General features: G+C 39.4%; 1 non-coding gene across 1 annotated transcript; it reads right to left on the reverse strand.

Annotated features, from left to right (window-relative positions):
* Window positions 1-49,487: 49,487 nt before the first annotated feature.
* LOC130951500 (small nucleolar RNA R71) lies at window positions 49,488-49,595 on the reverse strand. Its single transcript, XR_009073991.1, has one exon. It is a non-coding gene; the product is annotated as a small nucleolar RNA R71 (small nucleolar RNA).
* Window positions 49,596-72,089: the final 22,494 nt, after the last annotated feature.

The following is a 72,089-nucleotide window of genomic DNA, read 5'->3' on the forward strand; positions in this document are numbered from 1 at the left end:
AAGAGAACTACTCGCTCATTGTGAATGTAGAACTCATAACATAGGAAAGGGAATTAAAAAGAGACATGATAGATAATAATGAAAAGGATTAATTAAAAATAAAAATAGTCTATATTAATAACTTGTAAAAATAAGCCAAAGTCAACTCTAAGGGGATTAAGAACATGGAAGAATAAGTAAAAAGCAAATAGCAAAGTATAATGACTAGTACCGGAGGTGGCCTCTTCTCAAAAGCTAAAAAGCAAAGTCTTCTTAAAATCCTAATTATAAAATGTCAAGTGATTGAAAAACCTAGGGGAGGAGTAAATCCATATCTAAAACTAAAAATTATGCAGAATGAATTGTTGTCCCTCGTTTCTGCATGTACCCTGACTCTAATCTGTAATTCTGGGCCAAAAACTGGGTTAAAATCCAGCCCAGAAACTCTGCCAGCGACTTCTGAAATTCTGCAGATCGCGCACGTCACGCGGACGCGTCATTCACGCGGACGCGTCATTCGGCGTTTTGCTTTCCCATGTGAGCGCGTCGTCCATGCCTCCGCGTCGCTTCTGCTTTTCCAATCCGTGCGTCTGTGTCACTCATGTGGGTGCATCACTGCGAATTCGTCTCTTCCGCGCGGTCGCGTCGCTGACGCGTACGCGTCACTTCTCGCTGGTCATCTCCTCAATTTCTTGTATTCTTTCCATTTTTACAAGCTTCCTTCCCAATCTCTCACTCATTCATGCCCTATAAAGCCTGAAACACTTAACACACAGATCACGACATCGAATAGAATAAAGGGGGATTAAAATAACTACTTAAAGGTCTCCAGGAAGTAAGCTTTCAATCATGTAATAATTTTAGGAAGGAAATATAAATGCATGCTAATTATATGAATAAGTGGGTAAAGACCATGATAAAACCACACAATTAAACACATTGTAAACCATAAAATAGTGGTTTATCAACCTCCCCACACTTAAACATTAGCATGTCCTCATGCTTAGTTGAAGGAGATAGAATAAATGAGTAGGAACATGTAAAACTCATGCAATGAAATGCAACCTATACATGTGAATGTAACTATATGATTCTTACCCACTTGATCAAGAATAAATAAGCTCTTCAAACCATTACAAATCAAGTTCCACTAATTCAATTCTCATTCAGTAAGAACAGATAAAAATGCAAGAAGGTAGCTCATGAAAGCGGGGAACATAGAATTTCAAGCATTGAACCCTCACTGATGATGTATGTATACTCTAATCTCTCCACTGTATAGGGTAATCACTCTATCCTTCTCTAATCATGCTCCCTAAATTTTGTTCTTTTCCTAATCAATCAACAACATTTAATATACCAATGCAACATCATGAGGTCTTTTCAAGGTTGTAATGGGGCCAAGGTAAAGGTAAGGATACATATATGGTTAAGTGAGCTTATAAATTGAATCTTTAATTAACTCAAACTCTAACATAACCTATGTATTTTATATAACTATGGAGTTCGTACCTAGCTACCCAGAATTCTGTTTCACATCCATACTCATGTATCAACTGTTTATTTTAATTTTATCCTACATGCATTGATCTTTGGATTCTCAGCATTGGGGTAATTTTTTGTCCCCTTATTTATTTATTGAATTTTTTTTTTCACATAACATAAAAATAACCATAGCTAATCAATGCACATAGATTTTTTTGATTCTTATAGTTTCACATGAGTAGGTGTCCAAATTCCCATTATATTATCATGATACACTCCCTTATTATCCTTTGTCCCCACAATTTCCCATACTTAATTAGTACACATAATTCTATCTTAAGCTAATCAAAGATTCAAATAGGGGTATACAATTGTTTTTCCGCTTAAGGCTAGTAATGTGGTAAATTATAGAACAAATGTGATTTAAAGGCTCAAAGTGGCTAACAAAGGTAATTGAAAGGGTAAGCTTAATTTGGATAAGTGAACTAAACAATTAATGGCCTCAATCATATGCAGCATATAAATATACCAAACATTGGACATATAGGATGGAACAAAATATAGATTACCATTATAGAGAAGTAAACACACAAGAATAAAACAAATATGGTTAAATAATGTAACCATGCATAAAGGCTCAATTCTCATAGGTTGTGTGTTCTTTAGCTTTAAAAATCATGTTCCAAATACAACTTCAAGCAAATTTAACATAAGAGTTTTAATTAATATTAGTGAAATTTTGTTCCAAAGATAGAGTTTTAGAAGAAACTTATTGTCTTTTCAATCAAGTAGAACATGCATGCAGCTAATCTACTACTATGTAATTTATCCTATTCTAAAAGAAAGAAAAAACTAACTAACTATCCTAAGTTATTGGTGTTTAGGGAAGAAGAATTACCTCCGGAAGTCAGGTACTGACCGACCTCCCCACACTTAAGGATTTGCACCGTCCTCGATGCCATTTGTCAGGAACAATGGTGGGCTGGTGGCAGTGTCTCCACAGTCGGAGCCGGTATGGCTCCCTGTGCTGGTGAAGGAAGTGAAGTCCGAAGTGCCTAGATCGTCATCGGGTCGGTGATTGCCTGTAAGTAGCTCCTTAAGGTGTTTGAAACGGTGGTGGTAGCGGCGCTCTCGGAGCTTTGCTTTCTTTTCTTGTTGGTCCAATCGCTTCAGTATTTGGTGCAGCAGCTGACTAGTGGATAGTGGAGGAGCTGCAGCATCCTCTGTGGACTGGCTGGTAGTGGCAAGTTGTGGCCTGAGATATCTCCCATTAGGGACATACTGATCATCCCGTGGAAGAATGGCTTTGGTGTCTCCAGCTCTGTAGGATACTCCGGCTGCTGAGATAAGATCAGAGACCAATGCGGGGAAAGGTAGGTTGCCTGTGATCTGCACATGTTCCATAGCATTCCAGATATGTCTTGGTAAATTAAGAGGCTGGTCTGTGAGGATGCACCACAGTAGAACGGCCATGTCTACGGTGAAGGAGGACTCATGAGTACTGGGAAAGACGTAATGGGACATAATCTGTGCCCATACGTGAGCCTCTAAGGTAAGTGCGGAAGCCGAGATTCCTTTAGGACGGGAACGATGGTATCCGAAGATCCATTTGCTGCCAGGTTGAGCGATAACTCTGAGAACAGCGTCCCAATCAAAGGTGTATGCCTGGCGCTTGATTGCGGCTTTCTGAAAAGCGTCCAATCCTTTTGGAGTAGGGGGAGATCTAAGGCTTGCTGAATGGCTGATAAACCTCATTTTTAGGGTTTATCTTGTATTGAATTTAGAGTATTTTGATGACCTTTTCTCACATTTAACCTATGAATTAGCATGGTTTTGTTATCTCTCCCGTAATTGTGCTTAAGTGTAAAAACATGCTTTTTAAGCCATTAATTTGATAATTTTAATTCATCCTTGATTCCATAAGATGCCTTGATGTGTTTGCTAGTAATCTCAGGTTGAAATAGGCTAGACATGGATCAAGGGAGCAAGGAAGAAAGCATGCAAGTGGAGAGAAGCACAAAAACCAAAGAATTGATCTCGACCAAGTACGCGCGCGCGCACAAGGCGCTCGCGCGAACATTGCAGAATCGGCCAGGGACGCGCATGCGTACTGTGCGCGCACGCGTCGATGACCGCACATGTCTTCATTAAAGCAACATGTGCCTGGCAATTTGAGAGGGTTTCTGAACCCATTTTGGCGCCAATTGCTGATAGAAAGGAACAAAAGGATCAAGGATTGAGGGGAAGGCATCATCATTCTATCATATAGCATAATTAGGACTAGTTTAGAGAGAGAAGCTCTCACTTCTCTCTAGGATTAGGATTAGGTTAATCTCTCCTCTTAGATCTAGGTTTAATTCATGCTTCAGTTCACTTTTTCCTTTTCTTCTCTTCCTCTTTCTAGTTATGTACTTTAATAATTGTAATCCTTCATTTTGTTTTGGATAGATTGTTGTTCCTTTGTTTTCTTTCAATAATGCAATTTGAGGTAATTCATGATAATTGTGGTTTCCTTGATTGTTGTTGTTAATTCTTTGTAATAATTGTTGTTAGAATTCATTCTTGTTGTTGATTTACTATGCTTTCCTTTTGTGCCTTCCAAGTGTTTGATGAAATGCTTGGTTGAGTTCTAGTGTAGATTTTGTTCCTCTTGGCCTAGGTAGAGTGATTAGTGACTCTTGAGTTATCTAATTCCTTTGTTGATTGATAATTAGAAGTTGCTAATTGATTTGAATGAATGTCTCTAAAGCTAGTCATTCCTTTAGGAGTTGATTAGGACTTGAGGAATCAAATTGATTCATCCACTTGACTTTTCTCCATGGTTAGAGGTTAACTAAGTGGGAGCAATGAACAATTCTCATCACAATTGAGAAAGGTAACTAGGATAGGATTTCTAGTTCTCATATCTTGCCAAGAGCTTTGTTAGTTGTTAGTTTATTTTTCTTGCCATTTATCTTTCATGCCTCTTATCAAAACCCCAAAATAATTCATAACCAATAACAAGACACTTCATTGTAATTCCTAGGGAGAACGACCCGAGGTTCAATACTTCGGTTTATAAATTTTAGGGGTTTGTACTAGTGACAAACAACTTTTTGTATGAAAGGATTATTGTTTGGTTTAGAAACTATACTTTACAACGAGATTTTATTAGTGAAATTCTAAACCGTCAAAAATCCAATCATCAAAAAAATGGCGCCGTTGCCGGGGATGTGCAATGGTGTTATGTTATTGGTTATTGTACATATGTGAATAGTGTGAATATCTTGCTTTTTGCTTTATTTGCTAGTTGTAGAATTTTATTTTCTCTTTCCACTATGAATTCTCACTTTGGCTATGAGTGTGATTACAACTATGTTGTAGGAGATGAGGACTTCAATGAGGATGTGCATCAAGGATGGGACAATCAAAGGTGAGAGGAGCCATATGCATATGATCAATCCTCTTGGCAACAACCTCCACCAATGCACTATGAAGAAGAGCCATTCTATGATGCACACCAATCAAATGGCTATGGTGAATCCCCTTGTAACTTTCAAGCACCACCACCATACGCCTATAAGACATACCCTCAACATCAACCTCAACCACACTCACAAGCTTATTTTCACCAAACACTTCCATATGAACCCAATCCATATTCGTCACACCATCCAACTTTTGAACCATATGAGCCATACATGGAACCACAATTCCAAGATTACTACTACCAAGAACCACCTCGATGCACACCACTTCTACAATTTCACCAAGAAGAACCACCCTCTTACCATGAACCCTCTCTCCAAAATGATAAACCGTCCTACCCACCCCAAGCCCCAATAGACGATCCTCTCACTTTGTTACTTCAAGGACAAGAAGCCATGAAGCGAGATACACTTGAGTTTGTGACCAATTCGACCAAGGTGGTGCATACTTTAGCCCACCAATGCTTGAATACTCAAGGTACTTCCGTGGGCACATGTGAAAGGTCAAAAGAAGAGCAAAGCATGAAGGAGAAATTGAAAAATTCGGTGGAGAAGGAGGAGTCGAATTTTGTGTTGGAACAATTGGAGGAGCCTATGATCATTGGAAAAAAAGAGGAAGTGGTTGAAGATTTAGGAGATGTTGAAAGTCTATGGAAATGTAGCATCATGGAGAACTCTTCCAAGAAGCTTGATATTGATGTTGAGGAGGGTGCGCAACCTCCGAGGCATATCATCGTTGGAGACTTGGAAGAGGCTTATCAAGAGATGGATTCAATCATGGATGAATTTCTCTCTAAAATGGAATCCTCTCCCATTGGACATGAAGTTGAAATTATAAAAGAATGTGCACAACCTCCGGAGGAAAACGTTGGCATGGTGTATATTAAAATTGAAGAATATGAAGAGGTTGATCAAGAGATGGATTCATTCATCAATGAATTCCTATCCAAAATTGACTCACCTCCCATTGGGCAAGAGGAAGCTCTTGAAGACAACACCAAGCCAAGTGAAAAAGGGGATAAGGTTGAAATTGAAGAAGCTTGTGAAGAGGTGGAAACAACTAAAGAAGAGCCTAAAGAAGTGAACCTTGCATTGTCTAAGTGTGGGGAAGTTTCCTTCCCCAAGATACCATCCAATACAACATTTAAGTGGGTAACGCCTCTATCTCTAAGCTTTATTTCCTCGCTTGAATATGGTTTGATTGAAACGGATGGTCAACTTAGAGCTCTTTGTGGAATCCAAAGTAGTGATGGGAAATTTAGTATAAAGCTCACTAAGGTCAAAGCTTTAAGGTATAGGAATGATGTTGGGAAAAGAACCACTTTGTATGGGTCTAGAAGGAAGAATTGGTGGACAAAAGAGAATTCTATGTATCAACTACAATCATGTCAACCACCCGTACGGAATAATCATGGAATTCAACTCACGGATGGGTGTGAGGATAAGATATGGGATCCTGGTTTGCTATGTGACGACCAACTATGGGGACTCATAACTTGGGTAGAACTTTGCCCAAGCTTGATGAAAATGGTTGGAAATTCTGTCAACCAATTGAGAAGCAAGGATCCTTGGAGATTCAAGGATGAGTACAAACATAAGCCACCATGACAATAAGCTCCTCAAAATGTCCAACTTAAGGACTTAAACTAAAAGTGCTAGGTGGGAGACACCCCACCATGGTAAACTCTTTCCATTCTCTTTTATTTTAGCTTCACAAGTGATTTGAGTTGCCATTGTAGGTAGATGTTTCATATAAATTTGTTTGTACAACTTAATTGTTAGTATATTCACATGTATGTTGTGTTTAGTAGTAGATGAATAATATCATATTGCATTTTTGTGAATTGCATTTTTGTGTTTAGTAGTAGATGAATAAAGAGTTGTGAGCAGTATGGGGAGCACCTGAGCATAATTTGTTTCTACTTAAAAAAAAGGGGGGGGGGGTGGACGCGCGCGCACAATGTACGCGCACGCGTCCCTGAGCGGATGCATCATCACCCACATTCCAGAGAGTTGGGCCTCTCTTGGGCAACCACTACGCCCCGAGCCCAACACGACCTACACTGACGCGCACTACGTGCGTGCGCGCCAATCATGAGAACAAGGAAGTGCACGCGGACGCGCACCTGCCGCGTCCGCGCCGATCTGCTGCTGCAAAATTTTGAGCCAAGCCCCAGAGAGTTGTGCTGGATCTGGGCCAACTTTAAGCCCCTAGCCCAACCCAATCTGCGCGGACGCGCACTCACCGCGTGCGTGCCCACATGCCTAAGGGAGGAATAAACGCGAGCGCACGCATCGCGCTAGCGCGCCGTACGACAAATTCTCCATGTACGCGGACGCGCACTTGCCGCGCGCGTGTCCCTTATATGATGCTGCCACTCTAGGCCTTTGCCCAGAGAGTTGGGCGTGCATCAAGCCCACTCTAAGCCTCAAGCCTAACCCCATGTACGCGTGCGCGCACTGTACGCGCACGCGTCCTTGTGTAGTTTGCCAATCCACGCTTGAGCGCGCTGTACGCTCACGCGTAGGTCCTTATTTTCGGCAATGTACGCGGACGCGCAAGGTGCGCGCTCGCGTCGATTCAAAAATAGGATAACCCTAGTGCGCGAAGGGCATTGCGCAGTCGCGCACTCTCTCCTCTCCCTCATCATCTTCCTCTTCTTCTCACCCTCAACCGCCGCTAACAGCAGCGCCGTCGCCACCACCGCACGGCCAACCTCCCTCTCTCACCACCAACCAACTCCTATCCGTCATCTCTCTCTCTCATCCACTCACTCTGCCCTCTGCTCTCTCCCACCAAGCACCACCACTGCTCCGCCACCGTAACCGCCACCCTCTGCGGCGGCGTCCTGCGCCCAGCTTATTTCTCCGCCACCACTACTTCCCCGGTTCCATTTCTATTTATTTCACTCTGCCCCCAGGTCCCATACTTCAACTCTGTGTTCATTAATTTTCATTACTGTTAGCTACTGCTTAATGATAGTTAGTTTGAATTGAAATGTTGCATGTTAGGTGGTGGACGAAATTGTGATTCTTATTCTTAGATCTGATTCATTGTAATTGGATTTTAGAAATTGGCACTGTTTATTTTCTTCACAACTCCGTTCAACTAACCAGCAAGTGTACTGGGTCGTCCAAGTAATAACCTTACGTGAGTAAGGGTCGAATCCACAGAGATTGTTGGTATGAAGCAAGCTATGGTCACCTTGCAAATCTCAGTTAGGCGGATTAAAGAGTAATTGTGATTATCATTAAATAAAAAGGAATAATAAAAGGGATAGAAATACTCATGTAGATTCATTGGTAGGAATTTCAGATAAGCGGAATGGAGGTGCTGTAGAGCTCACGGACGCCTGCTCTCCTATTCCTTCTATTCAATCCTTCTTACTCCTTTCCATGGCAAGCTTTGTATAGGGGTTCACCATCAGCTGTGGCTACTTTCAATCCTCTCGGGGAAATATCCTATGCGGCTGTCACTCGCACAGCTAACCAGTCTGGAGGCATCACCCATGGTTGATAGCTACATCCCATCCTCGCAGTGAAAGCTAATGCTCACGCACTCTGTCACAGTACGGCCAATCACCGGTTGGTTCCCTCCCCTACTGGAATAGAATCCATTGATTCTTTTGCGTTGTCACTACGCCCAGCAGGTTACAAGTTTGAAGCACGTCACAGTCATTCATTACCGGAATCCTACTCGGACACCACAGACAAGGTAGACTTTCCAGATTCCCAGGATCCTACTCGGAACACCACAGACAAGGTTGGACTTTCCGGATCCTCATAAATGCCGCCATCCATCTAGCTTATACCACGAAGATTCTGTTGGGGAATCTAAGAGATATACATTCAAGCTTCTTTGCATGTAGAACGGAAGTGGTTGTCAATCACGCGCGTTCATAAGTGAGAATAATAATGAGGGTTATCTAACTCATCACATTCATCATGTTCTTGAGTACGAATGAATATCTTGGAATAAGAATAGAAGAGATTTGAATAAAAGAAAATAGAACTTCATTAATCTTTGAGGTACAGCAGAGCTCCACACCCTTAATCTATGGTGTGCAGAAACTCCACCGTTGAAAATACATAAGCAAAGGTCCAGGCATGGCCGAATGGCCAGCCCCCTAAAACGTGATCAATGATCTCCTAAGATGAAGAATAAAACAAAACTGAGACCAAAGATGAAACGTGGTCAAAAGACGTCTAATACAATAGATAAATGTTCTATTTATGGTAAACTAGCTCCTAGGGTTTACATGAGTAAGTAATTGATGCATAAATTCACTTCCGGGGCCCACTTGGTGTGTGCTTGGGCTGAGCTTGATCAATCCACGAGCTAAGGCATTTCTTGGCGTTGAACTTTGAGTTATGACGTGTTTTGGGCGTTCAACTCCGGATCATGACGTTTTTCTGGCGTTTAACTCCAGACAGCAGCATGAACTTGGCGTTTAACGCCAAGTTACGTCGTCATTCTTCGAATAAAGCATGGACTATTATATATTGCTGGAAAGCCCTGGATGTCTACTTTCCAACGCCGTTGAGAGCGCGCCATTTGGAGTTCTGAAGCTCCAGAAAATCCATTTCGAGTGCAGGGAGGTCAGAATCCAACAGCATCAGCAGTCCTTTTGTCAGCCTTTTTCAGAGTTTTGCTCAAATCCCTCAATTTCAGTCAGAATTTACCTGAAATCACAGAAAAACACACAAACTCATAGTAAAGTCCAGAAATGTGAATTTAACATAAAAACTAATGAAAATATCCCTAAAAGTAGCTTAAACTTATTAAAAACTATGTAAAAACTATGCCAAAAAGCGTATAAATTATCCGCTCATCACAACACCAAACTTAAATTGTTGCTTGTCCCCAAGCAACTGAAAATCAAATAGGATAAAAAGAAGAGAATATACTATAAAGTCCAAAATATCAATGAATATTAATTTAATTAGATGAGCGGGACTTGTAGCTTTTTGCTTCTGAACAGTTTTGGCATCTCACTTTTTCCTTTGAAGTTTAGAGGTATTGGTGTCTCTGGGGGAACTTAGAATTTCGGATAGTGTTATTGACTTTCCTAGTTAAGCATGTTGATTCTTGAACACAGCTACTTTTGAGTCTTGGATGTGGCCCTAAGCACTTTGTCTTCCAGTATTACCACCGGATACACAAATGCCACAGACACATAACTGGGTGAACCTTTTCAGATTGTGACTCAGCTTTGCTAAAGTCCCCAATTAGTGGTGTCCAGAGCTCTTAAGCACACTCTTTTGCCTTGGATCACGACTTTAACCACTTAGTCTCAAGCTTTTCACTTGAACCTTCATGACACAAGCACATGGTTAGGGACAGCTTGATTTAGCCGCTTAGGCCTGGATTTAATTTCCTTGGGCCCTCCTATCCATTGATGCTCAAAGCCTTGGATCCTTTGCTTTAGAATTTTCGCCTCTTCTCTCTTTTTTTTTTTTCACTGCTTTTTCTTGCTTCAAGAATCAATTTCATGATGTTTTTCAGATTATCAATAACATTTCTCTTTGTTCCTCATTCTTTCAAGAACCAACAATTTTAAACACTCATAAACAACAAGATCAAAAGACATATGCACTGTTCAATCATTCATTCAGAAAATAAAAATTATTGCCACCACATCAATATAATCAAATTAAATTTACTAATAATTTCGAAAATTATGTACTTCTTGTTCTTTTGAATTAAAGCATTTTTCTTTTAAGAGAGGTGAAGGACTAATGGATTTTATTCATAGCTTTAAGGCATGGTTACACACTAATGATCATGAAATAGAGACACAAAAACATAGATAAACATAGCATTAAAAACCGAAAACAGAAAGAAATAAAGAACAAGGAATGAATCCACCTTAGTGGCGTCTTCTTCTTGAAGGACCAATGATGTTCTTCAACTCTTCTATGTCCCTTCCTTGCCTTTGTTGCTCCTCCCTCATTGCTCTTTGATCTTCTCTTATTTCTTGGAGAGTGAGGGCGTGTTCATGATGTTCCACCCTTAGTTGTTCAACATTATGGCTCAAATCCTCTAAGGAGGTGTTGAGTTGCTCCCAATAGTTGTTAGGAGGAAAGTGCATTCCTTGAGGCATTTGTTGATGATGCACTTCCTCATGTTCTTCTTGGAGGCCGTGAGGAGCTTCCCTTGTTTGCTCCATCTTTTTCTTGGTAATGGGCTTGTCTTCTTCAATGGAGACATCTCCTTCTATGATAACTCCAGCTGAGTAACATAGATGGCATATAAGGTGGGGGAAGGCTAGCCGTGCCATGTATAAAGGCTTGTCAGCTATTTTGTAGAGTTCATTGGAGATAACTTCATGAACTTCCACCTCCTCTCCAATCATGATGCTATGAACCATGATGGCCCGATCCACAGTAACTTCAGATCGGTTGCTTGTAGGGATGATGGATCTTTGAATGAACTCCAACCATCCTCTAGCTACAGGCTTGAGGTCCAGTCTTCTTAGTTGGACTGGATTGCCTTTGGAGTCTACTCTCCATTGGGCGCCTTCCACACATATGTCCATAAGGACTTGGTCCAACCTTTGGTTAAAGTTGACCCTTCTTGTGTAGGGGTGTTCATCACCTTGCATCATAGGCAAATGAAACGCCAACCTCACATTTTCCGGACTGAAATCCAAGTATTTCCCCCTAACCATTGTGAGATAATTCTTTGGGCTTGGGTTCATACTTTGGTCATGGTTCCTAGTGATCCATGCATTGGCATAGAACTCTTGGACCATCAATAATCCGACTTGTTGCATGGGGTTGGTTATGACTTCCCACCCTCTTCTTTGAATTTCATGTCGGATTTCCGGATACTCATTCTTTTTGAGCTTGAAAGGGACCTCAGGGATCACCTTCTTCTTTACCACAACATCATAGAAGTGGTCTTGGTGGCTTTTGGAGATGAATCTCTCCTTCTCCCATGACTCGGAAGTGGAAGCTTTTGCCTTTCCTTTTCCTTTTCTTGAGGAAACTCCGGTCTTGGGTGCCATTGATGGTGAATGAAAAACAAAAAGCTTAGGCTTTTTACCACACCAAACTTAAAATTTGCTTGTCCCCAAGCAAAAAAAAGAAAAGAAGAGTAGAAGAAGAAGAAGAAAATATGGTAGAGAGGGAGAAGAGAGGGTTCGGCTATGTGGGAGAATGTGTTGTGTGAAAATGTAAAAGAAAAGAAGGGTATTTATAGGGAGAGGGGAGGGTATAGGTTCGGCCAATTTGGGTGGGAATGGGTGGGAAATTGAATTTGAATTTTTATGGAGGTAGGTGGGGTGTATGGGGAAGAGGAGGTTGATGTGAATGGTGAATGGGGTAATTGGGAAGAGGAATTGAGGTGATTGATGAAGAAGATTGGGAATTGTGACATGGGGAATCACATCACAAAAACTAGAATTAGAAAGTAAGGTGGGAATATGTTGGGTGGGGATCCTGTGGGATCCATAGATCCTGAGGTGAAAACAAATACCATTCCTTCACCATATAGGCATGTAACATGCCTTCATGCATCATTCTGGTGTTCAAACGCCCATTGATGCACGTTCTGGGCGTTAAACGCCCATGTAATGCTTGTTTCTGGCGTTGAACGCCAGTTTCAAGCTTGTTTCTGGCGTTCAGCGCCAGATTGTCCTCTGTGTGCGCATCCTGGCGTTAAACGCCCGGATGTAGCTTGTTTTGGGCGTTCAGCGCCAGAAAGATGCTCTGTTCTGGCGTTGAACGCCAGCCAGATGCATCTTCTGGGCGTTGAACGCCGGCCCGTGCGTCCTCCAGGGTGAAAATTTTTTTCTTCTGTTTTTGACTCTGTTTTTAATTTTTTTGATTTTTTTCGTGACTCCTCATGATCATGTACCTAATTAAACACAAAAATAACAAAGAAATAAAATAAAATAAAATTAGATAAATAAAATTGGGTTGCCTCCCAACAAGCGCTTCTTTAATGTCAATAGCTTGACAGTGGCTCTCATGGAGCCACAAGGTGATCAGGTCAACTTAAGTGTGGTATTCCCAACACCAAACTTAGAGTTTGGATATGGGGTTTGGACACCAAACTTAGAGTTTAGTTGTGGCTTCACAACACCAAACTTAGAGTTTGACTGTGTGGGCTCTTCTTGACTCTGAACTGAGAGAAGTTCTTCATGCTTACTCTCTTTTGTCACAGAGGGATGGCCATGTGCCTGAAACACAAGGTAATCCCCATTCAATTGAAGAACTAACTCACCTCTGTTGACATCTATCATAGCTCCTGCTGTGGCTAGGAAAGGTCTTCCTAGGATGATGCATTCATCATCTTCCTTCCTAGTATCTAGGATTATGAAATCAGTGGGGATATAAAGGCCTTCAACCCTCACTAGCACGTCCTCCACTATTCCATAAGCTTGTCTTATGGACTTATCTGCCAATTGTAATGAGAATAAGGCAGGTTGTACCTCAATGATTCCCAGCTTCTCCATTACAGAGAGTGGCATGAGATTTATCCCTGACCCAAGATCACATAGAGCTTTTTCAAAGCTCATGGTGCCAATGGTGCAAGGTATTAAGAATTTGCCAGGATCTTGTTTCTTTTGAGGTAGAGTCCTCTGAATCCAAGTATCTAGTTCACTAATGAGCAAGGGAGGTTCACTTTCCCAAGTCTCATTACCAAACAGCTTGGCATTCAGCTTCATGATAGCTCCTAAGTATTGAGCAACTTGCTCTCCAGTCACATCTTCATTCTCTTCAGAGGATGAATATTCTTCAGAGCTCATGAATGGTAGAAGGAGATTTAAAGGAATCTCTATGGTCTCTAGATGAGCTTTAGATTCCTCAGGATCCTTAATAGGAAACTCCTTCTTGCTTGAGGGACGTCCCAGGAGGTCTTCCTCACTGGGATTTTCGTCCTCCTCCTCCTTGGTGCATTCGGCCACTTTGATTAAATCAATGGCCTTGCACTCTCCTTTTGGATTTTCTTCTGTATTACTTGGGAGAGTACTGGGAGGAGTGTCAATGACTTTCTTACTCAGCTGGCCCACTTGTGCCTCCAGATTTCTAATGGAGGATCTTGTTTCATTCATGAAACTGAAAGTGGCCTTTGACAGATCAGAGACTATATTTGCTAAATTAGAATTGTTTTGTTCAGAATTCTCTGTCTGTTGCTGAGAAGATGATGGATATGGCTTGCTATTGCCTAGCCTATTACGTCCACCATTGTTAAAACCTTGTTGAGGTTTTTGTTGATCCTTCCAGGAGAAATTAGGATGATTTCTCCATGATGAGTTATAGGTGTTTCCATAAGGTTCACCTAAGTAATTAACCTCTGCCATGGCAGGGTTTTCAGGATCATAAGCTTCTTCAGAAGCTGCCTCTCTAGTACTATTGGATGCATGTTACAATTCATTCAGATTTTGAGAGATCATGTTGACCTGTTGAGTCAACATTTTGTTCTGAGCCAATATGGCATTCAGAGCATCAATTTCAAGAATTCCTTTCTTCTGAGGTACCCCATTATTCACGGAATTCCTCTCAGAGGTGTACATAAACTGGTTGTTTGCAACCATGTCAATGAGTTCTTGAGCCTCTTCAGGCGTTTTCTTCAGGTGAATAGATCCACCTGCAGAATGGTCTAGTGACATTTTTGAAAACTCAGAGAGACCATAATAGAATATATCTAATATGGTCCATTCTGAAAACATATCAGATGGACATCTCTTGGTCAGCTGCTTGTATCTTTCCCAAGCTTCATAGAGGGATTCACCATCTTTTTGCTTGAAGGTTTGAACATCCACTCTCAGCTTGCTCAGCTTTTGAGGAGGAAAGAACTTATCTAAGAATGCAGTGACAAGCTTATCCCATGAATCCAGGCTATCCTTGGGTTGTGAATCCAACCATACTCTAGCTCTGTCTCTTACAGCAAAAGGGAAAAGCAAGAGTCTGTAGACTTCAGGATTAACTCCATTTGTCTTTACAGTGTCACAGATCTGCAAGAACTCAGTTAAAAACTGGTAAGGATCTTCAGATGGAAGTCCATAAAACTTGCAGTTTTGTTGCATTAAAGCAACTAGTTGAGGCTTAAGCTCAAAGTTATTGGCTCCAATGGCAGGAATGGAGATGCTTCTTCCATCAAACTTGGACGTTGGCTTAGTGAAGTCACCAAGCATTCTCCTTGCATTATTATTATTATTTTCTTCTGCCATCTCTTTCTCTTGTTCGAAAATTTCTGAAAGGTTGTTTCTCTTAAAGATGTTTTTGGATTGTTGTAATTTAGCTTCTCTTAATCTTCTCTTCAGAGTCCTTTCAGGTTCTGGATCAACTTCAACAAGAGTGCCTTTATCCTTGTTCCTGCTCATATGAAAGAGAAGAAAACAAGAAAAGAAAAAGGAATCCTCTATGTCACAGTATAGAGATTCCTTTATGTCAGTAGAAAAAGAAAGGGGTAGAAGAATGAAGAAGGAGGTTCGGTTTTTAGATGAAGAGAGGTGAAGAGAAGTGTTAGTAATTAAATAATTAAATAGAAGAAGAAAAGAGAAGGAGAATTTCGAAAATAATTTTTGAAAAAGAGGTTAGTAATTTTCGAAAATTAAAGACAAATGTAATTGAAATTAAAATTTGAAACAATTAGTTAATTAAAAAGAATTTTTGAAAAAGAGTGAGATATTTTCGAAAATAGAAGAGAGAGAAGTAGTTAGGTGGTTTTGAAAAAGATAAGAAACAAACAAAAAGTTAGTTAGTTGATTGAAAAAGATTTGAAATCAAAATTTAAAAAGATAAGAAGATAAGAAGTTAGATAAGATATTTTGAAATCAAATTTTGAAAAAGATAAAATTTTTGAAAAGGATAAGATAAAAGATAAGATAAAAAAAAATTTTAATAAAAAGATATTTTGAAAAAGATTTAATTTTTAAAATGACTTGACTAACAAGAAACTACAAGATAAGATTCTAGAATTTAAAGATTGAACCTTTCTTAACAAGAAAGTAACAAACTTCAAATTTTTGAACCAATCACATTACTTGTTAGTTAATTTTCGAAAATTAGATGTAAAGATAAGAAAAAGATTTTGAAAATAAATTGAAAAAGATTTTTTTGAAATTTTCGAAAATTATATAAAAATGAAAAAGATATGATTTTTGAAAAAGATTTTGAAAAGATAAGATTTTTAAAAATGAAATTTTGATTTGACTTGTAAGAAACAACTAATTTTAAAAATTTTTGACCAAGTCAATCCCAAAATTTCGGAAATTTGGAGGGAAATAAGGAAAAGATATTTTTGATTTTTAAATTTTTAAAGAAAAACACAAAAATGACCCAAAACATGAAAATTTTGGATCAAGACACAAGATGCATGCAAGAATGCTATGAATGTCAAGATGAACACCAAGAACACTTTGAAGATCATGATGAACATCAAGAACATAATTTTGAAAAATTTTTTGATGCAAAGAAAATATGCAAGACACCAAACTTAGAAATTTTTAATGCATGGAAAATATGAATGCAAAAATGCACATGAAAAACAACAAACAACACAAAACAAGAAAACATCAAGATCAAACAAGAGGACTTATCAAGAACAACTTGAAGATCATGAAGAACACTATGAATGCATGGGATTTTCGAAAAAAATGCAAGAAAAATTTTTTTAAAGCATGCAATTGACACCAAACTTAAAAATTAACACAAGACTCAAACAAGAAACATAAAATATTTTTTATTTTTATGATTTTATGATTTTTTTTGTATTTTTATTAATATTTTTCGAAAATAATGTTTTGAAAAACGAAAAATAAAAAGAAAAATTTTGAAAAAGATTTTTGAAAAGAAAATTACCTAATCTGAGCAACAAGATGAACCGTCAGTTGTCCATACTCGAACAATCCCCGGCAACGGCGCCAAAAACTTGGTGGACGAAATTGTGATTCTTATTCTTAGATCTGATTCATTGTAATTGGATTTTAGAAATTGGCACTGTTTATTTTCTTCACAACTCCGTTCAACTAACCAGCAAGTGTACTGGGTCGTCCAAGTAATAACCTTACGTGAGTAAGGGTCGAATCCACAGAGATTGTTGGTATGAAGCAAGCTATGGTCACCTTGCAAATCTCAGTTAGGCGGATTAAAGAGTAATTGTGATTATCATTAAATAAAAAGGAATAATAAAAGGGATAGAAATACTCATGTAGATTCATTGGTAGGAATTTCAGATAAGCGGAATGGAGGTGCTGTAGAGCTCACGGACGCCTGCTCTCCTATTCCTTCTATTCAATCCTTCTTACTCCTTTCCATGGCAAGCTTTGTATAGGGGTTCACCATCAGCTGTGGCTACTTTCAATCCTCTCGGGGAAATATCCTATGCGGCTGTCACTCGCACAGCTAACCAGTCTGGAGGCATCACCCATGGTTGATAGCTACATCCCATCCTCGCAGTGAAAGCTAATGCTCACGCACTCTGTCACAGTACGGCCAATCACCGGTTGGTTCCCTCCCCTACTGGAATAGAATCCATTGATTCTTTTGCGTTGTCACTACGCCCAGCAGGTTACAAGTTTGAAGCACGTCACAGTCATTCATTACCGGAATCCTACTCGGACACCACAGACAAGGTAGACTTTCCAGATTCCCAGGATCCTACTCGGAACACCACAGACAAGGTTGGACTTTCCGGATCCTCATAAATGCCGCCATCCATCTAGCTTATACCACGAAGATTCTGTTGGGGAATCTAAGAGATATACATTCAAGCTTCTTTGCATGTAGAACGGAAGTGGTTGTCAATCACGCGCGTTCATAAGTGAGAATAATAATGAGGGTTATCTAACTCATCACATTCATCATGTTCTTGAGTACGAATGAATATCTTGGAATAAGAATAGAAGAGATTTGAATAAAAGAAAATAGAACTTCATTAATCTTTGAGGTACAGCAGAGCTCCACACCCTTAATCTATGGTGTGCAGAAACTCCACCGTTGAAAATACATAAGCAAAGGTCCAGGCATGGCCGAATGGCCAGCCCCCTAAACGTGATCAATGATCTCCTAAGATGAAGAATAAAACAAAACTGAGACCAAAGATGAAACGTGGTCAAAAGACGTCTAATACAATAGATAAATGTTCTATTTATAGTAAACTAGCTCCTAGGGTTTACATGAGTAAGTAATTGATGCATAAATTCACTTCCGGGGCCCACTTGGTGTGTGCTTGGGCTGAGCTTGATCAATCCACGAGCTAAGGCATTTCTTGGCGTTGAACTTTGAGTTATGACGTGTTTTGGGCGTTCAACTCCGGATCATGACGTTTTTCTGGCGTTTAACTCCAGACAGCAGCATGAACTTGGCGTTTAACGCCAAGTTACGTCGTCATTCTTCGAATAAAGCATGGACTATTATATATTGCTGGAAAGCCCTGGATGTCTACTTTCCAACGCCGTTGAGAGCGCGCCATTTGGAGTTCTGTAGCTCCAGAAAATCCATTTCGAGTGCAGGGAGGTCAGAATCCAACAGCATCAGCAGTCCTTTTGTCAGCCTTTTTCAGAGTTTTGCTCAAATCCCTCAATTTCAGTCAGAATTTACCTGAAATCATAGAAAAACACACAAACTCATAGTAAAGTCCAGAAATTTGAATTTAACATAAAAACTAATGAAAATATCCCTAAAAGTAGCTTAAACTTATTAAAAACTATGTAAAAACTATGCCAAAAAGCGTATAAATTATCCGCTCATCATTAGGATTAGCTAGAAATAATTGCGGTTAGGTAGCTAGGACTGGATAGAGGATTCTAGGCCTGATAAGTGCTCTGTTTGTGTTTATATTCTGTTTGATCACTTGTCTGATAAGTTCAAATTTTGAGTTGTTCTGTATGCAATCTGTGTTGCCTGGATGCTGTCTTATTGTTGCTGTGATTAGTTGATATTGTAATCATGCTAATTGTGCCATGTTGCCATCCGGGAACGTCCAATTTTAAGCAGGAATGCTGCCTAATTTTCAAGAATTATTTTTCCCTCTAATTTTTATTGACAAACTGAACTTGGCATATACATTTTCTAAACCTTTGCTTAATGCATACCAAGTTCATATTGGGCTAATTTTCGTTTCTATTTGACTCCTGGGTTCGGCATTGGCCTAATGGAATCAAGTGTTGGTGTACTTCTATGTGCAACTTCTTCTTTCTTCCAAATTCAATTTCTACTTGTTCATAGTTGCACAGTCTCTTTCTAGTGTTTACAGCACCAATTCTTGTGAAAGATAATTCTGTTAGGACCATACCCTCATGCTTGTGAACATGATTTGTTTACTTGAAAGATTCATCTCTCATCATACTACTAATTTCTACCTCCACTTTTCTAACTCGCTGACTTCTTTACTTACTAACTTCACTTTCACTTGCATTTTAACCCTTTTAATCATTCTTTTAAGTCATGATGGTGAACATGCCTATTCCTTAAGAATTGTGCTCATTGTTTAAACATTGAATTCTTGGTTTATGGCTATGTTTTTTGTTCTTACTTGCTGCCCATGTTTCAAGTTTAACTCACATCATGTTTGCTTGCCATCTATTTTACGTCCTGAACATGCTTTCTTTGCTTCGTGCTAAGTGCTTTATTGCTTATATTCTATCATATTTTTTTTCAGGATGTCGGATAAAGGAAAGGCTATAGCCACTTCCTCCAAGAAAAGAAAACATTCTACACCCTCTATTCCCTCCATTTACAAGAATTATGCTAAGAATCCTTTGAATGACGAAGAAAAGGAAAATCAGCTGCTACCTTCTACTGATCCAACTAAGTTCCCCAATCTTTACTGTGAACTTCGCCTTTCTAAGTATCGGACGACGAAACTGAATACCGAGAAGAAGCTTGTCCTTCCCAATGATGTACGACGCTCCATTACTAGTCGGATCCTAGAGTTGGGTATGGATTTTGTTGACAGAGATTTGGGGGATATCAATATTTCTTGGGTGAAGGAATTTTATTGCAACTTCTTCTATCCCACTTTGGATTCAGTTCAGTTGAGGGGTAGAGAGGTCATGACTACTGAGACTGCTATAGAGGAGGCATTGCAGTGCCGACATCTTCCTGATGGCACCTGCGCCCATCAGCAGGCTGAGTTGGCTATTCACAGCATGACCTTTGACTATGAGGCGCTTAGGCGCGTGATCGGTTTACCAGATGCTACATGGGTCATGGATGCGAACAACACTAAGCCTAAGGGGATGCTCTTTGCTCAGCTGACTAGAGAGGCCAAGACTTGGCAGATGATATTTGCCCACTATGTCTTACCCACCACTCACTTCTCTGAGATCCCTATGGAGATGCTACTGCTGATTGGGTGTGTTATGGAGGGGAAGGATGTTTTTTTTCCTCGACTTATCCGGCAGTGTATGTGGCGAGCGCATATTCGTGGCCTACTTCCATTCCCCAGATGACGATGACAAGGAGGTTACTATTCCTTGGGGTGGTTGGGTACACGAGAAGCCACCAGCTAGATGCCGTTCCAGGGCTAGAGCAGTAGTGGGGACAGTTGGACCTTCAGCCTCTACAGCAGCCCCGTCCTCTTCTACAGCAGCAGCTCCATCTTCTTCGACAGCTCCGCCCTCAGCACCTGAGCCCACTTATCTATTGGTCCAGCGCCTGTTTCGGTTTTTGGAGTGCGAGAGGCACCATGTCAGGCGCCGATTGGACCGGATGGATCAGGCACTCATCTCCCTCGGCGCTGAGTTACCTCCGCTGCCCGACTCTCCGGCCTCTGATGAGCAGGATCATCAGGAGGAGGATGCACCTCCAGATGCTCCTGACACCACAGAGACACCACAGACCCATGAGGAGCCGGTTCCACAGCCTCCGCCAGATTCAGCAGCTACCGTTGTACCTTCCACTGATCCTCCGGTTTAGCATCGAGGACAATGCTTGGTCTTAAGTGTGGAGAGGTCACCGGTAGCATCACTAGAGGACCGATGAACATTTTGGCCACTTTCTTAGTTACCTTTGCTTTGCATATCTGTTGTATATATTTGATGCATTTTGAGTTTATTTTGGATACCTTTACTGCTTATTTTGGATTTTAGATATTTTGATGCTTTTGGATATTTTTTTAGATGTTTTGGATGATAGATTCCATACTTTTAGTTGGATTTGTCTTTATACATTTTTTGCATATCTTCTTTTGTATATCTCTCTTTTTAGTTTATGGTTGTGATTAGAAATCATGTTTTAAGTGAAACTTAGTCACCCTTTTTGCATAAGAAATTGGTTTTAAGCGGAAAAGGAAAGGGTAAACTAAGGAAATTTTTGAAATTTTCAATCACAATAATGCTTAGTCAAATATTGAGATTTTCCAAGAAATTTAATTATAGGGCACTAACCCAATTGATTGAAGAAAACTTTTTGTGAAACTTGCTTGAATTCATACTTTGTGAAGCATGTATTGAATTAAGAACACAAGCTTGTGAGACTTGAGCCTAATGATGTGGTTACATTTTATAACCACTTATTTTCCATTCTTGTGTGAAATTGTTCTCTTTCTATGATTGTGATCCTTGATTTACTTAATTCTATATGTCCATTTATTTCTTGTATTTATGCATTTGTATGATTGAGGCCATCATTTTGTTAGCCCACTTACCCAAATAGCCTACCTTTTACTCTCCATTGTTAGCCAATTTTGAGCCTATGCTTAGCCAACTTATTCTCATTTTAGCACATTACAAGCTCAAGGCAGAAAACCAATGAAAAGTCCTTGTTTGGATCTTTGATTAGCCTAGGCTAGTGAGAGTGTTTATTATTCAAAGTTGGTGAGGCTTGGGAACATTGGATGGGATAAAAAGGGTGGTACACTTTCATATTTAGGAATTGGAAACACATTCATGTATTAATTAAATGTATAAGACCTTATGCAATTGATGTCCTTGTACAAAGTATAAAAAGAAAAGAAAAAAAAAGAGAAGAGAAAAAATAAAAAAAGAAATATAAAAAAGGGGGACAAAATGCCCTAAGGTGAAGTTCAACAAAAGGGAATCAATGCATAAGTGTTATGAATCAAGAAGTAAGATGCATGAATATGTAAGAAAAAAAAAGTGAAGAATGGGTAATTAGAATAGTTTGAATTTGTATAGGTCATTATATAGTTAGGTGGGAAAGTCCATACTAATCAAAGATCTAAACTCTAGTCCACTTAACCATAAATGATCCTACCTTGACCCTAACCCTACTACAACCTAAATGAAAGACCTCATGATGAATGTATGCATGCATTGAATAAATGTTGATTGTTAGAAGAAGATCAAACTTTGGAAAGCATGATTAAAGGAGAATTGAGTGAATTAACCCTTAAACACTTGAGTGAATAGATCGGATACACATCCGGTGAGGGTTCAAAAGTTCAAGTACATGTGTTCACCCATATTATTTATATTCTTGCAAGCTTGAACTCTTTTTGATAATTCGATACAATTGTGGTTGGGACTTAACTCCTATTGCCCTAGCTATTGTGCTTATACATGTCTCTTGGGAATTGATTTGTTTGAACTAAGCATTTGCATTCACTTTAGGTAGTTGCATTTAGATAGGACTCATATAGTTTAGTTGTATTCAATAAATGTCATACCCCTTAGTTCCTTCTTATTTTAGCATGAGGACATGCTAAGGTTTAAGTGTGGGGAGGTTGATAAACCCTATTTTTAGGGTTTATCTTGTATTGAATTTAGAGTATTTTGATGACCTTTTCTCACATTTAACCTATGAATTATCATGGTTTTGTTATCTCTCCCGTAATTGTGCTTAAGTGTAAAAACATGCTTTTTAAGCCGTCAATTTGATAATTTTAATTCATCTTTGATTCCATAAGATGCCTTGATGTGTTTGCTAGTAATCTCAGGTTGAAATAGGCTAGACATGGATCAAGGGAGCAAGGAAGAAAGCATGCAAGTGGAGAGAAGCACAAAAACCAAAGAATTGATCTCGACCAAGTACGCGCGCACGCACATTACAGAATCGGCCAGGGACGCACATGCGTACCGTGCGCGCACACGTCGATGACCGCACATGTCTTCATTAAAGTAACACGTGCCTGGCGATTTGAGAGGGTTTCTGAACCCATTTTGGCGCCAATTGCTGATAGAAAGGAATAAAAGGATCAAGGATTGAGGGGAAGGCATCATCATTCTATCATATAGCATAATTAGGACTAGTTTAGAGAGAGAAGCTCTCACTTCTCTCTAGGATTAGGATTAGGTTAATCTCTCCTCTTAGATCTAGGTTTAATTCATGCTTCAGTTCACTTTTTCCTTTTCTCCTCTTCCTCTTTATAGTTATGTACTTTAATAATTGTAATCCTTCATTTTGTTTTGGATAGATTTTTGTTCCTTTGTTTTCTTTCAATAATGCAATTTGAGGTAATTCATGATAATTGTGGTTTCCTTGATTGTTGTTGTTAATTCTTTGTAATAATTGTTGTTAGAATTCATTCTTGTTGTTGATTTACTATGCTTTCCTTTTGTGCCTTCCAAGTGTTTGATGAAATGCTTGGTTGAGTTCTAGTGTAGATTTTGTTCATCTTGGCCTAGGTAGAGTGATTAGTGACTCTTGAGTTATCTAATTCCTTTGTTGATTGATAATTAGAAGTTGCTAATTGATTTGAATGTCTCTAAAGCTAGTCATTCCTTTAGGAGTTGATTAGGACTTGAGGAATCAAATTGATTCATCCACTTGACTTTCCTCCATGGTTAGAGGTTAACTAAGTGGGAGCAATGAACAATTCTCATCACAATTGAGAAAGGTAACTAGGATAGGATTTCTAGTTCTCATATCTTGCCAAGAGCTTTGTTAGTTGTTAGTTTATTTTTCTTGCCATTTATCTTTCATGCCTCTTATCAAAACACCAAAATAATTCATAACCAATAACAAGACACTTCATTGTAATTCCTAGGGAGAACGACCCGAGGTTCAATACTTCGGTTTATAAATTTTAGGGGTTTGTACTAGTGACAAACAAGTTTTTGTATGAAAGGATTGTTGTTTGGTTTAGAAACTATACTTTACAACGAGATTTTATTAGTGAAATTCTAAACCGTCAAAAATCCAATCATCAATGGCCTCTTCTGTAATGGGGACTTACTTCTGGTGTAAATAAACATACTGCAGAGTCGGCAGGTGGAAGTTGGAGTAGAACTCAACAACCTAAGAAAGATTAACCTGTCGTGGCTGTCTCTGTAAGAATCCCCAATGTCTTTGTGCAATTTGTGGCTCAACAAATTTAGTAATATGAGGCGGAAGGTGTTCATTGTTGTAATTTCGAGCTGCCAGAATAGGAAACATCTGCTCACAGTAGCGATTTGGGAATCGTGCAGTGTCCTTGGCTGGGAAGGCTCTCTCCTTTTCATCAACCTTGATAATCCTTTTAATTCTTTTTGTTGAGGGCTTGACTGCAGTTGAAGAAGGCTCTGCCACTAATGCTCTCTTCGTTCCTTTCCTTGTTGTGGGTTTAGGGGTAGCTTTCTCTTTGCCTTTCTTAGTGGCTATTCTGAAAAAGGGAAGAGAAAGTAAGTTAAATCCAAAGCGATAAAGCAAGGAAGGGGATTGAGTGAGTGATAATCAGTGCACGGTAAAGATGAATGAAATAAACACATGGTCATGACAACATGTGAAAAGATCAAGAAAGGGAATAGAATAAGTGCACAATAGAAAAGTAGATGCAAGATGTTTATTGGCATGCCGGCAAAGGCATGAGTAGCATAGACCAAGCATCACTTCGTAACAAACTATCACGTTTGTATTGGCAATTAAATTCGATTAATAAAATAGTAAAGGGAATTTGTGAAAAGCATGCATTGAATAGTAGAATATGATAATGTAGAAAAGTGCATAATGTCATATGGGCTTTTTCACAAACACATAGCATGCATGGTAAATAATCCAATGAAAATAATAAATTGAACATGCAAGCAACCCCTTTAAAAATATAATTGCCAAATAATTAAGAAACAATCCACAATGACCAAATAAGTTTCCAACCCCAATAAAAAGGAAAAAGAAAAAGAAAACATATGCAATGAAAGTAAAAAGAAAGAGAAAGGAAGAAGAAAACATAAATAAGGAAGGAGAATAGAAAAGTAAAGAGGGAAGAAGAAAAGAAAAACCTTGATAATGTTGGTGAGAGAGAGAAAGAGTAGAAGGTGAGAATGAGGGAAGAAGGAAGAAGGGGGGAGAAAGAAAGGGAGGAAAAAGAAAAAGTAGGATTGGGGGAAGAAAAGATAAGATATTTGGCAATTTAGGATAAGTTGTACGGTGCAAGTGACGCGTTCGCGCGAATGCGCATTAATTGAATCGACGCGGACGCGTGACACATGTTATGCTACTGGAGCGAGGGCAGCCTTGCGCTCGCACAACTCTCTGTTCGAATTTTTATTTTTGCCAAATTTTAGGCGACGCGAACGCGTGGGTCATGCGCTCGCGTGAGTGGCCAGTAGAGGGATATGACGCGGACGCACAAGCCATGCGTCCATGTGGAAAGAATTTGTGCGTTCAGCACCGATCCAGCACCACTCTAGCACAACTTTTGGTCGTGCACCCATGTTACGTCGAATTTCAGGACACGCGGCCGCGTGAGTGATGCGGACGCGTGGGAAGCCAGTTTTTGCACTTGACGCAGACGCGTCAACGACACGGTCGCGTGGGATGATTTGTGCCAAAGGCACGCCTCCAGCCACGCTCTCGCGTGACTCTCTGTTCAATTTCCCTTTCTTAAAAACGCACTAGTGACGCGGACGCGTCAGCGACGCTGTCGCGTCGCGTGCATGCTTTTTTTTAATTTTCATTTATTTTTTATTTATTTTTTTTAGCATATAAATGCAGATGCATGAAATGTACTAAGAAAGAGAAAAGTTATTGAATGTGAAAATAAAAACAAAGAAAGGAATGATCATACCATGGTGGATTGTCTCCCACCTAGCACTTTGCTTTAACGTCCGTAAGTTGGACGCTCCACTAGCTCAGTCTTTGGCTATGTGGGGATCTTCCAAGAGGAAGATCTCAAGCTCAATGTTTTTCTGCATCTTCTCGCCATGGTACAGCTTTAAGCGATGTCCATTAACCTTGATAAGTTCGGAGCTGGAAGGGTGACTAAAGTGATAAACTCCGTACGGTTTGGCTTTCTCTACTCTGTATGGACCTTCCCATCTTGATCTCAACTTGCTTGGCATGAGCCTCAGTCGAGATTTGTAAAGGAGGACTAAGTCTCCAGGTTGGAATTCTTTCCTCTTGATGTGCTGATCATGTATAGCCTTCATCTTCTCCTTGTATAGTCTTGAGTTCTCATAAGCCTGTAGGCGAAGGCTTTCCAGTTCTAGTAGTTGTAACTTCCGTTCAGCTCCGGCTCTCTCGGTTCCCATGTTGCACTCCTTTACTGCCCAAAAAGCTTTGTGCTCTATTTCAACTGGAAGATGACAAGCTTTTCCATAAACTAAGCGAAAAGGGCTCATCCCAATGGGTGTCTTGTACGCTATTCTGTATGCCCAGAGTGCATCCTATAGTCTGGTGCTCCAGTCTCTTCTATGAGGTTTGACTATCTTCTGCAAGATACGCTTTATCTCTCTGTTTGACACCTCGGCTTGCCCATTAGTCTGAGGATGGTAGGCATTCACAACTTTATGAATGATCCCATGCTTCTTCAGTAATCCTGCTAGTCTCCTGTTACAGAAATGGGTGCCTTGATCGCTCACGATTGCTCGTGGTGATCCAAAGTGACAAATAATGTGGTTTCTCACAAAGGAAACAACGGTGTTAGCATCATCAGTACGGGTAGGAATTACTTCCACCCATTTAAAAACATAATCTACAGCTAACAGTATATAGAGGTGGCCATTAGAATTTGGAAATGGACCCATGAAGTCAATGTCCCAAACATCAAAAATTTCACAGAAAAGCATAATTTGTTGAGGCATTTCATCCCTCTGGGATATATTACCAAACTTTTGGCATAGGGGACAAGATTTACAAAATTCAGCAGCGTCTTTAAAAAGGGTGGGCCACCAGAATCCACAGTCTAAGATTTTTCTGGCTGTTCTTTGAGGGCCAAAATGTCCTCCACTCTCAGATGAGTGACAGGCCTCTAAAATGGACTGAAATTCTGATTGAGGCACACACCTTCTAATTACCTGGTCAGCGCCATATCTCCACAAATATGGGTCATCCCATATATAATATTTAGACTCGCTTTTCAGCTTGTCTTTTTGGTGTTTAGTAAAGTGTGGAGGAAAAGTACGGCTAACTAGATAATTAGCTACAGGTGCATACCAAGGGATTACCTCAGATACTGCTTGTAGGTTATCAAAAGGAAAATTATCAGCTATAGGAGTGGAGTCATCCTTAATGTGTTCAAGGCAACTTAAGTGGTCTGCCACTAGATTCTGGGTACCACTCCTATCCTTTATTTCTAAATCAAATTCTTGTAGCAGCAGTATCAAATGTATAAGCCTTGGTTTGGATTCCTTTTTAGCTAATAGATACTTTAGAGCTGCGTGGTTTGAATACACTACTACCTTAGTACCAAGTAAATAGGCTCGGAATTTATCCAGAGCAAAAACAATAGCAAGAAGCTCTTTTTCAGTAGTAGTGTAGTTAGACTGAGCAGCGTCTAAAGTTTTAGACGCATAAGCAATAACAAAAGGATCCTTACCTTCACGCTGAGCCAGTGCTGCTCCTACTGCATGGTTGGAAGCATCGCACATGATTTCGAATGGCTGGCTCCAGTCTGGTCCTCTCACAATTGGAGCTTGAGTCAAGGCGGTTTTCAGCTTATCAAACGCTTGTTTGCAATCCTCACTGAACTCGAACTCAATATCCTTCTGCAGTAACTTGGATAGGGGAAGTGCTACCTTACTAAAGTCCTTAATGAATCTTCGGTAAAAACCTGCATGTCCAAGGAACGAATGGACTTCCCTCACAGAAGAGGGGTAAGGTAAACCAGAAATAATATCCACCTTTGCTGGATCTACAGAAATGCCAGTATTAGACACAACATGTCCTAGTACAATACCTTGTTTAACCATAAAATGACATTTTTCAAAATTTAATACAAGATTTGTACTGACACATCTATCTAATACTCTAGATAGACTATCCAAGCAAAGGCTAAAAGAATCACCATAAACGCTGAAATCATCCATAAAAACTTCCATACAGTCTTCAATAAGATCAGAGAAAAGAATCATCATGCACCTTTGGAAAGTAGCTGGTGCATTGCACAAGCCAAAGGGCATTCTCTTGTAAGCATAGGTCCCAAAAGGACAGGTAAAAGTAGTCTTTTCTTGATCCTCAGGAGCTATATGAATCTGGAAATATCCTGTATAACCATCTAAAAAGCAATAATGTGATTTACCTGACAGGCGATCCAGCATTTGATCAATGAATGGAAGAGGATAGTGATCCTTACGAGTGGCTTGATTGAGACGCTTGTAATTAATGCAGACCCTCCAGGCGTTCTAAACTCTGGTAGCTATGAGCTCTCCATGCTCATTCTTTACTGTAGTGACTCCCGACTTCTTGGGCACCACTTGTACTGGGCTCACCCATTCACTGTCTGAAATGGGGTAGATAATATCTGCCTCTAGTAGTCTGGTCACTTCCTTCTTGACAACCTCTAAGATAGTGGGGTTTAGTCTTCTTTGGGGTTGACGAACGGGTCTTGCTCCTTCTTCTAAAAAGATTCTGTGCTCACAGACTTAAGGATTGATGCCTACTATGTCTGCTAAACTCCACCCAATTGCTTTCTTGTGCTTCCTCAGCACACTAAGTAACTGCTCTTCCTGTTCAGGAGTGAGGTCCCGTGCAATGATAACTAGAAACTTCTGTTGTCCTCAAGGTAAGCATATTTGAGGTGTGGAAGGAGGGGTTTCAATTCTAACTTCTGGTCATGGTCTGGCTCTGGATTATCTGGAACTGGTGGCAGTGGTAGAGTACCTGCATTGTCCTTGGAATTCCCCACACTTGGACCTTGTCCTATGTACTTATCTTCAAACTCTTCCTGGTAAACTTCAGCTACGGTTTCATCTATGATGTCACACTGGAAGATAGAACGATCTTCTGGAGGGTGTTTCATAACTCCATTCAGATTGAAGCTTACTACTCGGCCGTCTATTTCAAAAGAGTATGCGCCTGCGAAAGCATCTAATTTGAACTTCAAGGTCTTCAACAAAGGTCTTCCGAGTAGGATTGATGATGGCTTCTCTGAGTCATGTTGGGGCATCTCCAGGATGTAAAAATCAATGGGAAAAGTGAGACCTTTAATGCCCACCAATACATCTTCAGCAACTCCAGCCACTGTAATAATACTTTTATTTGCTAACACAAAACGAGCTGCCGACCTTTTTAAGGGAGGGAGCCTCAAAACATCATATACAGATAAAGGCATTATACTAACACATGCTCCTAAATCACACATGCAGTCAGAAAATATCACACCTCCAATGGTACAGTTAACCATGCATGGACCTAGATCACTATATTTTTCAGATATATTTCCCATTAAAGCAGATATAGAACTTCTTAAAGGAATAATTTCTAATTCATTAATTTTGTCTTTATGTATGCACAAATCTTTTAGAAGCTTTGCATATTTAGGTACCTGTTGAATGACATAAAAAAGGAGAACAGTTACCTCAACCTTTTTGAAAATTTCTACCATTTTGGGATCAGGTTCCAACTGCTTCCTGGGCTTCGTTGCAAGTTGTGGAAATAGAATAGGAACGACGTCCTCTATAGTGTCTGCGCCCTTTGGTGCTTCTTCCTGTGATTTGGCATCTTCTTCCTCAGCCATGTCCTGTATGCTCTTTTCTTCGTCAACATATTCTATTTCCACTACCTCTTCAGCTGAGGCGTGTTCAGGTGGGTTTGGCTCTTCTTGATTCTTCTCTTGCAATGTGGTTCCAGACCTTAGGGTGATGGCATTAATACCACCCTTTGGGTTGGGTAATGGTTGAGAGGGGAGTCCACCAGAGCTTGAGGACTGGTTGTTGGAGTTGTTCATTGATTCAATCTGTGAGACAAGGGCTTGTAAAGTAGAATTCAAACCATTCAGAGTAGAAGTAAGGTTGTTTTCCATGGCCTGTTGTCTCCGATCAATAGATTGTAGTAACTCATCATTAGGAGATGAAGAGGGATAAGTGATTTGAGAGGTCTACTGAGATGCTTGAGGCTGTCTTAAATGAGGTGCTCTATAGGCCTGATTCTGATTCTGCTGCCTGAAGTTGCTATTGTTATTCCACCTCTGATTTCCATTGTTATCTTTGCCTCCTCTGTTATAATTGTCCCTCCAACCCTGGTTAGAATTGTCTCTCCAGCCTTGATTAGAGTTATCCTACCATCCTTGGTTATAGTTGCCACCTTGATTGTACCCTTGATTGGGGCGGTCATGAAAGTTATTGAGTGGCTGCTACAGTGTTGTCTTCTGGTTGGAGTTGCGGACACTCATCGGTATAGTGACTATAATCTGCACAGATTTCGCATACTCTTTGTGGAACCAACTACTGGCTGTGCTGTGGTGGAGAAGGCTGAACTTGCTGAGGCTGTTGTTGATTCAGTTGCATCTGCTTCAGCAAGTTAGTCATTTCACATAGGCTCTGAGCTATAGCAGCAGTTTCTTTACTAGTGGATACCTCTGCAACAGCTCTTGACCGACTTTGTCTTTGCCTGTGATTCCTAGTAGAGTCAGCTAAGTCGCTGATCAATTGCCATGCTTCTTCCGTAGTTTTTTACTTTTTCATAGAACCATTGCTAACATCTTCCAGTGTGGTCCTGTCTTGAGATTTCAAACCCTGTGTAAAGTAACCGAGCAACACTATCTTGTCAATCATATGATGGGGGCATGCTTCTCGAAGATTATTGAAGCGTTCCAAGTATTCATAGAGGGTCTCAGATTCATCCTGAATGATCATAGACATGTCCTTCCTCAGCTTATCGGCAACTTCAGCTGGAAAGAATTTATCCAGAAACTCTCTCCTAAGTATATCCCAGTTGGAAACAGTTGCTCCGGGTTGAGTGTAGTACCACTCTCTTGCCTTTTCCTCCAGAGAAAACGGGAAGGCTTTCAACAGAATGGAGATTTCATCAGTGCCATTACGCTTAACAGTAGAACAAGCAGTCTGGAAATCTCGAAGATGCTTGATAGGCTCTTGAGCAGGTAAGCCATGAAACTTGGGCATCAAGTTGAGTAGTGAAGACTTTATTTCAAAATCTACAGCTACTGCTGGGTGGTGTGCCTGGAATGGTTGGAGCGTAAAATCAGGGGCTCCTTCCTCCTGGATAGTGACTCTCCTAGGCGCTGCCATGTCACCTGCACGTAAATGAACGGGATCAGTAGAGAGGGAGCTTGTTTCTTCCTTAGATGATGGTTCAGGTTCGTCCTCAAAGAGGAGTCACCGACGCTGAGCTTGCCTTATACGTGAAAGAGTTCTTTCAATCTCAGGGTCAAATACTGGCAAGCTTGGATCAGGAAGTGAACGCGTCATTTAACGAAAGAAACGTACAGCTCATAGTGACAGAATGAAAAGAAAAAATTGCAATTAAAATAAATACCAATCAATAAATTAGCACACTGTTGCAACTCCCCGGCAACGGCGCCAAAAATTGACATGGCAGAAATTGGCGGATTAAGAAATTATTAATAGAAATGCGTTGCAAGTACAGTCCTGAACCAACCAAAAATTCGCTTATCAATTTAGAAGCGCTGTCACAAAATTTAAATTAAAATACTGGGAGTATGAGTCCCAGGTCGTCTCCCAACGAGTTGCAGAGAGATGTGCTATTTTATCAATCAGGTGTTTTCAAAAATGGTTGAGTTGAATAACAGGAAACTAAAATAGATAATTTAATTAATTCTAAATAAAAGCCTTGACTGGGAGTAGATTAATTGGAAGTCCTATTCTTGTTGTAGTACTCTCAAGATGAATTGATAATTGAAGGTTGCTCTGTTTGGTTACTGGTGCATGAAATTGCAATCACACTTTTGCAATCCCGCACAACTAACCAGCAAGTGCACTGGGTCGTCCAAGTAATACCTTACGTGAGTAAGGGTCGATCCCACGGAGATTGTCGGCTTGAAGCAAGCTATGGTTATCTTGTAAATCTTAGTCAGGATATCAAAGATTATCAGGGTTGATTGTGAAAAGTAAAAGAACATGAAATAAGTACTTGTTTGGTAGTAATGGGGAACAGGTTGAGGTTTTGGAGATGCTCCATCTTCTGAATCTCTGCTTTCCTACTGTCTTCTTCACCAAACACGCAAGGCTCCTTCCATAGCAAGCTGTATGTAGGGTTTCACCGTTGTCAATGGCTACCTCCCATCCTCTCAGTGGAAATGTTCAACGCACCCTGTCACGACACGGCTATCCATCTGTCGGTTCTCAATCAGGCCGGAATAGAATCCAATGATTCTTTTGCGTCTGTCACTAACGCCCCGCCCTCAGGAGTTTGAAGCTCGTCACAGTCATTCAATCATTGAATCCTACTCAGAATACCACAGACAAGGTTTAGACCTTCCGGATTCTCTTGAATGCTGCCATCAATTCTAGCTTATACCACGAAGATTCTGATTAAAGAATCCAAGAGATATCTACTCAATCTAAAGTAGAACGGAGGTGGTTGTCAGGCACGCGTTCATAGTTGAGAATATGATGAGTGTCACGGGTCATCACATTCATCCGAGTTAAGAACAAGTGATATCTTAGAACGGAAGCAAGCATGATTGAATAAGAAACAGTAGTAATTGCATTAATCCATCAAGACACAGCAGAGCTCCTCACCCCCAACCACGGGGTTTAGAGACTCATGCTGTAAGAAGTACACAAAGAAACGTGTAAAGTGTCATGATGTCCAGATACAATGTCAAAAGATCCTATTAATAGTGAACTAGTAACCTAGGGTACACAGAAATGAGTAAATGACGTAAAAATCCACTTCTGGGTCCACTTAGTATGTGCTTGGGCTGAGCATTGAAGCTTTCATGTGTAGAGACATTTTTTGGAGTTAAACGCCAGCTTTCATGCCAGTTTGGGCGTTTAACTCCAATTTTTATGCCAGTTCCAGCGTTAAACGCTGGAAATTCTGAGGCTGATTTGCAACGCCGGTTTGGGCCATCAAATCTCGGGTAAAGTATGGACTATTATACATTGCTGGAAAGCCCAGATGTCTACTTTCCAATGCCGTTGAGAGCGCACCAATTGGACTTCTGTAGCTCCAGAAAATCCACTTCGAGTGCAGGGAGGTCAGAATCCAACAGCATCTGCAGTCCTTTTCAGCCTCTAAATCAGATTTTTGCTCAGGACCCTCAATTTCAGCCAGAAAATACCTGAAATCATAGAAAAACACACAAACTCATAGTAAAGTCCAGAAAAGTGAATTTTAACTAAAAACTAATAAAAATATACTAAAAACTAACTAAATCATACTAAAAACATACTAAAAACAATGCCAAAAAGCGTATAAATTATCCGCTCATCACAACACCAAACTTAAATTGTTGCTTGTCCCCAAGCAACTGAAAATCAAAGTAGGATGAAAAGAAGAGAATATACTATAGACTCCAAAATATCAAAGAAACATAGTTCCAATTAGATGAGCGGGACCAATAGCTTTTTGCTTCCGAATAGTTTTAGCATCTCACTTTATCCTTTGAAGTTCAGAATGATTGGCATCTTTAGGAACTCAGAACTCAGATAGTGTTATTGATTCTCCTAGTTAAGTATAATGATTCTTGAACATAGCTAGTGTATGAGTCTTGGCTGTGGCCCAAAGCACTCTGTCTTCCAGTATTACCACCGGATACATACATGCCACAGACACATAATTGGGTGGACCTTCTCGGATTGTGACTCAGCTTTGCTAGGGTCCCCAATTAAAGGTATCCAGGGTTCTTAAGCACACTCTTTTTGCCTTGGTTCACAACTTTATTTCTTTCTTTTTCTTTTTTTCTTTTTTTTTTCGAAATTTTTTTTTGTATTCACTGCTTTTTCTTGCTTCAAGAATCAATCTGATGATTTTTTAGATCCTCAATAACAGTTCTCTTTTTCCCTCATTCTTTCAAGAGCCAACAATTTTAACATTCTCAAAATAACAAATTCAAAAGACATATGCACTATTCAAGCATTCATTCAGAAAACAAAAAGTATTGTCACCACATCAAACTAATTCAACTAGTTTCAAGGCTAAATTCGAAATCCTGTACTTCTTGTTCTTTTGTGATTAAAGCATTTTTCATTTAAGAGAGGTGATGGATTCATAGGGCATTCATAGCTTTAAGGCATAAACTTTAAATTTTATTAATTATGAATTAAGAACAAGACTCAAAAATAGATATAAGATGAGACTAAAAATAGAAAACAAAAATTTAAATAGGCTCCTAATGATAGAGGTTTTTTACAGAGTTAGGACTCAACAACCTTGATTTTGAGAAGTGGATGCTCCCTCAAATTGAGGGGAGAACTTTTGGCGTTTCAGTTCTTGAAGTTCACGCCCCTGCTTCTCTTGTTCCTTCAGCAATTTGCAGAGCATGCAGTTCTGATTCTGCTGTTCTTCCTTAAGTTGCTCCATAGTCTCTTGCAACTTGGTGATAGATGCTTCTAGGCTGGCCCAGTAGCCAATTTCAGGAAATTCAGGGAGGAACTCCTGCGCCCTTCTTTTGATAGAGTTGTCTTGCATTTGTCCTTCCATTGACTTCTTGGTGATTGGATGTTCAATGGGTATGAATTCATCTACTCCCATCTTTACCCCAGCCTCTTTACAGAGCAAGGAGATCAAGCTTGGGTAAGCCAATTTGGCTTCAGTGGAATTCTTATTTGCAATTGTGTAGATCTCACAAGCAATCACATGATGAACCTCCACTTCTTTTCCAAGCATAATGCAATGAATCATCACTGCTCTCTTGATAGTGACCTCAGAACGGTTGCTAGTGGGCAGTATGGAACGCCCAATAAAGTCTAGCCAACCTCTTGCAATTGGTTTGAGGTTTCCCCTCTTGAGTTGGTTTGGGACACCCTTTGAATTGGTTATCCACTTAGTTCCAGGGAGGCATATGTCCTCTAGAACTTGATCCAACCCTTTATCTGCTCTCACCATTCTCCTATTAAAGGAGTCAGGATCATCTTGCAGTTGAGGCAATTTGAAGATTTCTCTTATTTTGTCCAGATGGAAGTACATAACTTTCCCTCTGACCATGGTTCTGTAAGTATGGTAAGCAGTTCCAGTCATTCTCTGCTTATCTGTTAGCCACAGATTTGAGTAGAATTCCTGAACCATATTCCTTCCAACCTTTATCTCAGGATTGGTTAGAACTTTCCATCCTCTGTTTCGAATTTGCTCTTGGATCCCCGGATATTCATCTTCTTTCAGATCAAATTTTACTTCCGGGATCACTGACCTCAGACCCATTATTTTGTGATAATGATCTTCATGTTCTTTGGTTAAGAACTTCTCTTGATTCCAAAGATTCTTTGGATTATTCTCTTTCTTTCCTCTTAAATTGGTTTGTTTTCCCTTAGGAGCCATGATCTTGATGAATCTTGGCTTTAGTGATCACGGAAAAGCACACCAAACTTAGAGGTTTGCTTGTCCTCAAGCAAAAGAAAGGAAGGAGGAGAGAGAGGAGAAGAGCAAATTCGAATGGTGTGGGGGAATGGTGAGGCCGAACGTGTTTTTATAAAGGGGGAAGGAGATTTCGAAAGAAATTGAAAGGAGATTTGAGAAGATATGGAGAGAATTTGAGAGAAGGGTGAGTTTTTGAATAAGATTTGGGATTGATTTGAGAGAGATTTGAAGAATGATTTTAATTTTTGAGGATTTGAAAGTGAATGATGAAAGGTTGAGATGGGTTTATGTAGAAAAGTATGGGTAAGAAAAGGAAAGTTTGAAAAAAAATTTGATTGGAAAACAAAATCTTGGTCCCCCACCTTTCTGGCGTTAAACGCCCAGAATGGCATCCATTCTGGCGTTTAACGCCCATTTGATGCCCATTATGGGCGTTTAACGCCCAGCCAGGTGCCCTGGCTGGCGTTAAACGCCAGAATTCCCTTTATCACTGGGCGTTTTGCTAAACGCCCAGGATGCTGCACACCTGGCGTTAAACGCCCAGAATGGTGCCCATTCTGGCGTTTAACGCCCAAAGTACCCCTTACTGGCGTTTTTTCGCCAGTAAGCTCTTTTTCTCTGCTTTTTGCACTGAATCCTTCTGTAACTCTGTGAATTCCTTCATTTTTGATACTTGCCTTTGTAAGAACAAAACATATAACTTGCTAATTACTGGGTTGCCTCCCAGCAAGCGCTTCTTTACTGTCTTTAGCTGGACCTTTTACTGAGAGTCATTCAAGTCTCAGTTTTGAGCATTCCTGCTCAAAATTGCTTTCAAGATAATGCTTGATTCTCTGTCCATTAACAATGAACTTTTTGTCAGAATCAATATCCTGAAGCTCAACATATCCATATGGTGACACTCCTGTAATCACATACGGACCCCTCCACCGGGATTTAAGTTTTCCTGGAAACAATCTGAGCCTAGAGTTGAAAAGCAGAACTTTTTGTCCTGGCTCAAAGACTCTGGATGACAACTTCTTGTCATGCCACTTCTTTGCCTTTTCCTTATAAATTTTTGCATTTTCAAAGGCATTGAGTCTGAACTCCTCTAGCTCATTTAGCTGGAGCAATCTTTTTTCACCAGCTAACTGAGCATCCATGTTTAGGAATCTGGTTGCCCAGTAGGCTTTATGTTCCAGTTCCACGGGCAGATGACAGGCCTTCCCATACACCAATTGGTATGGAGAGGTTCCTATAGGAGTCTTGAATGCTGTTCTGTATGCCCACAGAGCATCATCCAAACTCTTTGCCCAATCCTTTCTTCGGACTATCACAGTCCGTTCCAGGATTCTTTTTAGCTCTCTGTTAGAGACTTTAGCTTGCCCATTTGTCTGTGGATGATACGGAGTTGCCACTTTGTGGCTAATTCCATATCTGACCATAGCAGAGTATAGCTGTCTATTGCAGAAATGAGTGCCCCCATCACTGATTAGTACTCTGGGAACACCAAACCTGCTGAAGATGTGTTTCTGGAGAAATTTCAGCACGGTCTTGGTATCATTGGTGGGTGTAGCAATTGCTTCTACCCACTTAGATATATAGTCCACTGCTACCAGAATGTAAGTGTTTGAGTATGATGGTGGGAATGGACCCATGAAGTCAATTCCCCATACATCAAACAATTCTATCTGTAATATCCCTTGTTGAGGCATGGCATATCCGTGAGGCAAGTTACCAGCTCTTTGGCAACTGTCACAGTTACGCACAAACTCTCGGGCATCTTTATAGAGAGTAGGCCAGTAGAAGCCACATTGGAGGACTTTAGTGGCTGTTCGCTCACTTCCAAAATGTCCTCCATACTGTGATCCATGGCAGTGCCATAGGATCCTTTGTGCTTCTTCTCTGGGTACACATCTGCAGATCATTCCGTCTGCACATCTCTTAAAGAGATACGACTCATCCCACAGGTAGTACTTGGCATCTGAAATTAATTTCTTTCTTTGCACTCTGCTGTACTCCTGTGGTATGAACCTCACAGCTTTATAATTTGCAATATCTGCAAACTATGGAGCTTCCTGGATGGCAAAGAGTTGCTCATCTGGGAAAGTCTCAGAAATCTCAGTAGAAGGGAGGGACGCCCCAGCTACTGGTTCTATTCGGGACAGATGATCAGCTACCTGGTTCTCTGTCCCTTTTCTGTCTCTTATTTCTATATCAAACTCTTGCAGAAGCAACACCCATCTTATAAGCCTGGGTTTTGAATCCTGCTTTGTGAGTAAGTATTTAAGAGCAGCATGGTCAGTGTACACAACCACTTTGGATCCCACTAGATAGGATCTAAACTTGTCAATGGCATAGACCACTGCAAGTAACTCTTTTTCTGTGGTTGTGTAATTCTTCTGTGCATCATTTAGAACACGGCTAGCATAATAAATGACGTGCAGAAGCTTGTTATGCCTCTGTCCCAACACTGCACCAATGGCATGGTCACTGGCATCACACATTAGTTCAAATGGCAATGTCCAATCTGGTGCAGAGATGACTAGTGCTGTGACCAGCTTAGCTTTCAGGGTCTCAAATGCCTGCAGACACTGTGTGTCAAACACAAATGGTGTGTCAGCAGCTAGCAGGTTACTCAAAGGTTTTGTAATTTTCAAAAAATCCTTTATAAACCTTCTGTAGAATCCTGCATGCCCCAGAAAGCTTCTGATTGCCTTAACATTGGCAGGTGGTGGTAATTTTTCAGTTACCTCTACCTTTGCCTTATCCACCTCTATTCCCCTGCTTGAAATTTTGTGCCCAAGGACAATTCCTTCGGTCACCATAAAGTGACATTTCTCCCAGTTTAAAACCAGGTTAGTCTCTTGGCACCTTTTCAGGACAAGTGCTAGGTGGTCAAGACAGGAGCTGAATGAGTCTCCATATACTGAGAAGTCATCCATGAAGACTTCAAGAAATTTCTCTACCATATCAGAGAAGATGGATAGCATGCATCTCTAAAAGGTTGCAGGAGCATTACACAGACCAAAAGGCATCCTTCTGTAGGCAAACATGCCAGAAGGGCAAGTAAATGCTGTTTTCTCTTGGTCCTGAGGATCTACTGCAATTTGGTTGTAACCTGAATAGCCATCCAAAAAGCAGTAATAATTATGACCAGCTAGTCTTTCTAGCATTTGGTCTATGAATGGTAAAGGAAAATGATCCTTTCTGGTGGCTGTATTGAGCCTTCTGTAGTCAATACACATACGCCACCCTGTGACTGTTCTTGTAGGAACCAGTTCATTTTTTTCATTATGAACCACTGTCATGCCTCCTTTCTTGGGGACAACTTGGACAGGGCTCACCCAGGGGCTATCAGAAATAGGATAAATAATCCCAGCCTCTAGTAATTTAGTGACCTCTTTCTGCACCACCTCCTTCATGGCTGGATTTAGCCTCCTCTGTGGTTGGACCACTGGTTTGGCATTATCCTCCAACAGGATCTTGTGCATGCATCTAGCTGGGCTAATGCCTTTAAGATCACTTATGGACCACCCAAGAGCTGTCTTGTGTGTCCTTAGCACTTGAATCAGTGCTTCCTCTTCCTGTGGATTTAAGGCAGAGCTTATAATCACTGGAAAAGTGTCACCCTCTCCCAGAAATGCATACTTCAGGGATGGTGGTAGTGGTTTGAGTTCAGGTTTGGGAGGCTTATCCTCCTCCTGAGGAATTTTCAAAAATTCCTTTGTTTCCTCTGGTTCTTCTTGATCAGGTTGAGCATCCTTGAAGATGTCCTCAAGCTCTGATTCTAAGCTTTCAGTCATATTGATCTCTTCCACCAAAGAGTCTATAATGTCAGCGCCCATGCAGTCATTTGGTGTGTCTGGATGCTGCATAGCTTTCACAGCATTCAACTTGAACTCATCCTTATTGACTCTCAGGGTTACTTCCCCTTTTTGTACATCAATGAGAGTTCGCCCAGTTGCTAGGAAAGGTCTTCCTAGAATGAGAGTTGCACTCTTGTGCTCCTCCATTTCCAGCACCACAAAGTCAGTTGGAAAGGCGAATGGCCCAACCTTGACAATCATATCCTCTATTATGCCTGATGGATGTTTAATGGAGCCATCAACAAGTTGGAGGCATATCCGGGTTGGTTTGACTTCTTCAGTCAACCCAAGCTTTCTGATAGTAGATGCAGGTATCAGATTGATGCTTGCTCCAAGATCACATAGGGCTGTCTTGGTGCAAGCACCTTCTAATGTGCATGGTATCATAAAGCTTCCTGGATCTTGAAGCTTTTCTGGTAAGCTTTTCAGAATGACTGCACTGCATTCTTCAGTGAGAAATACTTTTTCAGTTTCTCTCCAATCCTTCTTATGACTTAAGATCTCTTTCATGAACTTAGCATAAGAAGGTATTTGCTCAAGTGCTTCTGCAAACGGAATCTTTATTTCAAGAGTCCTTAGATAATCTGCAAAACGGGCAAATTGCTTATCCTGCTCTGCTTGGCGGAGTTTCTGAGGATAAGGCATCTTGGCTTTATATTCTTCAACCTTAGTTGCTGCAGGCTTATTCCTTACAGAAGTGGTTGAAGAATCCTTTTTAGAGGGATTACTGTCAGCACTCTCAGGTGTCTGATCCTTCCTTGGCGTCTGAACGCCAGGAATGGGTGAAGATTGGGCGTTTAACGCCAACTTCTCTCCCTTTTCTGGCGTTTGAACGCCAGAACTGGGCAAGGAATGGGCGTTTAACGCCAGCTTTCCTTCCCTTTCTGGCGTTTGAACGCCAAAAGTATTCCTCTCTGGGCTCTTACTGTCCTCAGAGGGATTTTGGGCAGTGGTTTGGTTATCCTCTGTCAATTGTTCCTTATTTGACTTTTTGCTCTTTTGAGTGGTGTTGTTCAGTGTCTTCCCACTCCTCAGTTGAACTGCTTGACACTCTTCTGTTATCTGTTTAGATATCTGCTGTTTTGCTCGATTCAACTGCAGTTCTATGTTCTTGTTAGCAACTTTAGTTTCATGAAGCATCTTTTTAAATTCTGCTAACTGTTCTGTCATCAAGAGTAATTGTTGATTAAGCTCAATCATCTATTCTTGAGGATTAGGATCAGTGACTACTGCCATGACTTCCTCTTTTGGAGAGAACTCATTGCTAGAGTACAAATATTGGTTTCTAGCAACAGTGTCTATAAGCTCTTGAGCTTCTTCAATTGTCTTCCTCATGTGTATAGATCCACCAGCTGAGTGGTCTAGAGACATCTGAGCTTTTTCTGTAAGTCCATAGTAGAAGATGTCTAACTGTACCCACTCTGAAAACATTTCAGAGGGGCATTTTCTTAGCATACCTCTATACCTCTCCCAGGCATTATAAAGGGATTCATTATCCTCTTGTTTAAAGCCTTGGATGTCCAGCCTTAGCTGTGTCATCCTCTTTGGAGGGTAAAAATGATTCAGGAATTTGTCTGATAACTGCTTCCATGTCTTTATGCTTGCTGTAGGTTGGTTATTCAACAACTTTTTAGCTTGATCTTTTACAGCAAATGGAAACAGTAATAGTCTGTAGACATCCTGATCCACCTCTTTATCATGTACTGTGTCAGCAATTTGTAAGAACTGTGCCAGAAACTCAGTAGGTTCTTCCTGTGGAAGACCGGAATACTGGCAATTTTGCTGCACTATGATAATGAGTTGAGGATTTAGCTCAAAGCTGCTTGCTTTGATGGGAGGTGTACAGATGCTACTCCCATATGCAGCTGTAATGGGGTTGGCATATGACCCCAGAGTCCTTCTGGACTGATCAATCCCACTTAGGTCCATAATGGATAAAGGGAAATGATATGGATTGCAAATAGATAAATTTTGTTTTTTTTTTTGAATTATCCGAAAAAGATAAAATAAAACAAAAGAAAAATAAAATAACAATTCGAAAAAAAAGAAAATAAGATCAAAGCAAATTGAAAACTGACTCAATTAGTTAATTAAAAAGATTTTGAAATTAGCAATTAGAAAGATATGATTGAAAAATTTTTATGAAAAAGATTTGATTTTTGAAATGAGGAAAGAGAAAAACAACAAAATGACACCAAACTTAAAATTTTTAGAAAATCAAACACCAATTTTCGAAAATTTCAAGGAAAAAACACAAAGAGGACACCAAACTTAGAATTTTTACGGATCAAAAAGGGACTGAAGACATGCAAATTCGAAAATTAAAAGAAAAATAAAAGCATGCAATTGACACCAAACTTAAAATATGAAACTAGACTCAACTAAAAGACTCTAAACCAACAAAAATAAAATAGTCCTAATCTAAGCAACAAGATAAGCCGTCAGTTGTCCAAACTCGAACAATCCCCGGCAACGGCGCCAAAAACTTGGTGCACGAAATTGCAATCACACTTTTGCAATCCCGCACAACTAACCAGCAAGTGCACTGGGTCGTCCAAGTAATACCTTACGTGAGTAAGGGTCGATCCCACGGAGATTGTCGGCTTGAAGCAAGCTATGGTTATCTTGTAAATCTTAGTCAGGATATCAAAGATTATCAGGGTTGATTGTGAAAAGTAAAAGAACATGAAATAAGTACTTGTTTTGCAGTAATGGGGAACAGGTTGAGATTATGGAGATGCTCCATCTTCTGAATCTCTGCTTTCCTATTGTCTTCTTCACCAAACACGCAAGGCTCCTTCCATAGCAAGCTGTATGTAGGGTTTCACTGTTGTCAATGGCTACCTCCCATCCTCTCAATGGAAATGTTCAACGCACCCTGTCACGGCACGGCTATCCATCTGTCGGTTCTCAATCAGGCCGGAATAGAATCCAATGATTCTTTTGCGTCTGTCACTAACGCCCCGCCCTCAGGAGTTTGAAGCTCGTCACAGTCATTCAATCATTGAATCCTACTCAGAATACCACAGACAAGGTTTAGACCTTCCGGATTCTCTTGAATGCCGCCATCAATTCTAGCTTATACCATGAAGATTCTGATTAAAGAATCCAAGAGATATCTACTCAATCTAAAGTAGAACGGAGGTGGTTGTCAGGCACGCGTTCATAGTTGAGAATATGATGAGTGTCACGGGTCATCACATTCATCCGAGTTAAGAACAAGTGATATCTTAGAACGGAAGCAAGCATGATTGAATAAGAAACAGTAGTAATTGCATTAATCCATCAAGACACAGCAGAGCTCCTCACCCCCAACCATGCAGTTTAGAGACTCATGCTGTAAGAAGTACACAAAGAAACGTGTAAAGTGTCATGATGTCCAGATACAATGTCAAAAGATCCTATTAATAGTGAACTAGTAACCTAGGGTACACAGAAATGAGTAAATGACGTAAAAATCCACTTCTGGGTCCACTTAGTGTGTGCTTGGGCTGAGCATTGAAGCTTTCATGTGTAGAGACCTTTTCTGGAGTTAAACGCCAGCTTTCATGCCAGTTTGGGCGTTTAACTCTAATTTTTATGCCAGTTCCAGCATTAAACGCTGGAAATTCTGAGGCTGATTTGCAACGCCGGTTTGGGCCATCAAATCTCGGGTAAAGTATGGACTATTATACATTGCTGGAAAGCCCAGGATGTCTACTTTCCAACGCCGTTAAGAGCGCGCCAATTGGACTTCTGTAGCTCTAGAAAATCTATTTCGAGTGCAGGGAGGTCAGAATCCAACAGCATCTGCAGTCCTTTTCAGCCTCTAAATCAGATTTTTGCTCAGGACCCTCAATTTCAGCCAGAAAATACCTAAAATCACAGAAAAACACACAAACTCATAGTAAAGTCCAGAAAAGTAAATTTTAACTAAAAACTAATAAAAATATACTAAAAACTAACTAAATCATACTAAAAACATACTAAAAACAATGCCAAAAAGCGTATAAATTATCCGCTCATCAGTTACCCCTTACTAGGTAAGGGAGAGTCAAACAAGTTGGATTGCTGTTTCTATTCACAAGTCCCAATCCGCTCATTGAAAAGGATTTGTGTCAGTAACTAGAGGGCATTCCAACAACGAGCTCAATTACAATTTCTCCTTTAAGTACCCCAACTCAAGGGTTCCTTTCAATCAACTCCCCATCAAGTAAGAGAACTACTCGCTCATTGTGAATGTAGAACTCATAACATAGGAAAGGGAATTAAAAAGAGACATGATAGATAATAATGAAAAGGATTAATTAAAAATAAAAATAGTCTATATTAATAACTTGTAAAAATAAGCCAAAGTCAACTCTAAGGGGATTAAGAACATGGAAGAATAAGTAAAAAGCAAATAGCAAAGTATAATGACTAGTACCGGAGGTGGCCTCTTCTCAAAAGCTAAAAAGCAAAGTCTTCCAAAAATCTTAATTATAAAATGTCAAGTGATTGAAAAACCTAGGGGAGGAGTAAATCCAGATCTAAAACTAAAAATTATGCAGAATGAATTGTTGTCCCTCATTTCTGCATGTTCCCTGACTCTAATCTGTAATTTTGGGCCGAAAACTGGGTTGAAATCCGGCCCAGAAACTCTGCTAGCGACTTCTAAAATTCTGCAGATCGCGCACGTCACGCGGATCCGTCATTCGGCGTTTTGCTTTCCCATGCGGGCGCGTCGTCCATGCCTCCGCGTCACTTCTACTTTTCCAATCCGTGCGTCCGCGTCACTCATGCGAACGCGTCACTGGGAATTCCTCTCTTCCGCGCGGTCGCGTTGTTGACGCGTACGCGTCACTTCTCGCTAGCCATCTCCTCAATTTCTTGTATTCCTTCCATTTTTGCAAGCTTTCTTCCCAATCTCTCACTCATTCATGCCCTATAAAGCCTGAAATACTTAACACACAGATCACGGCATCGAATGGAATAAAGGGGGATTAAAATACCTATTTAAAGGTCTCCAAGAAGTAAGCTTTCAATCATGTAATAATTTTAGGAAGGAAATATAAATGCATGCTAATTATATGAATAAGTGGGTAAAGACCATGATAAAACCACACAATTAAACACATTGTAAACCATAAAATAGTGGTTTATTAACTACGTACCTGTGATTCCACCAGAGTGGGACTTTCCCCATGAGCCGATCCCTGACTTTCCACAGCCTGATGATCCGGGACTATCAAACGACGGGGTAGCTCCTATATATGCAAACGGACCTGTGCTTGCGAATGGTTTTATACATAGTGACAGTAGTGTTTCTGGTGGTTCTGAGGGTATAGCTGTAGCTGCGGACGAGGAGGAGGAGAAGGATCCTGAGATAGAGATCGAGTAGGATGAGGAGATGGGCGAGCCTCATGACGATCTTCCGAATAGCCACGTGTAGTTATAGTCTAACAGCAGAAGTGGCATTCTTTTGATGACACTCTAGTATAACATTATCTGTTAGTTAGTCTCTCATTTGTGTTAGTACACCCGAGAGCTAGGAGCTGTAGAGTGGTTAGGCTAGCCTGGGCGCCAGGTTAGCGTCTTTTTGTATGGGCCAGGCCCTAGGAGTGTCGTGTATATATTAGCTACGTAGGATGACGAGGATGTAAACTGACTTGATCTTTTGTGAACGCTACATGTTTTGTTATAGTGTACATGATGTATATTATCAACTGTGTTTCTATGTTTCTTTGTACTTCCTTTTTATTTCTTTCAATGCATGCTTGTTTATTTTACCTTATCATCCATGACAAAAAAAGGTTACTCGTAAAAATGGCAATGTTCTAACAAGGAACAGGCTTATAGATTAAGTAATAGTTATATTTTAGGAAGGACAAGTTAGTAACACTTAGCTTCTTGTATGACCATGGCATACTGGGAGTTGGGTCGTTACAATTTGGTATTAGAGCAGTTCGTTCCCAGTAGAGCCTGGGGAATGGACTGACTATGCTTCATTGTATACTCTGCTTGTGTGTCTCATGCTGTTAGGATATCTTCAAGATATATTTGGCATGAATGTCTATGAGTGCTCATTTTGGAAATGTTCGTGCCTTACTTGAGTTATTAAGACTGATCACCTTAATGTTGATTATTTGGTGCGGATAGGACCTTAATGACTGCGAATAGGCATAGTTTAATCAAGCTCCGAATAACGAATCAATGCGAGACACAGCTATCCTCATAACTGTTATGATATCCATGGTTATAGTTATTTTAGATTTGGATGCTGTAAGGAACGAACACTTGTTTTACTTGTGAAGAATTTGGACACACAGCTAGGATCTACTGATGAGCGGATAATTTGTATGCTTTTTGGCATTGTTTTTAGTATGTTTTTAGTATGATTTAGTTAGTTTTTAGTATATTTTTATTAGTTTTTAGTTAAAATTCACTTTTCTGGACTTTACTATGAGTTTGTGTGTTTTTTTGTGATTTCAGGTATTTTCTGGCTGAAATTGAGGGACCTGAGCAAAAATCTGATCCAGAGACTCAAAAGGACTGCAGATGCTGTTGGATTCTGACCTCCCTGCACTCGAAGTGGATTTTCTGGAGCTACAGAAGCCCAATTGGCGCGCTCTCAACGGCGTTGGAAAGTAGACATCCTGGGCTTTCCAGCAGTATATAATAGTCCATACTTTGCCCAAGATTTGATGGCCCAAACCGGCGTTCAAAGTCACCTCAAGAAATTCCAGCGTTAAACGCCGGAACTGGCACCTAATTGGGAGTTAAACGCCCAAACTGGCACTAAAGCTGGCGTTTAACTCCAAGGAGAGTCTCTACACGAAAAAAGCTTCATTGCTCAGCCCAAGCACACACCAAGTGGGCCCGGAAGTGGATTTTTATGTCATTTACTCATCTATGTACTAGTTTTCTATAAGTAGGACCTTTTACTATTGTATTAAGAGAGACCTTTGGTAGCTATCTTTGTTTTATGCTATCTTAGACCTTTGGGAGGCTGGCCATTCGGCCATGCCTAGACCTTGTTCTTATGTATTTTCAACGGTGGAGTTTCTACACACCATAGATTAAGGTGTGGAGCTCTGCTGTACCTCGAGTATTAATGCAATTACTATTGTTCTTCCATTCAATTCCGCTTGTTCTTTATCCAAGATATCACTTGTTCTTCAACATGATGAAGGTGATGATTGACGCCCATCACCATTCTCACTCATGAACAAGGTGACTGACAACCACTCTTGTTCTACAAGCATATGAGGCTTAGTGAATATCTCTTGGATTCTTTAATCGGAATCTTCGTGGTATAGGCAGGACCTGATGGCGGCATTCAAGAGAATCCGGAAGGTCTAAACCTTGTCTGTGGTATTCTGAGTAGGATTCCATGACTGAATGACTGTGACGTGCTTCAAACTCCTAGCAGGCTAGGGCGTTGGTGACAGACGCAAAAGTATCAATGGATATTATTCCGGCCTGACCGAGAACCGACAGCTGAATTCCGCTATGCCGTGACAGGACATATGCAATCGCTTTCACTGAGAGGATGGGAGGTAGCTGCTGACAACAGTGAAACCCTACACGAGCTTGCCATGGAAAGGAGTAAGAAGGATTGGATGAAGGCAGTAGGAAAGCAGAAAGACGGAAGGGAAGGCATCTTCATACACTTGTCTGAAGCTCTTACACCAATGATATACATAAGTATCTCTATCTTTATCTTTATGTTATTTTCGTTCATCATCATATACATTTGAGTTTGCCTGACTAAGATTTACAAGATGACCATAGCTTGCTTCAATGCTAACAATCTCCGTGGGATCGACCCTTACTCACGTAAGGTATTACTTGGACGACCCAGTGCACTTGCTGGTTAGTTGTGCGAAGTTGTGTAATGCCATGGTATTGAGCTACCACGTTTTTGGAGCCATTACCGGGGATTATGAGAGTTGTGAAAAAGTATTGTTCACAATTTCGCGCACCAAGTTTTTGGCGCCGTTGCCGGGGATTGTTCAAGTTTTGAGCAAGCTTTTGGTAACAATGCCTGGGATTGTTCTAGTTTGGACAACTGACGGTTCATCTTGTTGCTTAGATTAGGTATTTATTTTCGAAATTCTTGAAGATGAATTCTAGAGTTTCATGATGATTTGTTGAAATCTGGCTGGCTGAGAAGCCATGTCTAATCTGATTGGACCGAGGTTTCAACTTATCACCACAAGAGCTTGTTGATTTTCATCAATTTTGCTTTTGGAGCAGTGATCCGCTAAGGCTTGGCTGACCTTTGGTCATGTCTAGTGTTTTGGACCGAAGCTTTCTTTGAAAGCTTGGCTGGCTGTGAAGCCATGTCTAATTCCTGGACCGGAGTCTTAGACTAGCATTGCACTGATTCCTGGAATTCTCATTAAGAATTTTGATACCGTTTTCCACTTAATTTTCGAAAAACACAAAAAAAATTACAAAATCATAAAAACCAAAAAAATATTTGCTGTTTCTTGCTTAAGTCTAGTGTCTCATCTTAAGTTTGGTGTCAATTACATGCATTCATTCATGTGTCTTAAGGATCTTCAAGTAATTCTTGATGATTTCTTGCTCTGATCTTTGAATTCTTTTGGCTTGAGTATTTATGTGTCTCATATAGTGTCAGTAGTACACAAACTGCTAAGTTTGGTGTCTTGCATGCATTGTTATTTGATTCTTGTTGCATTTTGATTATTAAAAATCCAAAAATATTTTTTATTTGTGTCTTTTCAAGTCAATAATACAAAGAATTGAAGATTCAGAACATACTGCAGAGGAATTATACAGAAAAAGCTGAGCATTCAAAAATGCCCAGTGAAGAAGGCAGACTGGCGTTTAAACGCCAGCCAGGGTACCTGGTTGGGCGTTTAACGCCCAAAAAGGTAGCATTTTGGGCGTTAAACGCCAGAATGTATACCATTCTGGGCGTTTAATGCCAGGATGGTGCTAGGGGAAGATTTTGTTTTTCAAATCAATTTTTTTTCAAGTTTTCAAAGTTTTTCAAAATCAAATCTTTTTCAAATCATATCTTTTCAATCAAATGCTTTCAAAATCAATTTCTTTCTTTTTTCAAAGATACTTACTAACAATTAATGATTTGATTGAACATTTTTTGCCTTTTCTATTAAGGAAGGTTTTATGTTTGAATCATATCTTTTCTTGTTAGGCAAGTCATCAATTTTTTTTTAAATCACATCTTTTCAAATTGTTTTCAAATCATATCCTTTAAAATTGTTTTCAAACCATATCTTCTCAATCACATCTTTTTAAAACCATAACTTTTCAATCAAATCTTTTTAACCTCATCTTTTTTTAAATAGTTTTCAATCAAATATTTTTAATTTCTAATTTCAAAATCTTTTTCAAAAATCACTTGATTTCTTTTTCACTTTTAATTTTCGAAAATTATCAACATCTTTTTAATTGAATTTTCGAAAATTCTCTTCCCTCCTTCCCACATCCTTCTATTTATGGAGTACCACTCCTTCTAAATGCACAATTCGAACCTTATCTAATTAAAGTTCGAATTCTTCTTCTCCTTCTTCTTACTATTTCTCTTTTCCTCTGACACTTCAAGGAATCTCTATACTGTGACATAGAGGATTCCACATTTTCTTTTTCTCTCCTCTTTCATATGAGCAGGAGCAGAGACAAAGGCATTCTTGTTGAAGCTGATCCTGGACCTGAAAGGACCTTGAAGAGAAAGCTAAGAGAAGCTAAAACACAACTCTCTTTAGAGGACCTGACCGAATTCTTCAAAGAAGAAGAACACATGGCAGCCGAAAACAACAACAATGCCAACAATGCAAGGAAGGTGTTGGGTGACTTCACTGCACCTACTCCTGATTTTTATGGGAGAAGCATCTCTATCCCTGCCATTAGAGCAAACAACTTTGAGCTTAAGCCTCAATTAGTTTCTCTAATGCAACAGAATTGCAAGTTCCATGGACTTCCAATGGAAGATCCTCATCAGTTCTTAGCTGAATTCTTGCAAATCTGTGACACAGTCAAGACTAATGGGGTTGACCCTGAGGTCTATAGACTGATGCTATTCCCTTTTGCTGTAAGAGATAGAGCTAGAATATGGTTGGATTCTCAACCTAAAGAAAGCCTGGACTCTTGGGAAAAGCTAGTCAATGCCTTCTTGGCAAAGTTCTTTCCACCATAAAGATGGAGTAAGCTTAGAGTGGAAGTCCAAACCTTCAGACAGAAGGATGGAGAATCCCTCTATGAAGCTTGGGAAAGATACAAACAATTAATCAGAAGATGTCCTTCAGACATGCTTTCTGAATGGAACATCATAGGTATTTTCTATGATGGTCTCTCTGAACTATCCAAGATGTCTTTGGATAGCTCTGCTGGAGGATCTCTTCATCTGAAGAAGACGCCTGCAGAAGCTCAAGAATTGATTGAAATGGTTGCAAATAACCAATTCATGTACACTTCTGAAAGGAATCCTGTGAACAATGGGACTAGTCAGAAGAAAGGAGTTCTTGAGATTGACACTCTGAATGCCATATTGGCTCAGAACAAGATATTGACTCAACAAGTCAATTTGATTTCTCAAAGTCTGTCTGGAATGCAAAATGCACCAAACAGTACTAAGGATGCTTCATCTGAGGAAGAAGCTTATGATCCTGAGAACCCTTCAATGGAAGAGGTGAATTACCTAGGAGAACCCTATGGAAACACCTATAATTCTTCATGGAGAAATCACCCAAATTTCTCATGGAAGAATCAAGAGAGACCTCAACAAGGTTTCAATAACAATAATGGTGGAAGAAACAGGTTTAGCAATGGCAAGCCTTTTCCATCATCTTCTCAGCAACAGACAGAGAGTTCTAAGCAGAATACTTCTGACTTAGCAACAATGGTCTCTGATCTAATAAAGACCACTCAAAGTTTCATGAATGAAACAAGGTCCTCCATTAGAAATTTGGAAGGACAAGTGGGACAGCTGAGCAAGAAAATTACTGAACTCCCTCCTAGTACTCTCCTAAGTAATACAGAAGAAAATCCAAAAGGAGAGTGCAAAGCCATAAACATGGCCGACTATGGAGAGGAAAGAGAGGAGGAGGACGCCACTGAGGAAGACCTCAGTGGGCGTGTACCAATCTCCTCTGAGTTCCTCAATGAGGAACCATGGGAATCTGAGGCTCAAAATGAGACCATAGAGATTCCATTGGACTTACTTCTGCCATTCATGAGCTCTGATGAGTATTCTTCCTCTGAAGAGGATGAGTATGTCACTGAAGAGCAAGTTGCTAAATACCTTGGAGCAATCATGAAGCTAAATGACAAGTTATTTGGAAATGAGACTTGGGAGGAAGAACCACCTTTGCTCACCAAAGAACTGGATGACTTGTCTAAGCAGAAACTGCCTCTAAAGAGGCAAGATCCTGGGAAGTTTTCTATACCTTGTACCATAGGCACCATGACCTTAAAGAAGGCCTTTTGTGACTTAGGGTCAAGTGTAAACCTCATGCCCCTCTCTGTAATGGAGAAATTAGGGATCTTTGAGGTGCAAGCTGCAAGAATCTCATTAGAGATGGCAGACAATTCAAGAAAACAAGCTCATGGACTTGTAGAGAATGTTTTGGTGAAGATTGAAGACCATTACATCCCTACTGATTTCATAGTCCTAGAGACTGGGAAGTGCATGGATGAATCCATCATCCTTGGCAGACCCTTCCTAGCCACAGCAAAGGCTGTGATTGATGTTGATAGAGGAGAGTTGATCATTCAAGTGAATGAAGAATCCTTGGTGTTTAAGGCCCAAGGACATCCCTCTATCATCATGGAGAGGAAGCATGAAGAGCTTCTCTCAAAACAGAGCCAAGCAGAGCCCCCACAGTCAAACTCTAAGTTTGGTGTTGGGAGGCCACAACCAAACTCTAAGTTTGGTGTTGAACCCCCACATTCAAACTCTAAGTTTGGTGTTGGGAGGTTCCAACACGGTTCTGAGTATTTCTGAGGCTCCATGAGAGTCCTCTGTCAAGCTAATGACATTAAAGAAGCGCTTGTTGGGAGGCAACCCAATGTTTTATAGCTAATTATTTTCTTTTGTTATTTTATCTTTTTTGTAGGTTGATGATCATAAGAAATCACAAAAACAATGAAAAAAGCAAAAACAGAATGAAAAACAGGAAGAAAAACAGCACACCCTGGAGGAGAAGAAGCTGGCGTTCAAACGCCAGTAATGCTAGCTGTTGGGCGTTTAACGCCCAGTCTGGCACCATTCTGGGCGTTTAACGCCAGAAAGGGGCACCAGACTGGCGTTAAACGCCAGTAAAGGGCAACAACCTGGCGTTAAACGCCAGGAATGGGCACCAGCCCGGCGTTTAACGCCAGAAATACCTCAAAACGTGATTTTGAGCAACATTTGGTGCAGGGATGACTTTTCCTTGACACCACAGGATCTGTGGACCCCACAGGACCCCACCATCACTCTCTCTCTTCTTCCCCCATTCACCAATCACCTCAATACCTCTTCCCCAAAAACCCTTCACCTATCAAATCCCATCTTTCTCTTCACCACTCACATCCATCCTTCATAAATCCCCACCAACCTCACCCTTCAAATTCAAACCACTTTCCCTCCCAAACCCACCCATCATGGCCGAACCATTACCCCCCCTCTCTCCTATATATACCCTTCTTCAACCCTTCATTTTCACACAACCTAAACACCACTTCTTTCCCTTCTTGGCCGAACACACCACCTTCCCCCTCTTCCTCATTTCTTCTTCTTCTACTCTCTTCTTTCTTCTTTTGCTCGAGGACGAGCAAACATTTTAAGTTTGGTGTGGTAAAAGCGTTGCTTTTTCGTTTTTCCATAACCATTTATGGCATCCAAGGCCGGAGAAACCTCTAGAAAGAGGAAAGGGAAGGCAAAGGCTTCCACCTCCGAGTCATGGGAGATGGATAGATTCCTCTCAAGGGTGCATCAAGTCCACTTCTATGAAGTTGTGGCCTTGAAGAAGGTGATCCCCGAAGTCCCCTTTTCACTCAAAAAGGGTTAATATCCGGAGATCCGCCATGAGATCCGAAGAAGAGGTTGGGAAGTGCTTACCAACCCCATTCAACAAGTCGGAATCTTGATGGTTCAAGAGTTCTATGCCAATGCATGGATCACCAAGAACCATGACCAAAGTGTGAACCCGAATCCAAAGAATTATCTCACTATGGTTTGGGGGAAATACTTGGATTTTAGTCCGGAGAGTGTGAGGGTGGCGTTCAACTTGCCTATGATGCAAGGAGATGAGCACCCTTACACTAGAAGGGTCAACTTTGATCAAAGGTTGGACCAAGTCCTCACAACCATATGTGAAGAGGGCGCACAATGGAAGCAAGATTCAAGAGGAAAGCCGGTTCAATTGAGAAGGCATGACCTCAAGCCCGTGGCTAGAGGATGGTTAGAGTTCATACAACGCTCAATCATTCCCACTAGCAACCGGTCCGAAGTTACCATAGACCGGGCCATCATGATCCATAGCATCATGATTGGAGAAGAAATAGAAGTTCATGAGGTTATAGCCCAAGAACTCTACAAGGTGGCGGACAAGACCTCCACTTTGGCAAGGTTAGCCTTTCCTCATCTCATCTGTCACCTCTGTTATTCAGTTGGAGTTGACATAGAGGGAGATACCCCCATTGATGAGGACAAGCCCATCACCAAGAAAAGGATGGAGTACACAAGAGACCCCTCTCACCATGAGATCCCTGAGATTCCTCAAGGGATGCACTTTCCTCCACAAAATTATTGGGAGCAACTAAACACCTCCCTAGGAGAGTTGAGTTCCAACATGGGACAACTAAGGGTGGAGCATCAAGAACACTCCATTCTCCTCCATGAAATTAGAGAAGACCAAAGAATCATGAGGGAGGAGCAACTAAGACAAGGAAGAGACATTGAGGAGCTCAAGCACTCCATAGGATCTTCAAGAGCAAGAAAGAGCCGCCATCACTAAGGTGGACCCGTTCCTTGATTTCCTTGTTCTTTATTCTTCTGTTTTTCGATTTTTATGCTTTATGTTTGTCCATGTTTGTGTCTTGTGATCATTAGTGTCTTAGTGTCTATGCCTTAAAGTTATGAATGTCCTATGAATCCATCACCTTTCTTGAATAAAAACGTGCTTAATTGAAAAGGAAAGAATTGCATGAATTCTGAATTTTACAATAGTTTAATTATTTTGATGTGGTGGCAACACTTTTGTTCTCTGAATGTATGCTTGAACAGTGCATATGTCTTTTGAACTTGTGGTTCATGAATGTTGGCTCTTGAAAGAATGATGAAAAAGGAGACATGTTACTGAGGATCTGAAAAATCATTAAAAATGATTCTTGAAGCAAGAAAAAGCAGAAAAAAAAAAGAGAAAAAGCAAACGAAAAAAAAAAAGAAAAAAAAAAGAAAAAAAAAACCGAAAAGAAAAAAAAAAAAGAATAAGAGTTGTGATCCAAGGCAAATAAGAGTGTGCTTAAGAACCCTGGACACCTCTAATTGGGGACTTTAGCAAAGCTGAGTCACAATCTGAAAAGGTTCACCCAATTATGTGTCTGTGGCATGTATGTATCCGGTGGTAATACTGGAAGACAGAGTGCTTTGGGCCACGGCCAAGACTCAAGAAATAGCTATGTTCAAGAATCATCATACTTAACTAGGAGAATCATTAACACTATCTGGATTCTAAGTTCCTAAAGAAGCCAATCATTCTGAATTACAAGGGATAGAGTGAGATGCCAAAACTATTCAGAGGCAAAAAGATAAAAGCCCCGCTCATCTAATTAATACTGATCTTCATAGATGTTTTTGGAGTTCATTGCATATTCTCTTCTTTTATTCTTATTTGATCTTCAGTTGCTTGGGGACAAGCAACAATTTAAGTTTGGTGTTGTGATGAGCGGATAATTTGTATGCTTTTTGGCATTGTTTTTAGTATGTTTTTAGTATGATTTAGTTAGTTTTTAGTATATTTTTATTAGTTTTTAGTTAAAATTCACTTTTCTGGACTTTACTATGAGTTTGTGTGTTTTTCTGTGATTTCAGGTATTTTCTGGCTGAAATTGAGGGACCTGAGCAAAAATCTGATCCAGAGACTCAAAAGGACTGCAGATGCTGTTGGATTCTGACCTCCCTGCACTCGAAGTGGATTTTCTGGAGCTACAGAAGCCCAATTGGCGCGCTCTCAACGGCGTTGGAAAGTAGACATCCTGGGCTTTCCAGCAATATATAATAGTCCATACTTTGCCCAAGATTTGATGGCCCAAACCGGCGTTCAAAGTCACCTCAAGAAATTCCAGCGTTAAACGCCGGAACTGGCACCTAATTGGGAGTTAAACGCCCAAACTGGCACTAAAGCTGGCGTTTAACTCCAAGGAGAGTCTCTACACGAAAAAAGCTTCATTGCTCAGCCCAAGCACACACCAAGTGGGCCCGGAAGTGGATTTTTATGTCATTTACTCATCTATGTACTAGTTTTCTATAAGTAGGACCTTTTACTATTGTATTAAGAGAGACCTTTGGTAGCTATCTTTGTTTTATGCTATCTTAGACCTTTGGGAGGCTGGCCATTCGGCCATGCCTAGACCTTGTTCTTATGTATTTTCAACGGTGGAGTTTCTACACACCATAGATTAAGGTGTGGAGCTCTGCTGTACCTCGAGTATTAATGCAATTACTATTGTTCTTCCATTCAATTCCGCTTGTTCTTTATCCAAGATATCACTTGTTCTTCAACATGATGAAGGTGATGATTGACGCCCATCACCATTCTCACTCATGAACAAGGTGACTGACAACCACTCTTGTTCTACAAGCATATGAGGCTTAGTGAATATCTCTTGGATTCTTTAATCGGAATCTTCGTGGTATAGGCAGGACCTGATGGCGGCATTCAAGAGAATCCGGAAGGTCTAAACCTTGTCTGTGGTATTCTGAGTAGGATTCCATGACTGAATGACTGTGACGTGCTTCAAACTCCTAGCAGGCTAGGGCGTTGGTGACAGACGCAAAAGTATCAATGGATATTATTCCGGCCTGACCGAGAACCGACAGCTGAATTCCGCTATGCCGTGACAGGACATATGCAATCGCTTTCACTGAGAGGATGGGAGGTAGCTGCTGACAATAGTGAAACCCTACACGAGCTTGCCATGGAAAGGAGTAAGAAGGATTGGATGAAGGCAGTAGGAAAGCAGAAAGACGGAAGGGAAGGCATCTTCATACACTTGTCTGAAGCTCTTACACCAATGATATACATAAGTATCTCTATCTTTATCTTTATGTTATTTTCGTTCATCATCATATACATTTGAGTTTGCCTGACTAAGATTTACAAGATGACCATAGCTTGCTTCAATGCTAACAATCTCCGTGGGATCGACCCTTACTCACGTAAGGTATTACTTGGATGACCCAGTGCACTTGCTGGTTAGTTGTGCGAAGTTGTGTAATGCCATGGTATTGAGCTACCACGTTTTTGGAGCCATTACCGGGGATTATGAGAGTTGTGAAAAAGTATTTTTCACAATTTCGCGCACCATCTACCCAAGAAAGTTTGTTCGGAATCCAGTACAAACCCAGCAACAAGGTCGAGTGTTTGCTATGACTACTGATGATGCTATGCAATTAGATGCCCTGATCCAAGTTCAGTGTTATATCAAGAATCGATTTCTAACTATACTGTATGATTCGGGTGGATCGCATTCCTTTATTTTTTTAACTGTTGCTCGTGAGTTGGTACTAAATTTCTCTGAGTTGAACTTTGATCTAATTGTGCATACATATGCATCCCAAAATACATTGACTAGTTTAGTGTGCCTGCAAGTACCATTCACTATTAGGAACATGACTTTTATACATGATCTTATCTATTTTCCTCTACGTGGTTTTGAAGTTATTTTAGGATTAGATTGGTTGTCTAAGTATCATGTTTTCCTTGATTGCTTTGAAAGAGCTGCTGTTATTCCATCTAATAGTTTAGATATTAAACTATTTTTGTCCCATACTTTATATCTGAATTCTGTAAGAGTTACCTTAGACGGGAGTGATTGTGAGGGGTACGTTCTGTTAGCGGCTAGCTCAAATGACAGTGAACTAAGCTTAGATAGAATTTGAGTAGTGAAGGAATTTCTTGATGTTTTTCCGGACGACATACCTGAATTTCCTCCTCAGCGAGAGATAGAATTCAGCATTGATCTAGTACCTGGAACTGGACCAATTTTCATAGCATTGTATCGGATGTCACCACTGGACCTTGTAGAGTTGAAGAAGTAGTTGGATAAGCTACTTGGAAAGAAGTTTATTCGTCCCAGTGCATCACCTTGGGGAGCTCCAGTATTGCTGGTAAAGAAGAATGATGGTGGAATGAGACTTTGCGAAGATTATCAATAGATAAATAAGGTCAATATTAAGAGCAAATATCCACTTCTACGGATTGATGATCTGATGGATCAGCTGAAAAGTGCATCTATGTTCTCAAAGATTTATTTACGACTGGGTCATCACCAAATTCGAGTAGCCAGATATATCAAAGACTGTGTTTAGGATTCAGAAATGATGACGATGTTGAGACATACAGGAGCAGAAGAACCAGAAACTGTGAGACAAGATCGTAGAGGTCAATGGAGGTACAAGAACAGAATTTGTGTGCCTAACTCTGGAGAATTGCAACAAAAGATTCTTGCAAAAAGCTCACCAAAGTAGATTTCCTATGCATCCTGGAGTGGCAAAGATGTATCAAGATTTGAAACAAATATTCTGGTGGCCGGGCTTAAAAAAAAGGTAGCTAATTGTGTCTCAAAATGTTTAACCTGCTAGAAGGTGAATGTGGAACATCAAAAGCCGTCAGGAACCCTATAACCATTAGAAATACCACAATGAAAATGGGAGCAGATCACTATGGATTTTATCACGGGATTGTCAAGCACCTCAACAGGACATGATGCCATTTGGGTGATTTTGTGGATAGATTAACAAAATCGGCGCATTTCCTTCTGATTCGAGTTGACTACTTCAGAAAGGTTGGCATGCATATATATTCAAGAAATCGTACGACTGCACGGGATACCTTCATCAATTGTATCAGATTGAGATCCGAGGTTGACTTCCAGATTCTGGGGAGCTTTTCAAAAAGTGCTGGGAACAGAATTGCACATGAGTACAACACACCATCCTCAGATAGATGGACAATCAGAGCAGACAATCCAGACATTAGAAGACATGTTAAGATCTTGTGTGATGGATAACCAAGGCAGTTGGGATAAATATTTTTCGTTGATTGAGTTTGTCTACAACAATAGTTACCAACAAATTATCGGGATGGCACCATATGAAGCTCTTTATAAAAAAAAATGTCAGACACCATTGTGTTGGAATGATGACGGAAAAGCTAGTGTCTTAGGTCCAGACTTAATGCAAGAAACTACTGAGAAGATAAAGCGGATTCGTCAGAAGATCTAGACAGCACAAAGCCGTCAAAAGAGCTATGCCGATAATAGACATAGACCCTTAGAGTTTAGTGAGGTAGACCATGTATTTCTAAAAGTAACTTCGACTACTGGAATAGGTAGAGCTCTTAAGACTAAAAAGTTCAACCCTCGATACATAGAACCTTTCCAAATACTTAAAAGAGTCGGTCTAGTAGCCTATCAAGTGGCCCATCCTCCATATCTGTCAAACCTTCATGATGTTTTTCATGTCTCAAAACTTAATAAATATATTCCCGATAAGAGTCACGTTTTACAACTAGAAACAGTACAGTTACGAAATGATTTGAAATATCAAGCAACACTGGTTCAGATCGTAGAAAGAAGTGATAAGCAACTGAGGGGTAAAATTGTTCGCTTGGTCAAAGTGGCTTGGGAACAAAGAGGAGAAGAAGAGTACACTTGCGAACTGGAAGATAAGATGAAAGCTAATTACCCACATTTGTTCTCAGGTAACTAAAATTTTGAGGGCAAAATTTTCTTTTAGAAGGGTAGAGTGTAACAGCCCCGATTTCGAGTACGCGAGATCTTTTTTGAAAGTACAGATTTCTCCGAAAGATCAATAAGGGGAGAACCTTTGATAAATCATCAAGTATCTCAATCCTTATTGTCATTATGTCATATTTAAGCTAGAACCTTTTCTGAGGCAAGCTCGATAACACAGTCACGAAGAACCTAGTTTTTGAACCGTATCGGTTAGGAGCTTTGATTTTGTTTTTCGTAAATAGTCTCAGTTTAATGAACCATACTCGATTCATGAGAGAAGAGAGATAATAGGATAATATTATCATTATATTAGTATTAGAATCTTCTTGAATGATATTATAAGGTTACCTTGTCAGTTTTAGTTAAAAACAGAAGATCGGTTTAACCAGGTTCACAGTTTACTGGTGCAGCTTAGCACCAGCACTCTCTGATGACTTTAGCAATGCTAAGGCCTCATTATACATGTTTTACTCTCATAATAAATATATTACTAGTGTCATTTATTCTAGTATCTCATAAAATAATTTTTAGAGATGTATTTACAAGTGTTCCGATACATCTAGTTTTAGTAGTTATACACCTGATATATTTTAATATTATTTTAACCCACCTTCAAGCCAACCAATCACAACTCTCCTTACACTCCCAATGCACTCCAAGGCTGGTCATTTACTCCTTATGGCCGAAATTTCCAAGAGAGAAAAAGAGAGAAAAGTTCTTAGTTCCAAATCTTCAAAATTTGATTTCTGTTGAACTAAAACTCAATTCAAAATTCCAATCTAACTAAAATGATCCTCTCTTCTTTCTCTACATGATCATATGACTTATCAAGGCTGGAATCAAGGTGAGTTGGCTGCACCATCTCCCTTTTGATTCGGTTTCAAGGAAACATGCTTAAACATGTGTTTTCTTGATGTTCTTCCTTAGGAATCATGCTTAACTTGACTTAAGGGCCAAGAAACGTTCATTTCCAGCAAGTCCAAGGTGATAAATCCCTTCCTAACATGCTGAGTAAGATTTGGTTAGTTGAGGGTTTTTGGATTTAAAGTTGTTCTTGATGTGATTTAGGAGGAAAAAGTGGTTAAGGACCACCTGAAAGTCTAACCGAATTAGGAGTAGCAAAACTAGGTAGGGTGTGACGAAATTAATCTTGATTATTTGTGTTTGAGTTGTGTGAATGTTGGATGGTTTGGCTGTGCTAAAAATTGGTTGCATATATGATTGATTCTTAGTGAAAATTTGGTGAAATTTTGATGAAATTGGATGAAATTCAAGCATTGAGTTTGTGTTCTTGGAGCAGCTGGAAAATGAAACCCTAGAGCTTAAATTGAGGTTCAATTTGTGTATAAATCATGTAGAAAAGATGGGGTTTTAGTGGCTGGGAATTTATTATGAATTATGGTAAAAATCGGTTGCTGAAAAGACTGAAAAACGGGTAAAAATAGAGAAAGAATCTAAAGAATTTATGAAGAACACAAAGAACACCTTGAGTGTGATGAAGAACAATGAAGAACACCTTTTAGATCTTAAAAAGGGCAAGGTTGTAATTATTTTGGTGTTTGAGGGGTTATTTGGTAATTTCTGAAAGTTAAGGTGGTTAAAGTAGAAATATTAAAAGTTACATGTGGTAAAAAGTGAATTTTAAATGTTAAAAGTTAAAGAAGGGTAATTTTTGAAAATTTAATGATAAAATAATAAATAATAATAAAATATTAAATAATAATATTTAATAAAAAAATATTTTAATAAAAATAATAAAATAATGCAGAAAAAGACGGTTTTCTGTAAAAGCTTTAGAAAGACAACTTTAAGCTCAGAATCTCATAATTACCTTCATAAAACACTTAGGGAGTGGTAAGAACATATTATTGAGGAGAAGATAAAAGAAAGATAAAAACTTAAAGAAAAGATAAAAACCAAAGAAAAGTCTGTAAAATTTTAATGACAGAAAAACAGACAGAGATTAGTGAACAAACTAGGACAACATAGTTAGTCCTTGAGTTGCGACTAGGATTAGGTATTATATGAAAAGTTAAACTGTTTCAGAATAGACTTAATGAACCTATACTTGGGAAGGCTAACTATTCCTAACGAAATTTACATAAGCTTTAAATACATACGTTAAGCAGAGAAATCAGAGCAGAGTAGAGAAACACAGAGAATAGAGTAGTCAGAGTATAGTAAAGAGATAAAGAGAAGAAGAGTAACATAGATATAAAGGAAAGAGTAATAAGAGAAAAGTAAAGAGATACAGAGAACAGAGTAACCAGAGTAGAGTAAAGAGACACAGAGAAAAGAGAAACTAGAACAGAGTAAAGAGATATAAAGAGAAGAGTAATATAATAAAGAAGATATTTATATATTATATTAGTTGCTTGATGCATCCAAAGCTATATTATATATATATATATATATATATATATATATATATATATATATATATATATATATATATATATATATAATTGCTTGATGCAACCCAGAGTTTCTGTAGGAAAACTAAGTTACCTACAGCCATTTTTCGCTTCCCCAGAGCAGAGCAGAGTATATATATTTTTTCCTGCAGTAAGCAGAGGCTGTCTCAAATGAGCGGCTATATTATATGCGCATTTATTTAGGAATGGAAAATCGTATCCGGGAAATCGGGATTACTCATGACCGGATAAATGTCGGGATTGCGGGCAGCCAATCGACACATGAGCACATGGCCTGTACTAGGGCTAGACATGCATCATTCTTGTCTGCGCATCATTCTTGGTTGCCTTCCTTTTTGTGTGTGATCTATTTCTTTATGTTTGTCAGCTTTTGTGATATACATGTGCTTTATTTTCTTGTATTCTGCTGTTTGTGTTCAGCTTTCTGCTTTCTCTATTTTCTCTATCTATCTTTATCTTTTGTTTACTGTTTCGCTATAACCTATTACTCATCAGTTAATCGACACCGTGTAAATGAACCTAACTAATAACCCTGACCCTACTAAGAACTCCCCAATTCTTACCCCTTCTCTCCCTTCTTCCCCTTCAGATGGAAACGGGCGTGATATTCTATGATGTCAAAGACCTATATATTTACGAGGATCAAATGTACTATAGTTACTACATTCTGAGTGCAGAATCTCGTATGAGATATTACGTGTTACGAAACTGTCCCTTCCAACATCCTCTGTCTAGCCCGCATTTTGACCCCGATGTTCCCTACAACTTTCCCTTATCCTGGCTACACCCTAATGTACTTGGACATCTTTTCCCAATGATCACGGATACCCTATACCAGCTCAACCTTTGAACGAGGCGGCACCTGAGCCTATCATTTCTGATGAGCCCAAGTTAGTTGGTGGCTACGTACCTATGATTTCACAAGAGTGGGACTTTCCCCCTGAGTCGATCCCTGACTTTCCACAGCCTAATGATCTGAGACTATCAGACGACGGGGTAGCTCCTATATACCCAAATGGACTTGTGCTCGCGAATGGTTTTGTACATAGTGATAGTAGTGCTTCTAGTGGTTCTGAGGGTATAGTTGTAGCTGCGGACGAGGAGGAGGAGGAGGATCATGAGATAGAGATCGAGCAGGATGAGGAGATAGGCGAGCCTCATGACGATCTTCCAAACAGTCACGTGTAGATATAGTTTGACAGTAGAAGGGGCATTCTTTTGATGACACTCTAGTTTGACATTATCTGTTAGTTTATCTCTCATTTGTGTTAGTACACCCGAGAGCTAGGAGCTGTAGAGTGGTTAGGCTAGCCTGGGTGCCAGCTTAGCGGCTTTTGGTATGGGCCAGGCCCTAGGAGTGTCGTGTATATATTAGCTACATAGGATGACGAGGATGTAAACTGACTTGATCTTTTGTGAACGCTACATGTTTTGTTATAGTGTACATGATGTATATTATCAGCTGTGTTTCTATGTTTCTTTATACTTCCTTTTTATTTATCTCAATTCATGCTTGTTTATTTTACCTTATCATCTGTGACAAAAAAAGGTTACTCGTAAAAGTGGCAACGTTCTAACAAGGAACAGGCTCATATTTTAAGTAATAATTATATTTTAGGAAGGACAAGTTAGTAACACTTAGCTTCTTGTATGACCATGGCATACTGGGAGTTGGGTCGTTACAATAGTAGCAGGTTCCAGGCTATCAACTATATATAAAGCAAATCAAAGGCTACTATGGGCCAGATCTCATTAAATGACATCACAATTACCAAAATACATCTAAGCTATCTCAAACCCAAACCTAATCAAACTGTAGACCATAAGGACAAGTTATGCATGGAAACAACAACAATTTAACAAGAATAAGACCTTCATAGAAACACTCAGCAACCAAATAATAGCCAACCACAATATTAAATATCACGACAACAACAATTTACCAAATTATGCAAATTAATAATTTGAGAAGAATATGGCAACTCAATAATTTCAAAGACAACAATAGGTACACACAACAACAATTTAACAAATAAACAACTATAAGACCTGAATAGAAAATCCAGAAATTTAAATTGCAAACCCTCAAAATTTAGCAATTTAAAACGGCAGCAGCCAACTAATTTAACACAATATCAACTTAACAAATTCAAGCACAGGAAATCAATAACCAAATCATCATTCAATCAAAAATTTAAAACACAACATTTGATTAATCATTAATCAAATACTTATTGAACAGGTATAATAGAAAGTATGCGTATTTTTTCCCTCCAAACATAGAAACTGAGAATGCATAGTCAAAGATAGTATTCAAAGATCAATAAAAAACAAGAGAACAAGAGCATAATACAGCTACATTCAAATTTCAATCTAAGTAGGGTTAGCAGAATCTAAAAGAAATATGTTTTGAGTAAAGATTGAAAAAATAGAATGATAATTACAAAAAAAGGAAGCCATTACCTACTCTCAGAGCAGTTTCAGCAGACAGGCTGAAGTACAATGGAGACGGAGACCAGGCGACGAGCCAGACAACGGACGGTGCAAAAGCGCGGCTGGGAAAGATAACATCAACCACTAGCAATGAGCACTGACCTCCAAAGGACTACTGCAAGCAGACAACGTCGCTGGTAGAGAGCGAGGACTGAAACCCAACCAGGGGTGGTTCTTCAGCGAACGTGCTAAAATTTTTTCTCTCCTTTGTGAGGCCTACATTTTGAGGGTGTCTCTTTGCACACATTGTGTCACAACCCTAATCAGATTTTTGGATTTTTTTTGAGAGTGAGAGAGTGTAGCCACCAAGTAAGAGAGAAAAGGGAAAACAGAATTTCCATTTTTATGCAAAGCAGTAAATTTCAAATGGTAGTTTCTCATTTATTCACCGTTGGATTAGCTTGAATTTAAACTGTGTGTTCCACTCATCTTGTTCTTCATTCTGGTCGGTGGAGATAGTGATTGAAGGTTTTTAGTGGGAGAAATTGGCTTCGCAAAATAGAAAATAGGTTTACCACTTTTACACAGGGTAGCAATCTCGGAACAGAAGTTTCTCATTCGCTATCCGTTGGATCGACGTGAAATTTTAACTACAAATTTTTTTTATTCTGTTCTTCATTCTAAACGGTGGAGATTTAATTTTAAGGTCTACAGAGGGAGAAATTGGCTTTGACATCAGCTCTATTTTTTAGGTATTTTTCATCTTCTTTCTTCACATTTATGAGCTTTGGTGCTTTGATGTTTTGGCTGATTATATGGACGTTTTTGTGCTTTGTTTGAGACTCTCTTGTATCTCATTTGATTATAGTGGAGCTATTTCATTGGTATGGACGACCCGTGATTTTTACCTCTCACATTGAGGAGATTTTCCACGTTAAAATCTCAGTGTGTTCTTGTTATTACTTTACTTGCTGTATTTGCTTGTTCATAGTTGTGGCCATATTGTGTTGTGTGTGCTTTCATATTGTTCTTGTGTTGGATATTTGTGTTGTTTCCGCTACTAGGCTCTTTCATACTAGAATCAGAGCTTGTGATTCTGTGAACAATAGAAGCTAATACTAATACTAGTAGGATGATCACTCTTAATGGTCCTAATTATGATTTGTGGAAGTCCAAAATTGAAGATTTGTTATATGTCAAGAATTTTCATCAACTAGTTTTTGGTATAGAGAAGCCTAGTGATAAATATGATGATGATGATTGGACTTTGTTGCATAGACAAGTTTGTGGATATATTAGATAGTGGATTGACGATAATGTGTTGAACTATATTATTGGAGAGACACATGCTCGGACCCTTTGTATTAAACTTGAACAGTTATATGCTCGGAAAACTGGGAGTAACAAGATATTTTTGATCAAGCAGTTGTTGGCTTTAAAATATACAGATGGGACATCAATGACAGATCACTTGAACAACTTTCAAGGAATAATGAATCAATTATCTTTCATGGGTTTCAAGTTTGATGAATAGGTTCAAGGATTGTTACTTCTTGGATCCTTACCAAACTCGTGGGAAATTATCAGAATGTCATTGTCCAATTCTGCTCCTGATGGTGTAATCTCTATGGATCTTGCCAAGAGTAGTGTTTTGAATGAAGAAATGAGAAGAAAGTCACAAGGTACATCTACTATACATTCAGATGTTCTTATTTCTGAGTCTAGGGGGAGAAACAAAAGTTGAGGTCCTAAAAGTAGAGATAAAAGCAGAAGCAAGTCTTGAGGAAAGTATATTAATATTGAGTGTCATCATTGTGGTCAAAAGGGACATGTGAAGAAATTTTGTTGGCAGCTAAAGAAGGAAAAAGCCAAGGCAAGTAAAAATAAGAGCACAAATAAAGATGATGGTAGCAACGAAGACAAGGTTAATGTAACTCATGATGATTTTCTTCTTATTGAGGAGTTTGAATCTATTAACCTTGTTGATAATAGCACTAGTTGGGTGATTGATAATGGTGCTTCTATTCATGTTAAATCTAGGAGGGATTTATTTACATCTTATACTCCTGGTGATTTTGGTGATGTGAAAATGGCTTATCAAGGTGTTGCAAAATGTGCCGGTGTTGGACAAGTTTGCTTAGAAACCTCCAACAGTACTATGTTGACATTGAAGCGTGTGAAGCATGTTCCAGATATTCAGTTGAACTTACTTTCTGTTGGTAAGTTGTGTGATGAAGACTTGGATAGCTCATTCTCTCGTGATAGTTAGAAGCTCACAAGGGTTCCATGGTTGTTGCTAGAGGTACATGACACTCTATATTTAACTCAAGCAAAGATTATGAAAGATGTTGTTAATGCTGTTGAGTTTGTTGATGAAACTGATTTATGGCATAAGAGATCATGTCATATGAGTGAGAAGGACATGAATATGTTATCCAAGAGGAATCTTTTATCTAGTTATAAGGTTGCTTTACAAAAGTGCAACAATTGCTTTGCTGGGAAACAAAACAGGGTTTCGTTTAAGATTCATCCACCTTCAAGAAAGTCGGAGATACTTGACTTGGTGCAGTTTGATGTATGTGGGCTGATGAAGACAAGAACACTTGGAGGGTCTATCTATTTTGTAACCTTTATTGATGACCATCCTAAGAAATTATGGGTTTACACTTTGAAGACCAAAGATCAAGTTTTGAATGTGTTCAAGCAATTTCAAGATTCTGTTGAAAGAGAAATTGGAAGGAAGTTGAAATGCATTCGTGCTGACAATGGTGGTGAGTACTCAGGTCCATTTGATGTTTATTTTAAAGAGCATGGTATAAGACATCAGAAGACTCCTCAGTTGAATGGCTTGGCTGAAAGGATGAACAGAACATTGGTTAAAAGAGTTAGGTGCTTATTGTCACAATCTGGATTGGCAAAATCCTTTTGGGGTGAAACTTTGAGCACTGTTGTTCATGTCTTGAATCGAACACTATGTGTTCCCTTGCAATTTGAAGTGCCAGAGAAGGTATGGTCAGGTAAAGATGTTTCTTATGATCATTTAAGAGTCTTTGGATGTAAAGCTTTTGTTCATATTCCTAAAGATGAGAGATCTAAGCTTGATGTAAAGACTAGGCAGTGTATTTTTATTGGCTATGGCACAGATGAGTTTGGTTACAGGTTTTATGATCCTGTTAGCAAGAAGGTGATTCGGAGTAGAGATATTGTTTTTGTTGAAGACCAAATATTGAAGTATGTTGATAATGCGGAGAAGCCAATAGTTTAGCCTAGTGATGATTTTTCTGACTTGGATATTACTCCCTCTATGCCTATGGTAGAAGATGGTAGAGTTGAAGCTCAAAAATAATAAGCATGATACAAGTGCAGGTGAAGATGGAACAGTTGATCTGATACTTGATGAAGTTGGTGATGATGATCAAGATGAAGAACCAGCTTTGGAAATTCCTGCAGATGCACTCAGAAGGTCTATAAGAGAGAGAAAGCCTTCGTCAAGGTATTCTCCACATGAGTTTGTTTTGTTGACTGATGGGGGAGAACCTGAATGCTTTGGAGATGCTTTGAAGCTTTGCAAGAAGAAATGAAGTCCTTGCTTGAGAATTGTAACACCCTATTATTTAAATCCTTATGCTTAAGTCATAAGTCAATGATATTATGGTGGTACGACTCTCAGATGGATTATAATACATAATTATAATTAAAATTGAAAGTAAGTATTAAATGAGAAGGATGAAATTGAGTAAAATAAAATCGCAAAGTCGTATCGCTCACGTTTCGACAGTAGATAAAGCGTTGATCGAAAAATGATATAAGGATAAAGACATAAAGGAGAATAAGAGAAGGATAGTATATGGATATATGGCATAAGTAAATAGCCACTAGTTGCGACCCGCGAAGTTTAGGTCAGTTAGGATATAGTATAAAAGTAGATGACAACAGTACCTCCTAATCTCTCCCAAATAAAATATGAAAGCCTCTATAGGCAAGTTCAAAAGAGTTCAATACATAATATAAGCTTTTTAAAATAAGGATGGAGAGATTCCAAGCAAAATATAAAGTAGAGAATATAAAGATCTTCGCCATCTCTAAGATGAACCTCAGCTCACTTCTGAGCACCTGAACCTGTATCTGAAAAACAAGAGATATATACGGAATGAGAACCCCCGACCCATGGGTTCCCAGTACGGTAAAAGTGCCAAATAAATACAATGTATTGTAATAAAAACTCACTAAGCATCCTAAACTTCCTTTCACCAAGTATTCATCCTATGTTCTCGCTAATCCATAAATAGGAAACAGTCATAAGGGAATGCTAAATCTAATTCATCTTTCTCATGCTTCACAACATTCTAACTCCCCGACAATTCACAGTCAGAATTATAAATGAAACCATTCCCAGCCATACTGTCTCAGCAATTCTATATCGTTACCTCATATCCTCACCTAGAGCAAGTGAAATCACTTCACTGCATCTACCCAGGGAGCTCAAATTATCTCATTCTCTACCTGGAGCAAGTGAAATCACTTCACTGCATCTACCCAGCGAGCTCAATTACCTCATTCAATAATCATCATCATTATTCAATCACATCATCAACTCATCTCATCAAGAATAGCCTTCAGCATCAACCGACACCGGCATAAGGAACCTCTTAGTTGTACAAACACAAGCAATACAGGCAAGTAATACACAATAAGGTACAAGTAAAACAAGTAGCACATAATCAGGTAACATAGCATATATGATATAGCAATCCAAAACAAATAGGAAAACCCAAATAATTCAAACATATGCAAACGATGTATGCCTGCCCTATGGCTGATGAGTCTCATTTGTCGGTTATAAAGCCAACCCGACAAGTCCTGGTAGCTAACCATTGGACTGTCTCTCTGTCGTGCATCCCCAACTCGAGTTATTCACAAACATAATCATAATCACACAATACCCACACTGGTGTTTATCCATGGGGGCAAGCTCATCCGGAACTTTCACAGTGTCTGGCCATACTTATGACATAGGGTCAACAGAATCTCGAATCTCAATCTGGAGCAAGTGGAGCCGACCCACTGCATCTACCCAAGAAAATCTGAAACTCAGATAATTTCATAAATCTCAAATCAACCTCGACTGGGAGCAAGTGGGGGCTAACCACTGCATCTATCCCAGGAGTTGCAAACCAAACCCGAAGCAAGTGTAATCAATGCCACTGCATCTACCAAGGTAGGTATATCTCACCACATCCCAGAGTAAGTGGATCAATGCCACTGCATCTACCTAGGCAGGTGTTTAAAAGCTCAACCTGGAGCGAGTAGAATCACCACTACTGCCGCTACTACCCAGGCGTCAAAATCTCTGACCTAGAGCAAGTGGGACAAACCACAACCCTTGCTACTACCCAGGCATCTCAAACATACATTCATTCAAAACTCCATAATTAAACTCATTTATTGAAATCCTCTTTCCCTATCTCATACCTAGAGCAAGTGGATAATGCCACTGCCTACTACCCATGGTCACACATCACATTCAATAATTTCCATCATTATTCATTTACCACATTCAATCATTAATCATATACATATACATACTCAGCCATAATTCAATTCTTATCACAGCCACCCGGCTCATACTATACACAGCACTTCCACCATCATCCTCAGCAACTTATACAATCATCATTCATTATTGATTCTCACTTTACTTCATCCACAAGTTACTACATGTCCTAGCTTCTTTTCATTACTAGGAATATTATAAAAATTTGGGACTTAAAGGATGAAAATGGAGGATTAGAAGTCTGAAATTTGGCTTTAAAACTCAAAAATCAATTTTTGGCTGAAGACGGGGTCACGCGTGCGCGTCGCCCATGCGCACGCATGGAAGGTGAAAAAGTGGAGTGATGCGTGAGCATCGCCCATGTGGATGCATGGGAAGCAGAAAGGTAGCGCGACGCGTGCGCGTTAGTCACGCGTACACGTGGGTATGTCTTGTGCTCCTCGCACAATACCAGCGCAACTCTCTGGATTTTCTACTGGACACTTGCATCAATACAGGCGCACGTGTGAGGGAGAAAAAATCACGGGTGATGCGTGCACGTCGGCAATGTGTGCGCATCGGAGTACGTTTTCTTAAAAATTTTACTAAGTCTGAAAAGCTGCAGAATTCCATTTTTAAACCTCAAACTTCCGCCACATATAACTTCTTCTAAACATTTTCTTTTTCAACCATTTCTGAATTATTCGAAAGATCGTTTAATAAACTTTCATAAAAATTTGGTTTTGAAGAATTCCCAACTTCGAGGACTGAGTTACGGACCGCCGAAGTTGGTCAAAAATAAGTTTTTACCCAAAAACAGAAATTACTAATTTTCCCAATGTTCACAAGCCAAATTCATTTCCACCCATCCAAATGACCACAATCCAGCCACATTCACATAATTACACTCAACCAAAACCAAATCTACCTCATCTACACAATTCAATTCAATTTCGTCACCTTCCACTCCTAAATTCATAATTTCTTGTTATTCTACACTCCTCCTATTTTTTCACACACTTAACATTCAATATCCATTCAATCTCATTTGCCATCGCACAATACACACATCAAATTCACACAATATCCATTCAATATTCATTTTCCAATTCATTAAATTCTCAACACACCAAACATACAAATTCACAGAATTTTCAACTCAATCATTAATTTGCATTACATATCAACTATACATATTAGTACCAACCATTTACACAATCCAAACTTATTCCTAGCGGCATCTAGCCTAAGAATTCTCATTACACCACACGGTACTTAAGTGAAACTTAAACCATAACTCTTGTAGCCAAAATAATTGAGCCTCTTCTTTGGAAGTCTCCACCAACCTTAGCTCCAAGCCTCACACAAGAGTTCCACAAGCCAATTCAAGTTTCCAAGAGCACCAAAATCTCATCCAATAACTCTAACACAACCAATATCATACATACATCAACCTAGGATTTATTAAATCTAGTAAATCACAAGGGTTAGTGCTTACTTACCTTAACCCACTGAATTTTGTGATGAATATCACTAATTTCCCATACTAGAGCGCCCCTAAACAACTAAAATCACAAGATTTCCTCAAAACCCAACCCAAATTCGAATTTAAAGGGAAAAAAACTGGGTAGAGGACAGTGGAATACTGATGAGCGGATAATTTATACACTTTTTGGCATTATTTTTAGGTAGTTTTTAGTAGGATCTAGCTACTTTTAGGGATTTTTTAATAGTTTTTATGCAAAATTCACATTTCTGGACTTTACTATGAGTTTGTGTATTTTTTTTGTGATTTCAGGTATTTTCTGGCTGAAATTGATGGACCTGAGCAAAAATCTTATTCAGGCTTAAAAAGGACTGCTGATGTTGTTGGATTCTGACCTCCCTGCATTCAAAATGGATTTTGTGGAGCTACTGAACTCCAAATGGCGTGCTCTAAATTGCGTTGGAAAGTAGACATCCATGGCTTTCCAGCAATATATAATAGTCCATATTTTATTCGAGTTCATTGAGAGAACGGGAGGTAGCCATTGACAACGGTGAAATCCAACAGACAGCTTGCCATGGATGGGAGTAAGAAAGATTGGATGAAAGTAGTAGGAAAGCAGAGATTCAGAAGGAACAAAGCATCTCCATACACTTATCTGAAATTCCCACCAATGATTTACATAAGTATCTCTATCTTTATTTTATGCTTTATTTATCTTTATATTCAAAAACCATTATAACCATTTGAATCCGCCTAACTGAGATTTACAAGATGACCATAGCTTGCTTCATACTGACAATCTCCGTGGGATCGACCCTTACTCACGTAAGGTATTACTTGGACGACCCAGTGCACTTGCTGGTTAGTTGTGCGAAGTTGTGACAAAGTGTGATTCACGTTTGAGAGCTCCAAGTCTTTGGCGCCATTGTTGATGATCACAATTTCGTGCACCAAGTTTTTGGCGCCGTTTTCAGGGATTGTTTGAGTTTGGACAACTGACGGTTCATCTTGTTGCTCAGATTAGGTAATTTCTTTTTAAAAAGTTTTCAAAAATCTTTTCAAAAAAAATTTTTTCTTTCTTTTTTCGTTTTTTCTAAAAATTATTTTCGAAAAATCCAAAAAAATTAATAAAATCATAAAAAAACCAAAAATATTTTGTGTTTCTTGTTTGAGTCTAGTATCAATTTTTAAGTTTGGTGTCAATTGCATGTCTTTAAAAATTTGTGCATTTTTTGAAAAACTCATGCATGGTGTTCTTCATGATCTTCAAGTTGTTCTTGGTAAGTCTTCTTGTTTGATCTTCATATTTTCTTGTTTTGTGTTTTTTGTTGTTTTTCATATGTATTTTTGCATTCATAGTGTCTAAGCATGAAAAATTTCTAAGTTTGGTGTCTTGCATGTTTTCTTTTCTTGAAATTTTTTCAAAAATAAGTCTTGATGTTTATCTTGATCTTCAAAGTGTTCTTGGTGTTCATCTTGACATTCATAGTGTTCTTGCATTCATCATGTGTTTTGATCCATAATTTTTATGTTTTGGGTCATATTTGTGTTTTTCTCTCTCATCATTAAAAATTCAAAAAATCAAAAAATATATTTTCCTTATTTCTCTCATAAATTTTCGAAATCTTTGGGTTGACTTAGTCAAAAATTTTTAAAATAAGTTGTTTCTTGTTAGTCAAGTCAAAATTTTAATTTTAAAAATCCTATCTTTTCAAAATCTTTCAAAAATCAAATCTTTTTCATTTTTCGTATTATTTTTCGAAAATTTTAAAAAGTAATTTCAAAATCTTTTTCTTAATTTCATTTCAAAATTTCGAAAACTTTACTAACAATCAATGTGATTGATTCAAAAATTTGAAGTTTGTTACTTTCTTGTTAAGAAAGGTTCAATCTTTAAATTCTAAAATCATATCCTTT

Source organism: Arachis stenosperma, chromosome 1 (assembly GCF_014773155.1).
Source record: "Arachis stenosperma cultivar V10309 chromosome 1, arast.V10309.gnm1.PFL2, whole genome shotgun sequence".
Taxonomy (NCBI): domain Eukaryota; kingdom Viridiplantae; phylum Streptophyta; class Magnoliopsida; order Fabales; family Fabaceae; genus Arachis; species Arachis stenosperma.